Below are 69,872 nucleotides of genomic sequence, written 5' to 3'. Positions count from 1 at the left end.
AAAGGACCTTGTCTGTCTTTTTGCCCCAATCCTGTGTCCATGCAGGATGCCCACATATATCATCTGACCGATGTGCTTGGAGAAAAGGAGCTTATGTTTTATTTTTCCTTAAACTCCTACCCCTTGATCTACACCTATCTGTGCAGGCAGCAGCATTAAGACTTCACCCAAAATGCTTCGCTAGCTGTTCTGCTCACCCTTGTGGAGATGGTTTATTTTCATTTTGGTGTCAGAATGGCAGTTGTAACTAGGTTGAGAATAGGTCTGTCAGGAAATGTCCTCTTTCTGCTTTAAATATTCTTTATATTAAATGTAAACAAAAGTTAAATAAGTTTCTAATTAAACCTGGAAAATTCACATACCTGCCTTGTCCTTGTCCCCATTTGTATTCATTGAAATGTAGCTTTCACTGGAAAAACCTTTCTTTTTTTTTTTGTTAAATTTAATTTTGTGAGAAAGCTTTATTTTAATATTTGCCAGAAATAATTTCAGGGAGTTTATAAATCTGAAACATTATTTCCTCTAGTCCTACAGCGTGTTAGATAGTGCAGCTGATTTAGGGTTTGGGGAAAAAGAAATCTCGGTGGCTGCTGTTAGTTTTCTGGAATATATCCAGAATAATGCAGAGACACTTGCTGCTTCTCTGTGCAACAATTCAGTGATTTAATTCTTTAGAGCTCCTATTTTTTTTAGTGAAAACTGAATTATTGTCCTTCTTTATCAATGCTGGCTCCCTTCATGTTGGCTCCTCTCTGTTGCCGTGAGGTCCAGGGGTGCAGGTGACTTTTACTGGCTTTACACTTTGTCTTTCCAGACTCTCAACCAGTTGCAAAGGCTTGGGAAGATTTGGCGAACGAGTCCAGTGTACAGCAGAGGAGGAGCCAAAGCTGGACTGGACAGGTGCCTGCTGCACCTTCATGTTTGGGAAGCTGGTGGCTAATATATCTTCTTAAATTAGATATATTGATGAGTGAAAGCATTATTTAAAGGTATGTTAAAATGTTACAACTAGTCACTGGTTTCTTGGCTACTGTACTGTAATTGAAATGTTTTTTTTTCACAAAGACAATGTCTTCCTGCCATGATTTCTTTGTTCTCTTGTTTCATAGCCAGAAAAAGTGCAGCCATTTAAACCTTCTGGGAAGAATACGTGTTTGGTTGGCATTTCAGTTAGCTCTCAGGCATGTGAAGGGAAAGCATGGCAGTTTAGAGCAAAGATGGGCATGTAAATGAATTGGACTTGAAAATCAGCTGATGGAGAGAAGTGAGGATTTTCTTTTTGAACTGGAGAAATCCTGGTAGCTCTGGTGATGTACTGCTGTTGCTCTGGTATGGTACGGTAGCAACTTGCCTTGTTCCATTTGTTCAGGATGAGTGGCCGACTGCACAGATGCACGGTGTCCTTTGCATGCTGGCGGCCTGTGTGGGGGCACAGGGCACAGTCCGTGGGCTACCATTGCGAGTGGAGGGTTTTGCAGATTTTGCATTCACCTTCCTCCTGTACAGCTTTTCTGTGTGAGACTTGGTAGGGGAGGACACTGGCTGTGAGTGGTTAGGAGCGAAGGTTTTATAGCCAGACACTGTTCTTCTGGGTTGCTAAGCCACCAAGATTTCAAATGATTCATAAACAATGCTTTTGTTTAGTATATCTGAGTATGAATTCAATTAAAATAGGTAATATTATACTTTATGAATAATTATGGCAGCAGACACCCTCCAGTGCTTAATGTAGGCAGCAGAAAAAGATATGCATGTATGAACACTTATGGATAGTTTTTTGGACCTCCAGCATTAAATTTTTGCCTGTTCTCAGTGGGGCCAAGTCTGTCTTCATAGTTCAGTATTCTCCTTTATGCAAGAGCAGAGTTTGGATGGAAGATGCCTTTGCATGGGGTTTGCAATGAAGATGCGTGCAGTTTGCAAGGACGAATCCTTTGTTTGCAAGGAAGATGCAAACAGTGCAAGGCAAGAAGCCAAGCCTAACATGAAAAGGCAAGGTCTGTGTCCAGGGGTGACTCTCAGGGCAAGGAAATGTTTTCTCTCAGCCACTTTGTGTAAGAAAGGGATCTGGAAAGAGCACATAGTGCCCAAGGTAAGTAAGTGTTGGGCTCTGGCTTTAGTAAAGCACTTAGCTCAGAGCCATCTGCAGCATCCAGTGCTCTGTGATGCCATGCACAGAGACTTCAGCCAGGCACTGGAGTCACTCTGCTGCTAATGCTGCTTCCGTAGCTGGCATCAGCTCTCCCACACAGGTAGCTTGATACCTTGTGAGCTTATTTGGAGGAACAATTTACGCTTCTCATCAGGAAGGTGTCTTTTGTGCTAGCCCCCATGTTACTTCCCTCCCCCTTCTCTTTTCTTTAGCTTAAATGATGTTCAACAACAATGCATTAGGCAACCATAGTTAGAAAAAGAGCTAATCCGTTGCTTCTCACATCTTTCTTGCCTAAAACCTGATTATAATACAGTAACTGGATGAATCCCACAGTGTTTTGTATGATGTATGAATTATTTTGTCTCATTTTGAGTCTTGCTAGCACAGTGTCCCATGACAGAGGTTTATGAAAGTAGAGATACTCTATTATCTGCATGCTGCAAAGAAGCCAATTATACTCCCAATTATATTGGTTTAAATGATCATCACTGCATTTAATCTTAGGTTTAAAGTGTCATAGCTAAGATCAGAGCATGTTCCTGTGACTGGCTGTGGAGGTTAACACACAGGACATTGGGGAGCTACTGAATGACCATTGGGTCAGTGAAATGGTGTTTTCTGCTTCAGTAGCCAATTTTCAATGATATTTTTGAAAAGCTCAAAACTAGTAAATGAATGAAGTGAAAACAACAGTATTTTTTTAACTATTTCTGAAATATACAGGTTTGCTGCTATTACAGTTGGTTAGGTTGATGAATGCTGCTATTACCAAAGCGAACTTTGTCATGCAGTTAATTAAAAGTAACAATAGCATTAACTGAGAGACATCAATTTGCTTTTACTGTGGGGAAGATCCACTCCAAGATTAATTGCAAACTTTTAATAAATTGATGCACAAAGAAATCAGTAAGGTTTGCCAACAACTTATAAATCAACCTGTATGGCCACGCAGAATGGGAATTAATAGTGAAGGGCAGTAGAGACAAAATACAAGCTGTGTGGTCTAACTAGGCAAATTGATATTAGATGATAATCAAGTTAACACAAGACGCCCCAGAATAATGAACCCAAATAACACTATGAAGTTAAGAAACTGGAAAATTAATTAAAAAAACAAGAAAAAAGTTATTATGGGAGGGAAAAAGGTGGATGCTGATACAAAAGGTGAGCGAAAGTCTTGTCGGACTGTGTGGAGTGTTTAATAAGCAGGACAGTATCATCCCAAAGCCCTGTGATGGTCTGCAATGGAACCACTGGCTGCCCGAGCAGCTCCTGTGCTCCTCGCATTAGAGGGGTCAGGTCTGAGTGTTTGAGCATAAAATGATTGAAGTTTCAGGTGGTAGGATAGGAAAGAGGGAAGGGGTGAATCAGTTCCCCCTGGCAGTGCTGAAGTTCTTCCTGTCTTGAGAGGAGAGGACACACTGGGCAGCTGTTGGTTCAGATGACCCATTCAGAAACCGTATTTTTAAACAGTTTTCTAGAAAATAACCCAAACCAATTTTCTCCAAGCCCTTTAATGACTCCTCTGAGAGGTAGCAGAGAAAGTCCTAGATCCAACAGTGCCATTACTTGTTTTTAAATGAGAGAAGTCTTTTCCAGTGTACAAGCAACTGTAAAATGATGTTTGTGGAAGAATTTCAGTGGAGTGCTGAGGAGTATCGGGGGTCTTGAGGGAAATAAGACTTCAAAGCTTATTTTAGGGCATACTGGAGAGCTTTAGCATAGCCTGAATAGTGACTGATATTTATCTATGCAAGGAATATTCCCAGTGTATTAGTGGTTTCCTTGCATAGTCTGGTTTCCACCTTTCCAGGGGAGCTGGAGGCTGGCCAAAGCACATGCACTCTGGGGTTGCCCAGACTGATCTTGTTAATATACCGTAAATAATTTTTTTTTAATATAAACTCATGCTTTGTCTTTACAATTTTTTAATGGAATTCTACAATCGATACATGTCTGGGGCCAGCAGGCTGCTGTGCCTGGTGATGCACGGTTACTTTATGTGAGGAGATTAGTTTCCTTAGATTGGCTCTTGTGGTGCTGATTAATCGGAGGTCTTTGGCTGTGATCGAGACCGGGAACATTTAATTTAGCACTCTCATTAAAGCGAGTGTTTGTGTCTCTCCAGATGCTGCCTTCTCATCATCACTTGAACCATGAGGAATAATTACAAGAAGAACCCCAGCAAGCTTGGGTTCTTCTTCAGCATTATGTCTTTGATGCATTGTACCAGCTTTTTCTAATTCCTCTTCCCACTAGCAATGTGAGTCAGTGTGCACATCTCTGGTTTCCCAGGAGAGGACAGGCAGCAGAGGATGTGTATATGATTTGCCCCAAGACAGGATAAGTGGCAGAGCAGAGCAGTCATTGATTTCTTCTCTTGGTTACTGGAGAACATCTTTCTTCTGTATGTCTATGTAGATAGCTGGTAGATAGCCCCATTTAATCTTAGATAAACTACATCACTTTAATGTTTTTCTTCCAAGCTGGCTGGAGTAAATTGGGTACTCGCTTTCATAATTAGCTATTGAATACGAAGTGTCTGATCTTGTAGCGATGCAGAAAACGTTTTGCTCCTGGAGCAATTAAATGATGAGTTTCACATTGGGCTTACTCTTAATAGAGCCAGGCTGTGTGCTGGTGATTGACCCTTCAACATTAAATATTGACTGTATGAATCAACTTGCTGTGGACATCTCATCCCAGAGTGTTTGTGTAGTCAACACTGAGGTGCTGTAGAGTCTTCCCAGCTTGGCATGAAGAGAACTGTTCCTGGGAAAATCCATTGGCAATATAGATGTAAGTAATAGATATAATCACAAAAATAGCTCAGCAGCTACATGCCAATATTCCCCCTCTTGTTTTGCCACCTCCCTCTAATTTACTCCTTCATTTCTCCTAGGACTTCAGTGTACTGCCAGGTAAAATGATGGACAAGCCAGAGTGTTGGGTGAGCAGGGCTGGCTGGGCGTTTGCTCAGAAGAAAGTTGCTGCTTACTGAATAAAAGCTGAGCTGTTGGTAAAAGTTCAGCTGTGAGGAGCATTGGGCTCGTTTGCAGATATCACTGCCATGCAGGGCTTCACAGGTCCCATAGCTGAACACAAGGGTCTGAGGGGCTATTTCCCCACCCTGTGCCTGCCGTGGGGTGCATCTGCAGCCCCTTTTGTGGTTCAGTGGTTCCCTGCCCCTTGCTCAGTGAGCCTTCATGGGGAAATGCCTTTGGAACCATTTCCCTGTGCTTCCTGCAGTCCTGTAATAATGCAAGGTCAGGTGTGACATCTCTGCATTTTGGAAAATAACCTGGAAATCATAGAATCATAGAATGGTTTTGATTGGAAGAGACCTTAAAGATCATCTAATTTCAACCATGGGCAGGGACACCTCCCAGTAGAAAATGCAGTTTATTACATTTGGGGGGAACAAGTTGCTAAAAAAATTGAATGTAGCAAGGCAATAAAGTGGAGGTTTCCGTGATGTGTGAACCCCTGGTTCGCCGCTTGCCTGGTTGCAGTGCCCTGTGCCTGGCAGCTGAGGGACATCCCTGGCTCTGGGTGCTGGTACCCACAGGCACAACAGAGGGCAGTGCTCCAGCGTGGATGGAAACCAGCATCCTGCTTCACCCCCCCCAGCTTCATTATCAAAAATGTATTTGTCAGACTTCTAATAAAAGAACAAAGACTGTTTTCAATTTGTTAACTGCTTGATGATCTAGGGTAGATTGCCATTTAAAAAGCTCTGCTCCAGTTAGAGTGACTGCCAGAAACCTAGTATGTTTTTAATATTTGTTCATCACGCCGCAAAAAGCAATAATAAGAAGAATCCAATCAAGAAAAAAACATTTCCTTAAATTATTTTTTTAATTAGTAACTTACAGAGATTTCTTATTAAAAAGTAAGAAATTAAAACTCAACAAACTGGTTTTAGCTTTTTAGAATGAAACAATCAGGGAGTGACTAGTCTCTCTCATGCATCTCTAATGAAATATTAATTGGGTAAAAACTTTAATATAGATTTTTAAACCAGCCTTTTTCCCTTCCAGTTTAACATATTAGAACTGGAAACTTGTCTGCTTCAGTAAGAGCAGATGAGGACCTAACTTTCTGCCACTGTCTCCATTTCCTACCAGTTCTTCTGTTTATATTTATGGGAGGAATTAAGAAAGGGTTAGGAACAGAACAGGGGAGGAAATGCAAACAGAGGAGAGAGTGAGAGGTTGGGTGTGAAAAAGCAGAGGTATTTGATGAAGAAAACGAACCTGGGTAGACTTTGTACTCTACATTATAGACAGAAAAAATGTATAAATTTGCTCCTGACTTTTTTTTAGCACAGAAACACACGGAAATCAGCCTTTTGGTTCATGCACGTGTACAGTTTTGACACTGGCTTTACTGCCTAAGCTGCTTTTTATCACTTAAGGTCATAAAGCGTTAAGCAGTACTGGCAATGAGTTAGCAAATCCCAGAGAGGCATATTGTGTTAGAATTTTCTTAAAGGTGTAGAAGCTAATTGGGAAGAAACTTTGATTCTAATGTAAGAGTTTTCTGGAAGGGACCTGCTCTAGAGCTTGCAGGGAGAGCTGCTCCTGCAACCAAACCAGGGGTCTGTATGGTGCCTGGCAACTCAGCGCAGAGCCTGCATTTTTGCTGTATCATAACTGATCGTTAATTAGTCTGCCTCTGAGATGGATATGAGAATATAATAGAGCAATTATACTTTCCCAACAATCAAAAATAAAATAAAATAAAATAAGGATGAGGACTTCCAGCTATGGGGTTTGTTATCTGTTGCATCTAGCCTTAAAGAACTAGTCAGATACCAAAGCCCTGTACACAGAACTGAAGGGGTCTTGGGCACCCTGTTTGTTTTAGTGTACTGTCAGACTTCAGAAAAAAGGAATCTCTCAAAAAGGGTGGGTTGTTTGTTTGTTTTCCTTGCTTGTCTACTCTCTCTGTGATGGTCTTTTCTATATTTGTGTTTAAAATACAGTTAATGCAATGCACAGGCAGGGACTTGAAGGAAAGGTGTTACAGCTGGGGAGCTATCATTCAACTAATGAGACTTTTGCTGGCTCCGGAGCAACACATCACAGACCTGTTATCAGAGCAATTTTTTCTGGCATGACTGTTATAACGCTGGCTGTGAAGAGGAGAGTTTGCTGCGCAGCAGCTAGAAGAACTGCCAAATTACAGGTGTGCAGCACCTGAAAAGGGAATATGGGATTTGGTAGTGATTCCCATAATAGACCGAATATTTAAAGTTCTGCTTTTCTATCTATTCCAGTTGTTGTATTTACTATAGTAAATGTCAGCTGTACAGTTAATGGCTGTGGTCAGTGATAGATATGCTGGCATTAACTGCTTATTTTGTGTACAGATATACACTTAATAAAGGTCATTGTTATTGATGTTCTTCAAGGTGTTTGACCAATGCGAATTTTAACCTGGACAATAGCTCTAGCTTATGTGCATTATAGACAAATATCTTTTAAAAATGTATCTTTAGATATCTCAAGGGAGTAAGGACTCCCCAAAGTGATGAATCCCTCAAATAATATAGATAGAAACTCGGGGATCCTCATCGAGATTTGACCTATAGTTTTAGTCAAAATCAGAATTTCTATTACTCTCTTTCCTGATTATCTAAAGTATGTCATTGTGACAGTGTCCAGGATAAGGAAATGAATTGGGTCATGGGGAAGATAGTGATGGCCAAAAAGTTTAAATGAATGTGAACTTTGGATCATCAGCTAAACAAGTCAGGAGACCCCCTCCTCTTCTTTCAGGAATTTATTTTCTCAATAGTAAAATGAACCCTGTGAAAGTTGATGAAAAATTCACTAGTAGCAACATCTGTCACTCGGCTGAGCTGGGCGAATGTAGGCAAGGTTCAGTCACGCCCCTTGGAAGAGAGATGGATCTGAAGCTGTGTCTGCAGGGATGTCAGGCTGCCTCTTGTCCCAGGGCTGGTCCCCGTGGCTCTTTGCTCAGTCCTGGCCCTGAATTGCTGTTGTAGGGGTGGCTGGCTGTAGGGAATTGCCCAGCAGGCACCCCACACCCCTCAGTGCAGCAGTGGCTTTGGTACAGACCCCTATTTCCCTCCAGGCTGCTCCTGCACAGTGGTGCAAGGTGAATTTGAACCTATGGATGGGAACAGGTTTAATAATTTATTTGTGGTTTATGAAGCTGGAATAGTACCTCTGGTTTCAAATGCGTGCTAATCATTATACTGCTCTGAAAGCAGTGAACTGCTGCATTATCTCTCTGAAAGAAATGGAGTTGGGCAGAGTGCAGAAGAGCAAAGTGTGGCTGGTACCAGGGCTGTAGCCAAAGAGCAGAGAGGAGCTGCTGCGACCCTGCCTGAGGGAGGATGCTGAGGCTGCCGGAGGGGGTCCTGCTGCCCAGGTGGCCAAGGGCTGTGTCGCCCACTGCTCCTGTCACTGCTGTGGGGGATCAGCCCCACCACACTCCACTCCCTCCCAGTGTTTGGGGCACACAGTTAGTCCTGCAGACTGACCCAAAGTATGTGGGATTCACACAGGATGTCCGGGTGACGTTTAATGTGTATTATGGAAGAGGTGGAAGTGGAGCACCTGGTGGTCTCCACTGGCCTTAAACTTCTAACCAAGCACTGCTTCTTCCAAAGCTGTTGCTGTTATTCTTTGGGTATGAAATATAACATCGGGTAGTCCCTCACTTTAGGAAGAATGGTGACATGCTGTCTTCCAAAGGGCAGCTTTGGCAGGGGTGAGGACACCTGTGTCTTCCTCACAGATGTGAAGTGTAGCTCTCCTGTGCCTCATGTAATGAAACATGATTGCTTGTTCTTACTTTTGTGATTTCCCAATCCTTTCCCCCTTTTGTTTTTTTCATTTCCTTTCTCTTTCTTCTGATGTTTGTTGCACGTTGGCAGTAGCACTTATTTCTCATTTCCATGCTGTGAAAAGCTGTTAGAATGGATCTCCGTGACATACGTTGTATTTGTAAAAATGCTTTGCATATATTTGCTCATTCAAACGCATCAATGTTTCTCATGGAAATGATGCATTAAGATTTTAACTGTCGTAGGTACTTAAATCAGAGGAATTAGATAACCATTAATTTGAACATAATTGTTGGTGTCGTGAAGAGCTGGATTTTAAAAACAAGTTGAATATTTTTAGAAGTGTGGCAAAAACTTTTTAGAATACTTCTGCTAGGAAGCTCTTGAATTAGCTGCTTTTCGCAGTCCCAGCTGTGATGTCTCAGGAGTGTTCTGGTTCAGGTTGCCTGTTCAAGGTAAGGTTTCAACACTTACTGACCAGCTAACTTCTGTCTTTACTATATCTTCCTGATGTTTTTCTGGACTACTCAGGGGCACAAATTTTCAGAAATTATTTCTCTAATTTTTTTTCTGGAAATTCCAGTTTTTACTTTCTCTGTAGCTTCTGCACCAGCGAAAGATGCTCCTGCTCTGACTTGGAACAGGTCACTGCCAGCATCCAGCATTCAGCATCCAGAGGCTTGTGTTTCCTGCCTCTGCCTGGGAGTTCATCACTTGTTCGCCGATGGGTGAAATCCATTCTCAGAGTAGCAGAACAAGCAGGACCATTGTCCATTTTAAATAATTAAGTGCTGAATTATTTCAATTATCTGTCTTGCTTGCTTGTGTTTCTTTTTCAAGTAACCACAAAGCTGTAAAACTGCCGATCTCACAGTTGTGTTACCTCCACGCAGCAGCAAAATATTTCCTAAATGAAGTCTTGGATTGTTTGCGGTTGGTAATTGGAACTAATGCAGATAAAAGTGATGAAATAAGATATTTCTACACATATGCCATTAAGAAAGTTGACGATCATCTTCACTGATTAAAAAAAAGTTTTTAAACTATAAAAATCAGTATGCAAGATTGCGTCTGGTAGTATTCTGTGACACGGCCTCTACAACCCCCTATATTTATATGTTTATTGTAGCTGCAGTTCCCCAGAAGAGAAAATATGATCCTCTTGTATGTTAAACTCTGCTCAGTTTGTCTTTCTCTCCTCCCAGCCTCAAGGTTATTAAAGGCAGAGTTGTTAAGGGCAGCTTGGTCATCTCAAAGGGCCCTGGGCACTCGTGGCAGTAAGCACAGGGAGAGGGGGGACAGAGCATCCCCTCTGGGTGGGGGTTCCTGGAGCTGCTGTGTCTGTGGCAATGTTTAAAAGCGTAGCCAGGGAAAGGCTGTCTAGGGGATGCCTCCTTCAACCTACCAGTATTCCACCTGGGTGATTTGGTTCCCTTGAGGCATTTTTGGCACAAATAACGATGTTCTGCTGTTGCTTTTTGACAGCAGGAGTTCAAGCACCTCTTACCTGTTCCAGTTTACAAACAGGATTTATGATTGCCTAATTTGTGCAATCACTTTCTTGCTGGAAGCTACAAACTTAAACCCAAATATCAGCAACTGCGAAATAGTGAGACAGAAAAGATGGTAGGAGCTTTTTTCTTTGTCGAAACTCTTTCCCTGAAACTTTTGTTGCTCCATTTTGTACTGTTATAATAATTAGCTCTTGGTGGATGTAACAACTGAAGGACAAGATAACTCGTAGGACTGACAGATTGATCTCCTTTCATTATGCTAATCCCCACCCCCTCCTTCCTTGCTTCCTCATGGAATTGGGGTTGTCCTCAGGCAGGTTTCCATGAGGAGCAGCTTGCAGGGATGTGGCCACTGCCCTGGGCTCGTCCCATCACTGTGGCCTCGGGGCTTGTCACAGCAATTTGAGACAGTGGGACTTCTCACCATCTCCTCTCCTGCTCTCTCCAATGACCATCTCCAGGCTTGGGTATGGAGGGATTGCTGGTAGACTTGTGTTTTGGTTTTCCTCATCAGGTGTAATGTGCTGCTGACACATCCAGACCATTAACTGCTGTGGCTGTCAATGGGGAATATTTGGGTTTTTTTCTTGTTTTCTTTTCAATTTTTCAGGGCAAAAAATCCAAGTGCTTTAAAGAATTGAGGAGAAAAAGGCTCTTATACAGTGAACTGGAGAAGACTTAACAACTATTTTCATTTATTGTTGAAATTAGCTTGCTAACAGGGGTTGTGCCTACCAGCTCCCATTGCTTGGAGGTGCATAGAGGGAGTCTACAGGAAAGATAGGAGGGTGCTCTTTATCAGGGAGTGCAGCAATAGGATGAGGGGTAACAGTTTTAAGCTGAAAGTGGAGAGATTTAGATCAGATATTAAGAAGATTTTTTTTCCTGTGAGGGTGGTGAGGCAGTGGAACAGATCACCCAGAGAATTAGTGGTTGTCCCATCCCTGGAGGTATTCAAGGCCAGGTTGGATGAGGCTTTGAGCAACCTGATCCGGTAGAAGGAGTCCCTGCCCATGGCAGGAGAGTTGGAACTTGGTGATCTTTAAGGTCCCTTCCAACCCAAACCATTCTATGATTCTATAAAACTCTGCAGCCAGGATCAGGGTGGTGCCAACAACCAGAAACCTGAAGGCACTGCCTGCCTTTGCAATGGGCTTGTCTGAAGGGTGCTGATGCCATCCAGCCCTCCTGGCCTTCTAGTCTGAGCTCAAAATAAGGCGGCAAAGGCACCTTGGGTGCTGTTGCTTTATAGTGAACCAGCAGCTGGGCTTCTCCTCTGCTAAACAGCTTCCTGCTGTGAAATCCTCATTTCCATGGGAGGCTTAGACTTTGCTCTCGTGTTTGTCCATAGTGGATGTGGGCAATCCTGGTCTGCTCAGCACTGCAGGGACACGCAGTGGTTTTCCTGTGTCAAATTAACATCTGCATATGATCCAAGTATTATTCTGTGGTTTTGCTGGTTTTGTGCCTGATTAACCTCAAAGCTGTTGTTACAATAGATTTATTCATTTGGGATTTTGTTTTTTAAATAAATTTTTATTCTTTATCTTCAAATGGACACTTCTCAAGTGATCAAATTGATCATACAGTGGAGGTGATGGGGATGATATCAGCCAAACTGGCTGTCAGGCTCAGCTACTGAGAAGGAGATATCAGGTTGGGATAAAAAGGAGCTTTTTAGTGGAGAAATATATTTCTTTCTTTTTACTTGGGTGCTTAATGTCTCATTTGTTATTCATCCATTCATCCATGAGTTTTGGAGGAATGGGTACATAAACCACAGAAGAGTTTGCTGTCTCTCCAGCCCATCCTGGTACAAATGACCATGGGGACTGTGCAGAGCACAGAGCCCTTTCTGTCCTGCCCTGTCTCTCTAGTGCAGCAGTTACTGGCTAATGGGTGCTTGCAGACAGCTGTCTTGTTCTTTTCCACACGCGCTGCTTGGACTACAGTTCCTGATCGTTCTGGGAAAAGGATGTGCTCAGAAATGTGATATTCCTCTATCCCTTTTTGGCTTCTTTCCAGTGACCTTCACTAACTCAGGAAGCTGCTGTATCAGATAATGATCAGGTTTTTAAATGGTCTGTTTGCTAAGAAGGAACTTTTTGTCTCTTGAGTGACTTCTGCTGAATTTCTCATTTAATCTTCTAATAATGTCCATTTGTTTCATGTCAAGAATTTCATGCCAATGTTGAAATTTGGTTATTTTTAACTTATTGTGTTATTCTTTGGTGTTCTCTTGATGTGCTATCACTTTCTCTTTACCAAATGTTTGTGCAATTGGGGTTTGATTTCTTGGTCAGGTTGTGTATCGTCTGTACATGCTGGAGGCAGCGATTCAGGGTGTCCTTGGTGGGAGCCGCCCGCTGCTGCTGGTGTTGCGTGGTGCCTGGGAACCCTGAGCTGCTAATTGCTTCTTGTCCTTGCTGCTTTGCTTTCTCCTTCTTTCCAGTGTGGTGGTATTTTCCAGACACAACAATTCAAAACATGTTAGCAATCAAGATGCAGTGAGACACAATATCCAATACTTTACTGCAACTCGAATGTATAATTTTTATCTTCCAACTCTGTAATGCTGTCAGGAGAGTCGATCAAGTTTCTCTAGAAAGATTCCTTCTTTTGAAATTGTTGTTTATTGCATGCCATTACACTGCTTGCTTGATTTTAGAGGTTTATTTTTTCCCTTACAATTTTCTCCAAATGGAGCATCTCCTGCTGAAATAAATATCTGAATGTGTTGCCCAAGGGTTGTCGTTGAAACTAGTAGCTCTTACGGAATTTAAGCTTTCTTCAGAAAAATTGTTGAAAAATCCTGAAGAAAATAAAACATTGGCTCATTAGAACATCTTTTGCTCCGTGGCGCTTTCAGCCCTTTGGGAGAGCAGAGGGAAGGAGACAGATAGGCCCACAGGCATAGCCTATATTTTCTATAAGCAATGGAAAGATTGTTGTATAGCTGTTGCAAACGTGGGCTTTATATTCAGCTACTGAGGCTATAAATAAAGCAGTGGAGATTTGCTTCTTAACATTCGTTCCTAATGAAGATATATCAAGGTGGCCTCAGTATTTCTGGGGATTATATGTTGACCTTTAGAGAGGTCAAGAATATCAGTTCTTGTCTTTTCTCAGTTTTAATGGAGACTATAGTGCAGGTGTGGTAGTGTCCTGATAATTGAACAGCATGATGTTTACCTGATCAATAGTGGTGTGTGATGCCACCTGAAACTTTCCTGAAGAGTGTGCTGGGAAGTGCAGTTCCGCCAAATGGCATCTTTAAAACAAATGGAAAAGGATCAAGATGTGTAACAGCCAGATACCGTGGGGCATGCACAGATAAATGCTCCTGAGCTGCTTTTCTCTGCAGGAGCAGCAGCTATGTTTATTGAATATCCTACTTTTGTGCACTGAGACCCAGGTCCTTACATGAAATTTTGAGCATCTCCACCTACATGAAAGATATCTTCTGCAGCATGATCCTGGGGTCTGCCTGCTTAGTGCTCCAGCTGGATGTAAAGGATGTTAACAGGGCTGACATGCCCCTTCCTGCAGCCCTTTCCCAGTTGGCTGACCCTGGGACAGGAGCATCCTGCACCAGTCCAGCGCACGAGAAACTCTCACCATGCTCTGTTGGAGTGGTTCTGCTTTAGCATTACCTCTCTCCTCCAGCTGCTTGGGCTCTCAGACACAGGTAGGTGCACTTTGGCTGATTTGTGCCTTCCCAAAGCCTTTCCAAATAAAAGGTTGAAGCTAAGGACTCCTAGAGTTGGACGTCTTCCTTGGCAAGAATGACCCAGGTTTCTCTCTTGCTCCATATTTAGACTTGGTGCTGGCTGGGACAGCCCTGTCCCTTTGAACATGGTGTGTTTCTCCATCCTATCCTTCCCTGCAGTTTCATGCTGTCAGCTCAGACTTTCTGCTTAAACCCCACAGGCAGGAGAAGAGAAAGAGAAATTTGCATTGCTTTTTGTGATCTGGGGAAACTCAGAAGATTTCTGCCACCTCGACTGTCATTTCAGCACGGCGCTGATAAAGAAGGGAGTCTGTGCAACTGTAATTTGGAATAATTTTTCTTTTTGAATGGGGCACGTGCCTGCCCTGCTGCAATTAAAGTGATTACAGTGCTGATACTTGTCAGAGAGATGCTGTAACTGCTACCTGTGCTGGTGGCTATTGTTAACAGCCGCTAACATCCACTGTCTCACGTATGAATTTTCATTCCCTGAGTAGAGCCAGTGGGTAGCTGTGCTGGAAGGACCAATACAACAGGGAGGCCCTTGATTCCATAATGTTTGCCATAAGTGCTCTGCAGTGATGGTGTTAATTGCTAGGAGATTTGGTTAAACAGTATTTACTAATTACTAATTGACTACTGATTAACAAAGACATTGATATTTCCTAAAAAGTGCTGTGTATCGAAGAAATATTTTTCTTTTCTCTTTCAGTGTAACATATTTATTCAAATGGCAACAACAAAATCCACAAAAACCCAACCAACACCCCCCCCCACCCCACCCCCCATTCTCTCCAAATCCAGGTATTTCTTAAGATCTTCTGGAAGAGAAAGATATCACCAGCTTTTCTATCTTAACATGTGTTTCATGCATTTTCATTTTTATGAAGTCATAAAAACATACAGTTGATGATTATTTTCCATTCTGGTGTTCTGCTCTTTCTTCCCGTATATCAGGTCTAAGACAATTAGAATCATGAGTTTGTTTTTTGTGTTCAAGTGAATACAGATATTTGATACCTTGCACTTCCTGAGGTTAATATACCGAGGGAAACATAGCAGGCAGAAAATGTTGTTCTCCATGTAGAATTTGCTGTTTTCCAAATAATTATATTTTCTCTCCTTATTTAGAGATTGATAATTTTTTTCTTTTTTTTCTGTGTGTTACGCTTGGATGTTTTGCCAGACACCTTTTACTTTTGATCTTGTGCATGAAGATCTTTCTGGCTTTTATTTATTAAAAAGCTTTTTAAGGTTTGATGGTTGGCTGGCGGTACTTCTTCCGCTGTCTGTAATGCAGTAACTTTTGAAAGCTGTGGCTGATCTGGTTCTGGAATGTTTCTGGAAACCTCTGTCATTCTGGGTACATTCTGTTTGTGGCTTGAGTGCAGCAGGTGCAGCAGCACTTTTTTTACAGCTGGGCCCGTCCTGCTCTGCACTCAGTGGTTGCTTTCTGTGCTAAGCAGGCCTCCTACAAGCAAGCAGATGGTGGAAGCCTTAATGACATCAAGGAGCTGCCGAAGGGCGAGCATGTAGGAGTTTCTTGTAGTTGAAGGCAAAGACTCTTCTTTGAGAGGTTATACCTAAGAAGGAGATACTGAGGCAAACAGAAATTCTCATGTAAGTTTATAGCTTATGAGAGCTGAGGAAAGCACTGGGCAAATTAGAGCAGAAGCTGCTTTCCCACTGCTCATCCATCCCTAGTGCTGCCTAGCAGCCTGGCCGCCAGCCTTGGGGCGAGCACACTGGGGCTGGGGACTGCTGAGCAGCAATTCCACATCTTGGAGAGTAAGACATGAAGAGAAAAGCCTTGTCACAGTCTGGGTAGTGACTGCAGCTGCCTGGTGAGATGCGAAGCGCCCACTGTGCTGCAGCTTTGCTGGGACAAGATGTGCTTTCCTGGAGCTGCTGGGAACAGTGCCCGTACCCAGCAATCTGGTCCTGCGGTGGCAGCGTGCGCTGTGCACTGCAGTGACTTTACAGCAAATGCAGCCCAGCAACACATTTAATCAGCCTTAATAGTTTTCTGAGGCTAAAATGCAGTTATTTCCTCCCATTCAGGGAGGATTGTGAAAATGTCTGGAGGCACTTATGTTTGAGACTGAATGGATTGAAGCTTCCACTTGTGTCAATGGCATTTTCTTGGCAGAGAGCTCGGTTGCCCAATTCAGCACGATACGCTGTTTTGCTACATTTTTAAGCCAGTGTAAATTGGTGCTGCTTTTTTGGCAGTCATACGCTCTGTCACAAGATGTGGGCTTCATCCTTGTCAGTGTGTTTAAATATGCTTTCCACTAGCGTTTTTGCCTTCTGCAAAAGCACTTTAATATTTCTGTTTACTCTTTTGGAGACAAAATCAATATTTGTTAGATGCAATTATGAAGAATGATGGATGTGCTGTCAATGGTATGAGAGTATGAAAAATAATATTATGGCATAGGCCTGCTCTTAATAAAAGCGGAGAGGAGATACAAACAAGCTGGCCTGAAAAATCCCATCCCAAATCATGAGCTCTGTAATAAACAGGAAGCTTTTCAAGTGTTGGTTTAAATTGGAGTTGATTGCCTGCTTCAGGGCACTGATTGAAAATTTGCTTAAATAAGAGTTGAATTTGCTTAGGCTGTGTTTCTGTCCCTTTGGGTTTGTTTTGGTGACTGTCTTGCCTGTGTGGCACGTGGCTCTGCAGACCTCCTGCCATGTACATCCTGCACAGCAGAAGACATTGGTGCCTGCTGGAGAGCTGCTGCTGCTGCCAATACGGCCAGTCTTTTCAAATTCTTTCATGTTCCTTCGATTTGAGGTCTTGGCTTCATTCCGAATAACTTGCAGGCGTATGACATTGTCTCACTGAGACAGGCAATGCCTCCCAGACTCCTTCCCCAGCCCTCTGGGGATTTTACCTCTCTGATCTCCATGCTGTCTGATGCCAATGCTCTACTTAAACCCTATTTAGTCATGTCCACTTGTGGTGATGAGAGCTGATCATTTTTCCATCCCCCGCTCATAGGAAGGACGTAAGAAGTTACCATTATTTCTGCATATATACATATATAAGCAATGCTTCTTTTTCACTTGTTGTATATATTAGTAACATTTTCTGCTGATTTTAATAATTAACCACATGTGACTTGAGACAGGGTCACTTCCCACTTGCTTCTCCCAGACTATGAAACCGCTGGCAGCCTTGATTGAGAAGATGGGATATCTATCCCAGATGATGGAGAGCAAAATGTGAGCTGGAAGACAGCAGACTTTTAAGGGTCTGTTTTGCAGTTAATACACCCTGGCAGGAAAGGCTCGTGCCAGTCCCTGGGAAGGAGGTCGGGGAGCATGGATGGTCAGCAGCTTTGTGCAGGCTGCCTTTGGGTAGTGTTCAGGTCCTGTAGCTGCACTGTGAGCCTGCAAGCAGGGGACAAGAAGTGGTGTGTAAACACCAACTGAGGAGTATCCTGTTCTCTGGCTACACGTCAAGCTTCTGGGAGTTTTATGGAAAAATTGATGGGCTAATGTTACTGGCTGAATGGTGATAAAGCACAGCGAAAGAGCTCTGATGGGGACATGATCTAACAGGGGGCTGGAGCCCAGAGTTTTATATTTATGAAGCTGCTGGTTTTACTTAAAATGTAATTTTTTCTCTTTATTCCTATACTGCCTTGGAGGTCCTACCAGAAAGTGAATCTCAAAATAGTTTCCTAAAGTAAATGAAAGTAGTGAAAAAAGTGTTCCAGGAATGGAAAGTAGCTGAGGGATTTTTTCTGACATGCAACAGTGAATGCAAGTGTTGACGAAAGGAAAGAAATACTTTTGAACATTTGTATTACTTAGACATTTCCTCAAATGGCAGCAAATGTATGAGAACAACAACAAAAACAACATTTAATGCGCGATCTCAGCCAGTTTCTTCCAGTGGCACAACCAGCATGGTTGTGAAGTCCCTAGTCTGATAATTGTTGGAAGATTCATGTGATCGGAGGCTTTGTGCAACCAAGTACAAAAGGTATTTGTGATGCGTTGCTTGAAGCCCAGCGTCTGCTCACAGGAGGGGATCCCGCAGCCCCCAGTGTCCTGCGGTGCCAGTGCCTGCTCAGAGCCCTCCTGCCCTGCAGAGCCAGGGGTCTCACCGCCGGCAGGGACAGAGGATTCTTACCCTGGCTGCCTCTTTGCAGGACCCGAATACTTCATAGTGCCAGTTTTGTCAGTGTGCATGTATATTTTATTGTAGGGATTTTTTTTTTCCTTCTCTGTGTTCAAGGTTAAACTTTCCACTACAGCGAATTAGTTGGTAAAAGACAAAGGACACTGATCAGTAGGGGTAGGAGAAGATACATTTTACAAAAGATTTTCAGCTGCAGTACCTGAAGATAGATCAATATTTTCTATTTGCTTTAGCACTAAGCTTATTTTCCTTCATCACTGAAGAGATACTCACTTGTGCCTTCTACTGAAACATTAAACTGTTCTCTCCTGATAAATGGTAAGACAAACAATAGCGCTTTCCAGAAGCCTTTTTATCGTACTGAAATACATCAGTCCTTTTGATAAACACAAAAGCCCTGAATTGTTGCCTTAACTTTGAGAATCCATGCTGGATCCAGGCATTGCTGGCATTCTGCTGGGTGAAGAACCTAAATTTGCGCTACTGGGAGACTGTCGGTGTTGTGTCCCTGCACACTGCTCTGCCCTCCCTGCCAGCACATGCTCATGTGAAATCTTCCCTAGGAACATGGCTTTTATTTACCAGGTCCTTATTCCTCTGTGCATATGGCTAGAGGAACACAGGGAGAGTCTTCCTTACAGGTATTTCCTCGTTCCTGCTGACCTGTTGATTGATGGTTGATGGTGGTGTGAGCTGTGGCTGTGAACCAGGTACAAAGCAGTGTAGTATAACGATTTGCTAGAGCTGGAATTAAGCCTTACATGTGCCAACAAATGGAGAAGCTTAAGGCTAACTAAAAAACAAGGAGAGCTCATAACTACTGATTCCCTGCTGTTCTCCAATACTTTTTCCTGTCTGATATTATAAACTGTAATAAGCATTAAGAAAAACCAGCAAAGCATAAACAGCCCATTTTGATGTCATGTCAGGTGACATGCCAGTCTGTTTCCCCAGGAGGGGACCAAGAAGCACCATTTGTCACCGCGGGTAGACCTGAGGTCCAGCAGATGGTGATGGGCTGCACCAGGGGGCCACAGGCGCTTGCAACCCTCTCAGCTCCCACTGGGGATCCTGTGACTTCCAGGCTTAAATTAGAAAGCACTCATGGCTGCAAGCTGCCTGTCTGCCTGAGAATTTTGCAGAAATTAATGTACCTCTCCATCACCGAGATCAGCCTAGCAGAGTGGACTGAAGGGGTTTCCAAGCAGAGATTTGTTGTGACCAGTGATGGAAGTAAGTTATCCTAGGATGGCTGCTCAGTGTTTTGGCGAAGGGAGGAGGAAGAAAGAGAAGAAGGAAGGCCTGAAGCTGTGTCCTGCTCTGTTGCTGCTCAGGGCATTGCATGGGGAGCACAGTGGGCGACTCAGTGGGAAAGGATGAGGGTGTTGCTCACCAGCTGCCAATGAGGGTCTGGAGGGCATGGTGAGTGCCCTCTACAGAACCTATTGCTTTTTGTGCTCCTTGTCCACCTCTCCCTCCCTCTCACACAACATCCGCTTTGGTGCTTGAGCTGACTCACCACGTTCTAAGGAAGAACCTTGGGAAATCTTATTAAAGTTCATGTATCCAGATGCTGGTTGAATAGGTGGATTTGCCCATGTTGTATGGCAGAGAGTAACTTCTACAGACTAGAAATAAAATGAACAGTGTTTAAAGATCAGCTTAAGAAAAACACAAGCTATTGCTTTGGCTGTATGGTGTCCATGTGTCAATAAAATTGTGTCCATTTAACTTTACCTTGTGTAATTTCGTCTGGTTGGGAAACAGCCTCTATTTGTAGACCACTAGGAGCATGTAGTGGTCTTGGGCTGTGTTCTTGTCCTGGTGTTAGAGAAGTGGCCTGGAGTTTAGCAAGAAAGCAGGGGATAATTTCTGCTGTTTCTAAACTGATACTTGGTTCCTCTAGCTTGAGAGAAGGTGGGTTTGATTTTAAACGTGGGAGGACTGAGGAGCACAAAGGAAAACCACCATAAAATGTTTTTTCCTAAGTTGTTCCCTGTAAGACAGTCAAAGTTTAAGTGATACCACAATGGTAAGGTAATAAAGACATTATGTGTGAAGGATACCTATATTCTGGGTTTACGTCTCTGGTTTTTATGTAATAATCCCATATACAGAACCCCAGAGACTCCTGAAGCAGTGCCCACAGCAGGACAAAACCACCATTGGCTGTACCTGGCAGCTTTCTAACCCCTCTGGGTCAGCAGTGCACAGCAGAGGTAGATGGAACCATAAAGCAAAAAAAACCCAAATGCATTATCTGAATTAAGATTAGTTCAGAACACTTGCCCAAACACCCCTTCACTTTGCAAAAAGTGTCAGGGAGCTTTTGTTTACTCACTTGATTTTAGGGTCTCTTTTTATATCTTTTGAAGACGCCCACCTTCACAATACCTCTCAGTCATAATTATGGTGCAGCGCTGGTCGAGGCTCCCTGTTAACTTTCTTGGATTATTTGTTATTGCTTTTCTATTTGATTGTTTCTGCCATGCCCCTTGGGTCCCTGCACATCCCCAGTGCCAGCCGGGCAGTACGGTGTGGGGCAGAGCACGTGTTTGGGTGTGCACTGCCCCACCAGGGACGGCACAACGCTACCTGCATTATGTGGTGTGGAGACCTCCTGGCAGAGATCCATTGGAATTTGGGGTGTGGGAGGGCTGTCAGATCATCATCGGTCCACGTGGTGCTCATGTTTATACGCTTTCCTAATTCTAGGGCTGATTAAACACCTGCATTAGTATTGTCTGATAGCATCCAGAATTTATTTGTATGTAAACTGTGTTTCCAGCTCCCGTATCAGCAAACATTGTGATTTCTTACTCCATTGTGTACATGTTTAGTAAGTCAAAACCGAATCTATTCACATTTGTAATTTTGTTCAGCTTTGCAACCTCAACATATAGAGGTCTTGCAGAAAGCTATTTAAAAGTTTTGCAAAACATAACTTGTTTTTTTTTCTTGGAGAAAGGCTTCTACCAAACAAAGGAAAGGGTTTAAATACTTTTCAGTAACGTTTGGCTTTTTAAACCTAATTTCAGCATGGAATTCTAGATGGTCTTCAGGTGCAGAAGCATTTGGATTGGGCAAAACATTATCAAATGGCAAAGCTGCGTTAATTTCTCATTTCTGAAGCTGCAGACAATTTGAAGGAATATGGTAGTGCTTTTTCAGCTGTGTATAAGCACTGACACATTTGTTTTCTTCTCATAAAATTTCATATATTCATAATTACAGCACCAATTCATCATAGTTATCATTGTCATCAATCTTTGCCAGCACCAACTGATGCAGACAATTGCTTGCAAGGGTTTTTTTGTGGCTTTAGTCCAGAGCTTACATAAGTGTAGTTCCACCATTTTTATTTCTTTTTTCTGCTGTTCTTCAAACTTTGGAGGCTTTCTGTGCCTGCCTGCTCTGGGCTAATTCGTGGCTTTCGTGCCTGGTCACTGCACTTTACCAAAGGGATCAGAGGGAAGCTAACCTTGTTTTCTCTGGGCACAGACCTGGTTATGAATGAGATGCTGCTGTGGTAGCCCTGGTCAGTAATTCTAATAAGCATTGAGAGCAGGCACTTGCATTTGATCACCAGTTGACAGCACGTCTCAAAACCCCTAATGTAAGGAGACTGCTGATGTCTTTTTTACTACATTATTTTGCACTAATGTGAATGATTTCATTCACTTGGAAATTCCGTCTTTCATTGAACTATAAAACTTTCAGTATTTTGAGAAGAAAAATCTTTGTATTTCTTTGTATTCATTAGAGCCAAAGTAGACTAATATGTCTTTACAACAAACATTATGCTATAAAAACACTATATCAGCATACTTTAGTAATCTAAAATGAATGAAGAGCTAAAATATACTAGTCTGAACAATTTGCAGCACCCTTATGCATGATATAGTAGATTTCCTTAGTAAATCCCTAAGTACTATCACCATTCTTACCAATGACTGACCTTAATATTATTTTCTTTTACATGGCAATGTAAAAACATGACTGTGTGCAGAGATATGGTTGGACAGGCTGATGTAAAGATGGTGTAAATGTGGATGGAAATAAATCTGATTCTGGTGGACTAAAGTCATATCTGGGATAACTTATTTCCTTCCCTCTTTATCTTCATTTGAATATGTTTAAACTGTGGATAGAAGTATTTAATATTTCGTTATGAAGACTTTGTGGAAAGTGGCATATACTTTAGGCTCTCATCTTAAAAAAAAAAAAAAGAACAGACTTTATGAGAGAAGTGAGAGTACCTACAGATGCACCCATTTGCTTTACCTACAAGGTATTAAATGCTTGCTTGTCCTTTGAAAGAGCAGCATTTGAATGAAAGTTTTTGCCTAGGTAGAAAAATAATTTTTACATACTGTCATTAAAAATGAGAATGGTGTATAAATTTCCTGTTTGCTCTCTATTTTAATTTTTCTTTTAAGAATACTTTCAAAATTAAAAGAAGAATCCTTCTAAAATCGCAATCTAGGCAAGATTTCACTTGTTAATACCCAACCAAAGTAGTCAACTAGGGCCTTATTCACTGATTTGATTACTATGAAGCTTTCTTTTATTCTGTTTCATCGATAATGAAAAACCTAATTGGTTTCTCAGGGCTAATATGCTTTGTGTAACCACAGCTCCTCTAGTTAGCTGTGCCTTCCAGACAAAGGTAGGTCATGATCAAGGACTGAGTGCTTGCCAAAGATAATGCCTTGGTCTGCTGCTGCTGAGAGGATGGGATGGTACTGGCAGTAACAAAAACCTGCAGAGTCAGAGGTTGCTGATCCCATGGAGTCTCTGCAGCAGGTAGAGAAGTGCTGCCAGGATGCAAAGGCTCCACATCTAAAGGTGTGTCCTGATAATAAAGTAGTGGCCTGGCATGGCAAAGTCTGGCTTTATCTGGCCACTTCCTTTGTTACCCTAAAAAAATCATTTTCCTTTCCTGTGCTGCAGTCCCCAGAGTGGAAACACTTCACCACAGAATCATAGAATCTACAGGTTGGAAAAGACCCACCGGATCACTGAGTCCAACCATTCCTATCATACTAAACCATGTCCCTCAGAACCTCGTCCACCTGTCCCTTAAACACCTCCAGGGAAGGTGACTCAACCCCCTCCCTGGGCAGCCTCTTCCAGTGCCCAATGACCCTTGCCATGAAAAATTTTTTCCTAATGTCCAGCCTGACCCTCCCCTGGCGGAGCTTGAGGCCATTCCCTCTCGTCCTGTCCCCTGTCACTTAGGAGAAGAGGCCAGCTCCTTCCTCTCCACAACCTCCTTCCAGGTAGTTGTAGGGAGCAAATGAGGTCTCCCCTCAGCCTCCTCTTCTCCTGGCTAAACAACCCCAGCTCTCTCAGCCACTCCTCATAAGGCTTGTTCTCCAGCCTCCTCACTAGCTTTGTCGCTCTTCTCTGGACTCGCTGAAGTTGTCATCTGAAAGTCTCTTCACTAACGTTTATGGAATGGTTGCAGTGGCCATAAGGGACCTCAAGCTTTGTCTTGGATCATCTGTAGTGTCCCTTAGGGACTCTGGTCTTGCCATCCACCTTCAGAAGGCAGAAACTACTTTTCAGCTAGTTCTGGTCAGCTTTATAACCTTCCATCGTAGCCAATGTAATTAAGCTTGAGCTGGTAACAAAAGCACCTACCTTGGTACTACTGTCTTAAGATGAGCAAAAATCCATGACGAAATCTGCCTCTGGATTTTTGAGGGAAATTTACCCTTGGCTGTGTGGAAATTGGTCGATGCGGGCAAAGTATCTGCTAGGTAGTTGGAAATGTCCCACTGCAACTCCTCTCTGTTGCCCTTTCAGGCAGCCCAGGACCTCCATCAGTGTGGGTTAGGGGAGGAGAAGGCACAGGCATGGGCATGGGTAGGGGCATGGGAACTAGTTGGGCACTGGAGATCCTGCATGGAGCTGCTTCCGTTGGGATGTGCCCTGGGATGTGTCCCTGAGCTCATCCTGCAGTCAGGACAAGAGAGATGAGCATCTTGGGCACATTTAATCTCCTGCATCTATCAGGGAGGTAGCACATATGAAATAAATATTTCAAGAGCTATCTCCCATGAGCAGGATTCTGTTCTTCAGAGTAAAAAGAGAAGAGGTGGGTATGATGTAATAATATTTTCTTTTTAATTAAAAAAGTGCTTGATGCCAGTCGTGCCATAGAATTCGAGGCCTCTGTGAGACAGCTGAGCACTGCACCATGAAATATTGTGTTTTGTAAAACTGGTGGAGTTGAGTACAAACTACAACAGAGAGAGCAAACTGAATAATGAAAACAGAAAGATGGCATTTCCCCACAGGGACTGGAAAACAGATGGAGTTTACACGACTCACAAAAACAGAAATATGCACACTTTGAGCTTGATCCAGCTTCACTGAAGTCAGTGGGAGTTTTCTTTTGACTTCAAAGAGTGGTGGATCAGGTACTTTTAAGGTTTGTTTTTTTTTGATTTAGAAGAAAATATCTCCTCTCTGTATTATTCTTAGAGATACTGAGTGAGCACTGAGAAGCACCTCTGTATGTGATCCATAAACTATGTCCAGGTAGATTTTTCTTTTATATGTGTTGTTGAGGTTTTTCTTTAAAGGTAGTAAACACAATTTAAGAACTTAAAATACCTTTAGATTCTGAGGCATTCTTAGTTTTACTGATGCACATTGTTTTGTAAAGGTCTCCACACTAAACTCTTCCTAAAGGAGTAACTCATTTTGTAGTGTAAAACTGAGATGCAGTGTCATGGAAGATTAAGAACAGTACAAATGCAGTATTTTTGGATATAGAATCATAGAATCACCAGGTTGGAAAAGACCTATTTCATCATCGAGTCCAACCATTCCTATCTGCCACTAAACTACGTCTCTGAGCCTCAAGCTCCACCAGGGGCAGAATCATAGAATCATAGAATCATAGAATGACCAGGTTGGAAGAGACCCACCGGATCCTCGAGTCCAACCATTCCTATCAATCATTAAACCATGTCCCTCAGCACCTCGTCCACCCGTGCCTTAAACACCTCCAGGGAAAGTGACTAAACCACCTCCCTGGGCAGCCTGTTCCAGCGTCCAATGACCCTTTCTGTGAAAAATTTTTTCCTAATGTCCAGCCTAAACCTCCCCTGGTGGAGCTTGAGGCCATTCCCTCTTGTTGTGTCTCCTGTCACTCGGGAGAAGAGGCCAGCTCCCTCCTCTCCACAACCTCCTTTCAGGCAGTTGTAGAGAGCAATAAGGTCTCCCCTCAGCCTCCTCTTCTCCAGGCTAAACAACCCCAGCTCTCTCAGCCACTCCTCATAAGGCCTGTTCTCCAGCCCCCTCACCAGCTTCGTTGCTCTTCTCTGGACTCACTCCAGAGCCTCAACATCCTTCTTGTGGCGAGGGGCCCAGAACTGAACACACGATTCCAGGTGCGGTCTCACCAGTGCCGAGTACAGGGGGAGAATAACCTCCCTGGACCTGCTGGTCACGCCATTTCTGATCCAAGCCAAGATGCCATTGGCCTTCTTGGCCACCTGGGCCGCTGCTGGCTCATGTTCAGCCGCTGTCAACCAACACCCCCAGGTCCTTCTCCTCCAGGCAGCTGATATTGGTTTGTGGGCAGTGGCTGCCAGGAGTAGTGGAATTGTTACTGCTTCAGCTTCTGTCCCTAATGCATGGGGGTGTTGCAGCATCCCCATGGCTGCTGCCTTGTGCACCAGCTATTTGAAAAACAGTGGAAACATCTCAAACAGCCTGATGCTGACCTGCGCTTGCTTATTCTCAGAGCTGCAGGTAGGTGTGTCTGTGGTTGCTGTTGTTCAAGATGTACTCAGGCATGGACACAAGTGTGCCATGCAGTGCGGCACAGCAGGAGGAGCTGTATCTGAGCTCTTTAGATGCTGTAAGTAGCATAGCTGCATGAGTATCAGGACCTGACTCAGGATCTTTTCAGTGAAAATGTATTATTTGTCTAGTTTTGCTGCTCCAGACTATGCAGGACCTTACCTGGGAGCTGCAGCAAGCGAGAGCTTTTCTCAGTGAAGGGCAGCAATACGTGGTGTCTGGATAAAGTGACATTCTTGTCACTGGATTTTCTTGATTGATGGCAGAACGTTGCCTCACAGGCAATTTAGGGCTGCCAGTGCTCTCTCTGAAGCATTGGGAAATGAATGGGAGCACATGAAATCAAGAAGTCCTTTACTTAACCATCACTTCCAGCCTCTGAATTACCCTGGGGCAGCTTGGCTGGTCTCCAGGCTCCAGGCAGAGTTTTAATTAACATTTGAAACCTCCACTACTTTACAACAAGGGTGAAAGCATGTAAGTACCTTATATTACACTTTTCTGATGGTGCCAATGTAACAAAAGCTCAGATTTGGAAGAAATGTGAATTTTCCTTCTCTGAGCAGCTTTGTATCATCTGCCTCAGAAATGGATTATTTGTCAGAAAAATAATTAACAAAGTAGGGAGCATGAAAGATGAGTTGGTTGTGACACAGGTGGATGCGACAGCTCCAGAGGGCTGCCATGCGAGACATGAAGATGTGGGTGCAAGAGCAGAACTCAGTCAGTATGTCCCTGCCAGGGAAGTCCTGCAGCCTTACATCTGGCCCCTGGGGCCATGTGAGGAAAGAACATCCTGAATGTTTATATCCCTGGAGATGGGAATACAAACCAAAGGCTTGGAGCTGTTGTAGAGCCCAACTGTTATCTCTGTGTTAAGGATGCTGAAGAGTGCTGTAGCTTTATAATTTGGTAGAAGGAGGTGGCAGTAGGTCACATCTTTAATTCCAGAGACGTCCATCTGCCTGTTCCTAGACCAAAGCAGAGCACTGATGTACAGCTGCTATAATTCTGTGTGCATAAGCGGAATGACAGGGGTACAGAGCAGCGGTGACTGCAGCTGGGGGTTAAAGCTGCCCAGAAGAGAAGGTGTGGGTAACCCCTTTGAGTTGAATCTCCAGAGAAAGAGATGGTCTGAGCTGCTGTTGGGGTGTGCAGAGCCTGACACATGGCAGGGCACAGCAGCACCTGACAGCAGCAGCAGGGCGCTCCACAAAATGAAGGGCATTGATCCCCTTTTTTTGAAGGAAAAAAGTCACTCATAAGATGATAAAGAAATGTTCAACATTAAAGGCGATTAACTAAAACCAAGGAAGTCAAGAAAAAGTTGAAGTATTTTCAAAACTTTTTTCTGGCATGTGTAGTAGGTATGTGGAATAAGTGTGCAAAGAACTGAGGAGTGGCTGAAATTAAAAGCTACACCTGAGGTTGATGGGTAGAGGATGAGGGCTGAGGACTACTGGAAGGTGGTAAACATTAACTTGAAAGCCAAAAGCATTTTCTTAGTCCCTCTCTTTCCCTTCCCCCCGTCTTTTTTTTTTCTTGCTTAGTTCCTTGCTCTCTTTCTCTTATTTTTTTGTGTCTTTCTCTTTCCTTCTTTCTAAAACCCTAATTTGGCTGCAGTTATTCTTTTACTCATCTCTGCACCTTTCCAGTGCTCTTTTCCATCATGCAGCCAGCATTTTAGGATGTAGTTTCAAAGTGACTAATATTTACCATTTCTTCTTTCTCAGATAATTCCTCAAATGCGCTGGTGCACTCAGACTCCTGACCCTGCTCAGCGTAATCAGATAAATATTGATTACACTTAACATTGAAGATCTTTAAGATTGAGAGTTTTCATGGTTAGTTAACAATTTTTAATTGTTTTAGTTATGAAAAAATGTTTCTGTTCTTTCAAAGGTATTATTCCAAAACCTTTGCCTTCTCTGCTCTGTGTGCCCCAACACAACATCGAGCCACTGCTGTATCTCAGTGCAGCCCACGGTGCTGCAGCTGCTGTTCAGCCAGCCGGGAGCATCCAGCCACCCAAGACAGCGTGAGCTGCCCTGTGTGCAGCCCAGTGCTTCCCATCAGCCAGGCAACAGCTGGGTTCTTTAACCTGTATTCTGGGAAAATCAGGGAACAGATGTCTTCAGAGCTGTTTTCACAGTGAATAATGGGAATTCCCATCTCTCCAGGGTACTTTCGTATCTACTGACTATTTTCCCCACCTTGCTAATGATAATGATGATGCTTTCTTTTCACGTTCATTGTGTCATCTGCTTTTTTGCTTTCTAAATTATCTTTTTTAGCCTTTGCTGTGACCTTCTGCGAAGGGGTGTCTAAAATCTGGGGCTTGCATTCCCATCGCGGGAACAACAACCCTGTGCAGCTACCGACTAGGAGAAGTCTGGCTGGAGAGCTGCCCGGAGGGGAAGGACCTGGGGGTGTTGGTTGACAGCGACTGAACCTGAGCCAGCAGTGGCCCAGGTGGCCAAGAAGGCCAATGGCATCTTGGCTTGGATCACAAACGGCATGGCCAGCAGGTCCAGGGAGGTTATCCTCCCTCTGTACTCGGCACTGGTGAGACGGCACGTGGAATCGTGTGTTCAGTTCTGGGCCCCTCGCCACAAGAAGGATGTTGAGGCTCTGGAGCGAGTCCAGGGAAGAGCAATGAAGCTGGTGAGGGGGCTGGAGAACAGGTCTTCGGAGGATCAGCTAAGGGAGCTGGGGTTGTTTAGCCAGGAGAAGAAGAGGCTGAGGGGAGACCTCATTGCTGTCTAGAACTACGTGAAAGGAGGCTGTAGAGGGGAGGGAGCTGTGCTCTTCTCACAAGTGTCAGGGGGTGCTGGGAGGCAGCAGGTGCCTACGGCCACACCACCCTGAGAACGCCCGATCTCGTCCGATCTCGGCAGCTAAGCAGGGTCGGGCCCGGTTAGTACTTGGATGGGAGACCGCCTGGGAATACCGGGTGCTGTAGGCTTTTGCTGCCCTGGGGGCGCCATTTGGAGGCTGCGCTGCTCTGTCCCCCCTTTTTGCGGAGCCCCGCGCAGAGAGGTGCGCACGGAGGGCGCCGTCCTGCCCGCTGCAGCCCCCGGGGCAGCTTTCATCTTCTGCCGGGCGGCCCCCGCGGTCCTCGGTGTCTCCTGGCTGGTCTCCAGCCCCTCCCTGCGCCCTCCCCGCCCGCTCCAAGCGCCCCGTGCCAGTCCCGGCCCCCGCTCCTCTCCGCCGCGCCCCCAAGGCCCCGGTGAACGCTCCCCCGGGGCCGCCGGGACCGCCCCCTCCCGCCAGGCCCCGCGCGGGCCCGGCCGGTGCCGGGTGCCGGGAGCCCCGCGCCGCCCGCCCCGCTCCCGCTGCCGCCTGGGGTTTGCTGGGATTTGCCTGGCTCAGGGATCGCCCCCCGCCTCAAATGTCCGCCCCGCCGCAGAACCCGCCGGCCTGCGCTGGACGCCGCCCAAGAAGCGGCCTTTAGAGGCTTCCCCGAAGCTGCTGCGAGGGAAGTTTCTGCAGACGCTGCGGGGCTGGCTTGGCGCTTGCTCCCCTCGTTCTCTCAGAGTCCCCTCTGCAGCGATAACGTCGGAGGTGCCGGTCGGCCCGTCTCCTTTCCCTGTTGGCCGTGGCCCCCACGGTAGCGGACAGTGGCTTGCAGTGCAGCCCCCAGCGACGTGAGGGAATCCAGAGAACTCCGGGGTCGCTGATCAGGAGGTTTCATGGCAAAACCTCCTAGTGTTCCTATTGACAAATCCTCTCGGGGGGCGGTGACCGTGGGCCAGTTCGGCCACCCTGAGAGGCAAACAGGCAGCAGAGACATAACGGCCAATCCTCCCTCCTTCCTGCGGCCCAGCCGGGCTTTGCTCCGGCCCCCGATGTGGAGCGGCCACCAGCCCTCCGCCTGCCCCTCTCCTCCCCGGGGCTCAGCACAGCAGCCGCCGCGGGGCCGGGGGATGTGTCAGGATGGGGAGGGGGAGGTGCTGTGTTGTGGGCTGTGTTTGTCGTAGGGCGTGTGGGGGTGTGTTGTGTTCTGAGGTGTTTGGGGTTGTTTGTTGTAGTTGTTTGTGTTTTGTGTGGGGCGTGTGTGTTGTGCTGTGTTGAGTGTGTTGCCATAGGTGTTAGTGTTGGGGGGTGTTCAGTGTGTGTGTGCGTTGTGGAGCGCGCGAGGCGCGTTGTGCGGGAGAGGCTGGGGGTGCTGGGAGGCAGCAGGTGCCTACGGCCACACCACCCTGAGAACGCCCGATCTCGTCCGATCTCGGCAGCCAAGCAGGGTCGGGCCCGGTTAGTACTTGGATGGGAGACCGCCTGGGAATACCGGGTGCTGTAGGCTTTTGCTGTCTTGGTGAGGGTGCCACTTGGAGGCTGCGCTGCTCTGTCCCCCCTTTTTGTGGAGCCCGGGCAGAGAGGTGCGCACGGAGGGTGTAGTTTCCGGCATTCTCCTTCTTCTGGGACCCTAGACTGGTTTGATCTGGAAGGGAGCTTCAAGAAACTTGACTTGTCAGGCCTCTGCCATGGGCAGGGCCCCCTCCCACCAGAGCTCCAAGCTCCAAGCCCCGTCCAGCCTGGCGTCGACCACTTGCAGGGATGGATGGGGCTTCTCTGATCAAACTGTTGCAGTGCCCCTCCAAAGCCTGCTTGGGAACAACTTCCTCCTTCAGTCTAGTCATAGAACCAGACAATCACCAGGTTGGAAGAGACCCACCGGGTCACCAAGTCCAACCATTCCTATCAAATGCTAAACCCTGCCCCTGAGCCCCTTGTCCACCCGTGCCTTAAACACCTCCAGGGAAGGGGACTCAACCCCCTCCCTGGGCAGCCTCTTCCAGTGCCCAATTACCCTTTCCGTGAAAAAGTTTTTCCTACTTTTCAGCCTAAACCTCCCCTGGCGGGGCTTGAGGCCATTCCCTCTTGTCGTGTCTCCTGTCACTTGGGAGAAGAGGCCATCACCCTCCTCTCCTCAACTTCCTTTCAGATAGTTGTAGAGAGCAATGAGGTCTCCCCTCAGCCTCCTCTTCTCCAGGCTAAACAACCCCAGCTCTCTCAGCCGTTCCTCATAAGGCCTGTTCTTCAGCCCCCTCACCAGCTTCGTTGCTCTTCTCTGGACTCGCTCCAGAGCCTCAACATCCTTCTTGTGGTGAGGGGCCCAGAACCGAATACAGGATTCAAGGGGCAGTTTCTCGTAGCATTCTGCTTAGGAAACTGTCAGCCTCTGGGCTGGACAGGCAGACAATCTCCTGGGTAGAAAACTGGTTGGACGGCTGGGCCCAGAGAGTGGTGGGAAATGGAGTTAACTCCAGCTGGAGGCCAGTTCCAAGTGGTGTCCCCCAGGGCTGAGTGCTGGGTCCAGCCCTGTTTCGTGTCTTTATCAATGACCTGGAGGAGGGGATCAAACGCATCCTAAGTAAGTTTGTGGATGACACTAAGCTGGGTGGAAGTGTGGATCTGCTGGAGGGCAGGGAGGCTGTTCAAAGGGATCTGAACAGGCTGGACCGTTGGGCTGAGACCAGTGGGATGAGGTTTAACGAGGCCAAGCGCCGGGTCCTGCACTTGGGGCACAACAACCATGTGCAGCTACCGAGTAGGAGAAGTCTGGCTGGAAAGCTGCCTGGAGGAGAAGGACCTGGGGGTGTTGGTTGACAGTGACTGAACATGAGCCAGCACAGTGCCCAGGTCCAGGTGGCCAAGAAGGCCAATGGCATCTTGGCTTGTATCAGAAATGGCGTGGCCAGGAGGTCCAGGGAGGTTATTCACCTTCTGTACTCGGCACTGGTGAGACGGTACCTGGAACCGTGTGCTCAGTTCTGGGCCCCTCACCACAAGAAGGATGTTGAGGCTCTGGAGCGAGTCCAGAGAAGAGCTATGAAGCTGGTGATGGGGCTGGAGAACAAGTCTTCGGGGGATCAGCTAAGGGAGCTGGGGTTGTTTAGCGTGGAGAAGAAGCGGCTGAGGGAAGACCTCATTGCTGTCTAGAACTACGTGAAAGGAGGCCGTAGAGGGGAGGGAGCTGTGCTCTTCTCACAAGTGTCAGGGGGTGCTGGGAGGCAGCAGGTGCCTACGGCCACACCACCCTGAGAACGCCCGATCTCGTCCGATCTCGGCAGCCAAGCAGGGTCGGGCCCGGTTAGTACTTGGATGGGAGACCGCCCGGGAATACCGGGTGCTGTAGGCTTTTGCTGCCCTGGGGGTGCCATTTGGAGGCTGCGCTGCTCTGTCCCCACTTTTTGTGGAGCCCGGGAAGAGAGGTGCGCAGGGAGGGTGTAGTTTCCGGCATTCTCCTTCTCCTGGGAGCCTAGACTGGTTTGATCTGGAAGGGAGCTTCAAGAGACTTGACTTGTCAGGCCTCTGCCATGGGCAGGGCCCCCTCCCACCAGAGCTCCAAGCTCCAAGCCCCGTCCAGCCTGGCGTCGACCACTTGCAGGGATGGATGGGGCTTCTCTGATCAAACTGTTGCAGTGCCCCTCCAAAGCCTGCTTGGGAACAACTTCCTCCTTCAGTCTAGTCATAGAACCACAGAGTGACATGGTTGGAAGAGACCCACCGGGTCATCAAGTCCAACCATTCCTATCAAACACTAAACCCTGCCCCTGAGCCCCTTGTCCACCCGTGCCTTAAACACCTCCGGGGAAGGGGACTCAACCCGCTCCCTGGGCAGCCTCTTCCAGTGCCCAATGACCCTTTCCGTGAAAAAGTTTTTCCTACTTTTCAGCCTAAACCTCCCCTGGCGGAGCTTGAGGCCATTCCCTCTTGTCCTGTCTCCTGTCACTTGGGAAAAGAGGCCAGCACCCTCCTCTCCACAACTTCCTTTTAGGTAGTTGTAGCGAGCAATGAGGTCTCCCCTCAGCCTCCTCTTCTCCAGGCTAAACAACCCCAGCTCTCTCAGTCGTTCCTCATAAGGCCTGTTAATCAGCCCCCTCACCAGCTTCGTTAATCTCCTCTGGACTCGCTCCAGAGCCTCAACATCCTTCTTGTGCTGAGGGGCCCAGAACCGAATACAGGATTCAAGGGGCAGTTTCTCGTAGCATTCTGCTTAGGAAACTGTCAGCCTCTGGGCTGGACAGGCAGACAATCTCCTGGGTAGAAAACTGGTTGGACGGCTGGGCCCAGAGAGTGGTGGGAAATGGAGTTAACTCCAGCTGGAGGCCAGTTCCAAGTGGTGTCCCCCAGGGCTGAGTGCTGGGTCCAGCCCTGTTTCGTGTCTTTATCAATGACCTGGAGGAGGGGATCGAACACACCCTAAGTAAGTTTGTGGATGACACTAGGCTGGGTGGAAGTGTGGTTCTGCTGGAAGGAAGGGAGGCTGTTCAAGGGGATCTGAACAGGCTGGACCGTTAGGCTGAGACCAGTGGGATGAGGTTTAACGAGGCCAAATTCTGGGCTCTGCACTTGGGGCACAACAACCCTGTGCAGCTACCGACTAGGAGAAGTCTGGTTGGAAAGCTGCCTGGAGGAGAAGGACCTGGGGGTGTTGGTTGACAGCGACTGAACATGAGCCAGCAGTGGCCCAGGTGGCCAAGAAGGCCAATGGCATCTTGGCTTGGATCACAAACGGCATGGCCAGCAGGTCCAGGGAGGTTATTCTCCCCCTGTACTCGGCACTGGTGAGACGGCACGTGGAATCGTGTGTTCAGTTCTGGGCCCCTCACCACAAGAAGGATGTTGAGGCTCTGGAGTGAGTCCAGGGAAGAGCAATGAAACTGGTGAAGGGGCTGGAGAACAAGTCTTCGGAGGATCAGCTAAGGGAGCTGGGGTTGTTTAGCGTGGAGAAGAAGAGGCTGAGGAGAGACCTCATTGCTGTCTAGAACTACGTGAAAGGAGTCTGTAGAGGGGAGGGAGCTGTGCTCTTCTCACAATTGTCAGGGGGTTCTGGAAGACAGCAGGTGCCTACGGCCACACCACCCTGAGAACGCCCGATCTCGGCAGCTAAGCAGGGTCGGGCCCGGTTAGTACTTGGATGGGAGACCGCCTGGGAATACCGGGTGCTGTAGGCTTTTGCTGTCTTGGTGAGGGTGCCACTTGGAGGCTGCGCTGCTCTGTCCCCCCTTTTTGTGGAGCCCGGGAAGAGAGGTGCGCACGGAGGGTGTCGTTGCCCGCATTCTCCTTCTTCTGGGACCCTAGACTGGTTTGATCTGGAAGGGAGCTTCAAGAAACTTGACTTGTCAGGCCTCTGCCATGGGCAGGGCCCCCTCCCACCAGAGCTCCAAGCTCCAAGCCCCGTCCAGCCTGGCGTGGACCACTTGCAGAGATGGATGGGGCTTATCTGATCAAACTGTTGCAGTGCCCCTCCAAAGCCTGCTTGGGAACAACTTCCTCCTTCAGTCTAGTCATAGAACCAGACAATCACCAGGTTGGAAGAGACCCACCGGGTCACCAAGTCCAACCATTCCTATCAAATGCTAAACCCTGCCCCTGAGCACCTTGTCCACCCGTGCCTTAAACACCTCCAGGGAAGGGGACTCAACCCCCTCCCTGGGCAGCCTCTTCCAGTGCCCAATTACCCTTTCCGTGAAAAAGTTTTTCCTACTTTTCAGCCTAAACCTCCCCTGGCGGGGCTTGAGGCCATTCCCTCTTGTCGTGTCTCCTGTCACTTGGGAGAAGAGGCCATCACCCTCCTCTCCTCAACTTCCTTTCAGATAGTTGTAGAGAGCAATGAGGTCTCCCCTCAGCCTCCTCTTCTCCAGGCTAAACAACCCCAGCTCTCTCAGTCGTTCCTCATAAGGCCTGTTATTCAGCCCCCTCACCAGCTTCGTTACTCTCCTCTGGACTCACTCCAGAGCCTCAACATCTTTCTTGTGGTGAGGGGCCCAGAACCGAATACAGGATTCAAGGGGCAGTTTCTCGTAGCATTCTGCTTAGGAAACTGTCAGCCTCTGGGCTGGACAGGCAGACAATCTCCTGGGTAGAAAACTGGTTGGACGGCTGGGCCCAGAGAGTGGTGGGAAATGGAGTTAACTCCAGCTGGAGGCCAGTTCCAAGTGGTGTCCCCCAGGGCTGAGTGCTGGGTCCAGCCCTGTTTCGTGTCTTTATCAATGACCTGGAGGAGGGGATCAAACGCATCCTAAGTAAGTTTGTGGATGACACTAAGCTGGGTGGAAGTGTGGATCTGCTGGAGGGCAGGGAGGCTGTTCAAAGGGATCTGAACAGGCTGGACCGTTGGGCTGAGACCAGTGGGATGAGGTTTAACGAGGCCAAGCGCCGGGTCCTGCACTTGGGGCACAACAACCATGTGCAGCTACCGAGTAGGAGAAGTCTGGCTGGAAAGCTGCCTGGAGGAGAAGGACCTGGGGGTGTTGGTTGACAGTGACTGAACATGAGCCAGCACAGTGCCCAGGTCCAGGTGGCCAAGAAGGCCAATGGCATCTTGGCTTGTATCAGAAATGGCGTGGCCAGGAGGTCCAGGGAGGTTATTCACCTTCTGTACTCGGCACTGGTGAGACGGTACCTGGAACAGTGTGCTCAGTTCTGGGCCCCTCACCACAAGAAGGATGTTGAGGCTCTGGAGCGAGTCCAGAGAAGAGCTATGAAGCTGGTGATGGGGCTGGAGAACAAGTCTTCGGGGGATCAGCTAAGGGAGCTGGGGTTGTTTAGCGTGGAGAAGAAGCGGCTGAGGGAAGACCTCATTGCTGTCTAGAACTACGTGAAAGGAGGCCGTAGAGGGGAGGGAGCTGTGCTCTTCTCACAAGTGTCAGGGGGTGCTGGGAGGCAGCAGGTGCCTACGGCCACACCACCCTGAGAACGCCCGATCTCGTCCGATCTCGGCAGCCAAGCAGGGTCGGGCCCGGTTAGTACTTGGATGGGAGACCGCCCGGGAATACCGGGTGCTGTAGGCTTTTGCTGCCCTGGGGGTGCCATTTGGAGGCTGCGCTGCTCTGTCCCCACTTTTTGTGGAGCCCGGGAAGAGAGGTGCGCAGGGAGGGTGTAGTTTCCGGCATTCTCCTTCTCCTGGGAGCCTAGACTGGTTTGATCTGGAAGGGAGCTTCAAGAGACTTGACTTGTCAGGCCTCTGCCATGGGCAGGGCCCCCTCCCACCAGAGCTCCAAGCTCCAAGCCCCGTCCAGCCTGGCGTCGACCACTTGCAGGGATGGATGGGGCTTCTCTGATCAAACTGTTGCAGTGCCCCTCCAAAGCCTGCTTGGGAACAACTTCCTCCTTCAGTCTAGTCATAGAACCACAGAGTGACATGGTTGGAAGAGACCCACCGGGTCATCAAGTCCAACCATTCCTATCAAACACTAAACCCTGCCCCTGAGCCCCTTGTCCACCCGTGCCTTAAACACCTCCGGGGAAGGGGACTCAACCCACTCCCTGGGCAGCCTCTTCCAGTGCCCAATGACCCTTTCCGTGAAAAAGTTTTTCCTACTTTTCAGCCTAAACCTCCCCTGGCGGAGCTTGAGGCCATTCCCTCTTGTCCTGTCTCCTGTCACTTGGGAAAAGAGGCCAGCACCCTCCTCTCCACAACTTCCTTTTAGGTAGTTGTAGCGAGCAATGAGGTCTCCCCTCAGCCTCCTCTTCTCCAGGCTAAACAACCCCAGCTCTCTCAGTCGTTCCTCATAAGGCCTGTTATTCAGCCCCCTCACCAGCTTCGTTACTCTCCTCTGGACTCGCTCCAGAGCCTCAACATCCTTCTTGTGCTGAGGGGCCCAGAACCGAATACAGGATTCAAGGGGCAGTTTCTCGTAGCATTCTGCTTAGGAAACTGTCAGCCTCTGGGCTGGACAGGCAGACAATCTCCTGGGTAGAAAACTGGTTGGACGGCTGGGCCCAGAGAGTGGTGGGAAATGGAGTTAACTCCAGCTGGAGGCCAGTTCCAAGTGGTGTCCCCCAGGGCTGAGTGCTGGGTCCAGCCCTGTTTCGTGTCTTTATCAATGACCTGGAGGAGGGGATCGAACGCACCCTAAGTAAGTTTGTGGATGACACTAGGCTGGGTGGAAGTGTGGTTCTGCTGGAAGGAAGGGAGGCTGTTCAAGGGGGTCTGAACAGGCTGGACCGTTAGGCTGAGACCAGTGGGATGAGGTTTAACGAGGCCAAATTCTGGGCTCTGCACTTGGGGCACAACAACCCTGTGCAGCTACCGACTAGGAGAAGTCTGGTTGGAAAGCTGCCTGGAGGAGAAGGACCTGGGGGTGTTGGTTGACAGCGACTGAACATGAGCCAGCAGTGGCCCAGGTGGCCAAGAAGGCCAATGGCATCTTGGCTTGGATCACAAACGGCATGGCCAGCAGGTCCAGGGAGGTTATTCTCCCCCTGTACTCGGCACTGGTGAGACGGCACGTGGAATCGTGTGTTCAGTTCTGGGCCCCTCACCACAAGAAGGATGTTGAGGCTCTGGAGTGAGTCCAGGGAAGAGCAATGAAACTGGTGAAGGGGCTGGAGAACAAGTCTTCGGAGGATCAGCTAAGGGAGCTGGGGTTGTTTAGCGTGGAGAAGAAGAGGCTGAGGAGAGACCTCATTGCTGTCTAGAACTACGTGAAAGGAGTCTGTAGAGGGGAGGGAGCTGTGCTCTTCTCACAATTGTCAGGGGGTTCTGGAAGACAGCAGGTGCCTACGGCCACACCACCCTGAGAACGCCCGATCTCGTCCGATCTCGGCAGCTAAGCAGGGTCGGGCCCGGTTAGTACTTGGATGGGAGACCGCCTGGGAATACCGGGTGCTGTAGGCTTTTGCTGTCTTGGTGAGGGTGCCACTTGGAGGCTGCGCTGCTCTGTCCCCCCTTTTTGTGGAGCCCGGGAAGAGAGGTGCGCACGGAGGGTGTCGTTGCCCGCATTCTCCTTCTTCTGGGACCCTAGACTGGTTTGATCTGGAAGGGAGCTTCAAGAAACTTGACTTGTCAGGCCTCTGCCATGGGCAGGGCCCCCTCCCACCAGAGCTCCAAGCTCCAAGCCCCGTCCAGCCTGGCGTCGACCACTTGCAGGGATGGATGGGGCTTCTCTGATCAAACTGTTGCAGTGCCCCTCCAAAGCCTGCTTGGGAACAACTTCCTCCTTCAGTCTAGTCATAGAACCACAGAGTGACATGGTTGGAAGAGACCCACCGGGTCATCAAGTCCAACCATTCCTATCAAACACTAAACCCTGCCCCTGAGCCCCTTGTCCACCCGTGCCTTAAACACCTCCGGGGAAGGGGACTCAACCCGCTCCCTGGGCAGCCTCTTCCAGTGCCCAATGACCCTTTCCGTGAAAAAGTTTTTCCTACTTTTCAGCCTAAACCTCCCCTGGCGGAGCTTGAGGCCATTCCCTCTTGTCCTGTCTCCTGTCACTTGGGAAAAGAGGCCAGCACCCTCCTCTCCACAACTTCCTTTTAGGTAGTTGTAGCGAGCAATGAGGTCTCCCCTCAGCCTCCTCTTCTCCAGGCTAAACAACCCCAGCTCTCTCAGTCGTTCCTCATAAGGCCTGTTAATCAGCCCCCTCACCAGCTTCGTTAATCTCCTCTGGACTCGCTCCAGAGCCTCAACATCCTTCTTGTGCTGAGGGGCCCAGAACCGAATACAGGATTCAAGGGGCAGTTTCTCGTAGCATTCTGCTTAGGAAACTGTCAGCCTCTGGGCTGGACAGGCAGACAATCTCCTGGGTAGAAAACTGGTTGGACGGCTGGGCCCAGAGAGTGGTGGGAAATGGAGTTAACTCCAGCTGGAGGCCAGTTCCAAGTGGTGTCCCCCAGGGCTGAGTGCTGGGTCCAGCCCTGTTTCGTGTCTTTATCAATGACCTGGAGGAGGGGATCGAACACACCCTAAGTAAGTTTGTGGATGACACTAGGCTGGGTGGAAGTGTGGTTCTGCTGGAAGGAAGGGAGGCTGTTCAAGGGGATCTGAACAGGCTGGACCGTTAGGCTGAGACCAGTGGGATGAGGTTTAACGAGGCCAAATTCTGGGCTCTGCACTTGGGGCACAACAACCCTGTGCAGCTACCGACTAGGAGAAGTCTGGTTGGAAAGCTGCCTGGAGGAGAAGGACCTGGGGGTGTTGGTTGACAGCGACTGAACATGAGCCAGCAGTGGCCCAGGTGGCCAAGAAGGCCAATGGCATCTTGGCTTGGATCACAAACGGCATGGCCAGCAGGTCCAGGGAGGTTATTCTCCCCCTGTACTCGGCACTGGTGAGACGGCACGTGGAATCGTGTGTTCAGTTCTGGGCCCCTCACCACAAGAAGGATGTTGAGGCTCTGGAGTGAGTCCAGGGAAGAGCAATGAAACTGGTGAAGGGGCTGGAGAACAAGTCTTCGGAGGATCAGCTAAGGGAGCTGGGGTTGTTTAGCGTGGAGAAGAAGAGGCTGAGGAGAGACCTCATTGCTGTCTAGAACTACGTGAAAGGAGTCTGTAGAGGGGAGGGAGCTGTGCTCTTCTCACAATTGTCAGGGGGTTCTGGAAGACAGCAGGTGCCTACGGCCACACCACCCTGAGAACGCCCGATCTCGGCAGCTAAGCAGGGTCGGGCCCGGTTAGTACTTGGATGGGAGACCGCCTGGGAATACCGGGTGCTGTAGGCTTTTGCTGTCTTGGTGAGGGTGCCACTTGGAGGCTGCGCTGCTCTGTCCCCCCTTTTTGTGGAGCCCGGGAAGAGAGGTGCGCACGGAGGGTGTCGTTGCCCGCATTCTCCTTCTTCTGGGACCCTAGACTGGTTTGATCTGGAAGGGAGCTTCAAGAAACTTGACTTGTCAGGCCTCTGCCATGGGCAGGGCCCCCTCCCACCAGAGCTCCAAGCTCCAAGCCCCGTCCAGCCTGGCGTGGACCACTTGCAGAGATGGATGGGGCTTATCTGATCAAACTGTTGCAGTGCCCCTCCAAAGCCTGCTTGGGAACAACTTCCTCCTTCAGTCTAGTCATAGAACCAGACAATCACCAGGTTGGAAGAGACCCACCGGGTCACCAAGTCCAACCATTCCTATCAAATGCTAAACCCTGCCCCTGAGCACCTTGTCCACCCGTGCCTTAAACACCTCCAGGGAAGGGGACTCAACCCCCTCCCTGGGCAGCCTCTTCCAGTGCCCAATTACCCTTTCCGTGAAAAAGTTTTTCCTACTTTTCAGCCTAAACCTCCCCTGGCGGGGCTTGAGGCCATTCCCTCTTGTCGTGTCTCCTGTCACTTGGGAGAAGAGGCCATCACCCTCCTCTCCTCAACTTCCTTTCAGATAGTTGTAGAGAGCAATGAGGTCTCCCCTCAGCCTCCTCTTCTCCAGGCTAAACAACCCCAGCTCTCTCAGTCGTTCCTCATAAGGCCTGTTATTCAGCCCCCTCACCAGCTTCGTTACTCTCCTCTGGACTCACTCCAGAGCCTCAACATCTTTCTTGTGGTGAGGGGCCCAGAACCGAATACAGGATTCAAGGGGCAGTTTCTCGTAGCATTCTGCTTAGGAAACTGTCAGCCTCTGGGCTGGACAGGCAGACAATCTCCTGGGTAGAAAACTGGTTGGACGGCTGGGCCCAGAGAGTGGTGGGAAATGGAGTTAACTCCAGCTGGAGGCCAGTTCCAAGTGGTGTCCCCCAGGGCTGAGTGCTGGGTCCAGCCCTGTTTCGTGTCTTTATCAATGACCTGGAGGAGGGGATCAAACGCATCCTAAGTAAGTTTGTGGATGACACTAAGCTGGGTGGAAGTGTGGATCTGCTGGAGGGCAGGGAGGCTGTTCAAAGGGATCTGAACAGGCTGGACCGTTGGGCTGAGACCAGTGGGATGAGGTTTAACGAGGCCAAGCGCCGGGTCCTGCACTTGGGGCACAACAACCATGTGCAGCTACCGAGTAGGAGAAGTCTGGCTGGAAAGCTGCCTGGAGGAGAAGGACCTGGGGGTGTTGGTTGACAGTGACTGAACATGAGCCAGCACAGTGCCCAGGTCCAGGTGGCCAAGAAGGCCAATGGCATCTTGGCTTGTATCAGAAATGGCGTGGCCAGGAGGTCCAGGGAGGTTATTCACCTTCTGTACTCGGCACTGGTGAGACGGTACCTGGAACCGTGTGCTCAGTTCTGGGCCCCTCACCACAAGAAGGATGTTGAGGCTCTGGAGCGAGTCCAGAGAAGAGCTATGAAGCTGGTGATGGGGCTGGAGAACAAGTCTTCGGGGGATCAGCTAAGGGAGCTGGGGTTGTTTAGCGTGGAGAAGAAGCGGCTGAGGGAAGACCTCATTGCTGTCTAGAACTACGTGAAAGGAGGCCGTAGAGGGGAGGGAGCTGTGCTCTTCTCACAAGTGTCAGGGGGTGCTGGGAGGCAGCAGGTGCCTACGGCCACACCACCCTGAGAACGCCCGATCTCGTCCGATCTCGGCAGCCAAGCAGGGTCGGGCCCGGTTAGTACTTGGATGGGAGACCGCCCGGGAATACCGGGTGCTGTAGGCTTTTGCTGCCCTGGGGGTGCCATTTGGAGGCTGCGCTGCTCTGTCCCCACTTTTTGTGGAGCCCGGGAAGAGAGGTGCGCAGGGAGGGTGTAGTTTCCGGCATTCTCCTTCTCCTGGGAGCCTAGACTGGTTTGATCTGGAAGGGAGCTTCAAGAGACTTGACTTGTCAGGCCTCTGCCATGGGCAGGGCCCCCTCCCACCAGAGCTCCAAGCTCCAAGCCCCGTCCAGCCTGGCGTCGACCACTTGCAGGGATGGATGGGGCTTCTCTGATCAAACTGTTGCAGTGCCCCTCCAAAGCCTGCTTGGGAACAACTTCCTCCTTCAGTCTAGTCATAGAACCACAGAGTGACATGGTTGGAAGAGACCCACCGGGTCACCAAGTCCAACCATTCCTATCAAACACTAAACCCTGCCCCTGAGCCCCTTGTCCACCCGTGCCTTAAACACCTCCGGGGAAGGGGACTCAACCCGCTCCCTGGGCAGCCTCTTCCAGTGCCCAATGACCCTTTCCGTGAAAAAGTTTTTCCTACTTTTCAGCCTAAACCTCCCCTGGCGGAGCTTGAGGCCATTCCCTCTTGTCCTGTCTCCTGTCACTTGGGAAAAGAGGCCAGCACCCTCCTCTCCACAACTTCCTTTTAGGTAGTTGTAGCGAGCAATGAGGTCTCCCCTCAGCCTCCTCTTCTCCAGGCTAAACAACCCCAGCTCTCTCAGTCGTTCCTCATAAGGCCTGTTCTTCAGCCCCCTCACCAGCTTCGTTACTCTCCTCTGGACTCGCTCCAGAGCCTCAACATCCTTCTTGTGGTGAGGGGCCCAGAACCGAATACAGGATTCAAGGGGCAGTTTCTCGTAGCATTCTGCTTAGGAAACTGTCAGCCTCTGGGCTGGACAGGCAGACAATCTCCTGGGTAGAAAACTGGTTGGACGGCTGGGCCCAGAGAGTGGTGGGAAATGGAGTTAACTCCAGCTGGAGGCCAGTTCCAAGTGGTGTCCCCCAGGGCTGAGTGCTGGGTCCAGCCCTGTTTCGTGTCTTTATCAATGACCTGGAGGAGGGGATCGAACGCACCCTAAGTAAGTTTGTGGATGACACTAGGCTGGGTGGAAGTGTGGTTCTGCTGGAAGGAAGGGAGGCTGTTCAAGGGGATCTGAACAGGCTGGACCGTTAGGCTGAGACCAGTGGGATGAGGTTTAACGAGGCCAAATTCTGGGCTCTGCACTTGGGGCACAACAACCCTGTGCAGCTACCGACTAGGAGAAGTCTGGTTGGAAAGCTGCCTGGAGGAGAAGGACCTGGGGGTGTTGGTTGACAGCGACTGAACATGAGCCAGCACAGTGCCCAGGTCCAGGTGGCCAAGAAGGCCAATGGCATCTTGGCTTGGATCAGAAATGGCGTGGCCAGGAGGTCCAGGGAGGTTATTCACCTTCTGTACTCGGCACTGGTGAGACGGTACCTGGAACCGTGTGCTCAGTTCTGGGCCCCTCACCACAAGAAGGATGTTGAGGCTCTGGAGCGAGTCCAGAGAAGAGCTATGAAGCTGGTGATGGGGCTGGAGAACAAGTCTTCGGGGGATCAGCTAAGGGAGCTGGGGTTGTTTAGCGTGGAGAAGAAGCGGCTGAGGGAAGACCTCATTGCTGTCTAGAACTACGTGAAAGGAGGCCGTAGAGGGGAGGGAGCTGTGCTCTTCTCACAAGTGTCAGGGGGTGCTGGGAGGCAGCAGGTGCCTACGGCCACACCACCCTGAGAACGCCCGATCTCGTCCGATCTCGGCAGCCAAGCAGGGTCGGGCCCGGTTAGTACTTGGATGGGAGACCGCCCGGGAATACCGGGTGCTGTAGGCTTTTGCTGTCTTGGTGAGGGTGCCACTTGGAGGCTGCGCTGCTCTGTCCCCCCTTTTTGTGGAGCCCGGGAAGAGAGGTGCGCACGGAGGGTGTCGTTGCCCGCATTCTCCTTCTTCTGGGACCCTAGACTGGTTTGATCTGGAAGGGAGCTTCAAGAAACTTGACTTGTCAGGCCTCTGCCATGGGCCGGGCCCCCTCCCACCAGAGCTCCAAGCTCCAAGCCCCGTCCAGCCTGGCGTCGACCACTTGCAGGGATGGATGGGGCTTCTCTGATCAAACTGTTGCAGTGCCCCTCCAAAGCCTGCTTGGGAACAACTTCCTCCTTCAGTCTAGTCATAGAACCAGACAATCACCAGGTTGGAAGAGACCCACCGGGTCACCAAGTCCAACCATTCCTATCAAATGCTAAACCCTGCCCCTGAGCACCTTGTCCACCCGTGCCTTAAACACCTCCAGGGAAGGGGACTCAACCCCCTCCCTGGGCAGCCTCTTCCAGTGCCCAATTACCCTTTCCGTGAAAAAGTTTTTCCTACTTTTCAGCCTAAACCTCCCCTGGCGGGGCTTGAGGCCATTCCCTCTTGTCGTGTCTCCTGTCACTTGGGAGAAGAGGCCATCACCCTCCTCTCCTCAACTTCCTTTCAGATAGTTGTAGAGAGCAATGAGGTCTCCCCTCAGCCTCCTCTTCTCCAGGCTAAACACCCCCAGCTCTCTCAGCCGTTCCTCATAAGGCCTGTTCTTCAGCCCCCTCACCAGCTTTGTTGCTCTTCTCTGGACTCGCTCCAGAGCCTCAACATCCTTCTTGTGGTGAGGGGCCCAGAACCGAATACAGGATTCAAGGGGCAGTTTCTCGTAGCATTCTGCTTAGGAAACTGTCAGCCTCTGGGCTGGACAGGCAGACAATCTCCTGGGTAGAAAACTGGTTGGACGGCTGGGCCCAGAGAGTGGTGGGAAATGGAGTTAACTCCAGCTGGAGGCCAGTTCCAAGTGGTGTCCCCCAGGGCTGAGTGCTGGGTCCAGCCCTGTTTCGTGTCTTTATCAATGACCTGGAGGAGGGGATCAAACGCATCCTAAGTAAGTTTGTGGATGACACTAAGCTGGGTGGAAGTGTGGATCTGCTGGAGGGCAGGGAGGCTGTTCAAAGGGATCTGAACAGGCTGGACCGTTGGGCTGACACAAGTGGGATGAGGTTTAACGAGGCCAAGCGCCGGGTCCTTCACTTGGGGCACAACAACCCTGTGCAGCTTCCGACTAGGAGAAGTCTGGTTGGAAAGCTGCCTGGAGGAGAAGGACCTGGGGGTGTTGGTTGACAGTGACTGAACATGAGCCAGCAGTGGCCCAGGTGGCCAAGAAGGCCAATGGCATCTTGGCTTGTATGAGAAACAGCGTGGCCAGGAGGTCCAGGGAGGTTATTCACCTTCTGTACTCGGCACTGGTGAGACGGCACGTGGAATCGTGTGTTCAGTTCTGGGCCCCTCGCCACAAGAAGGATGTTGAGGCTCTGGAGTGAGTCCAGGGAAGAGCAATGAAACTGGTGAAGGGGCTGGAGAACAAGTCTTCGGAGGATCAGCTAAGGGAGCTGGGGTTGTTTAGCGTGGAGAAGAAGAGGCTGAGGAGAGACCTCATTGCTGTCTAGAACTACGTGAAAGGAGTCTGTAGAGGGGAGGGAGCTGTGCTCTTCTCACAAGTGTCAGGGGGTGCTGGGAGGCAGCAGGTGCCTACGGCCACACCACCCTGAGAACGCCCGATCTCGTCCGATCTCGGCAGCTAAGCAGGGTCGGGCCCGGTTAGTACTTGGATGGGAGACCGCCTGGGAATACCGGGTGCTGTAGGCTTTTGCTGTCTTGGTGAGGGTGCCACTTGGAGGTTGCGCTGCTCTGTTCCCACTTTTTGTGGAGCCCGGGAAGAGAGGTGCGCACGGAGGGTGTCGTTGCCCGCATTCTCCTTCTTCTGGGACCCTAGACTGGTTTGATCTGGAAGGGAGCTTCAAGAAACTTGACTTGTCAGGCCTCTGCCATGGGCAGGGCCCCCTCCCACCAGAGCTCCAAGCTCCAAGCCCCGTCCAGCCTGGCGTTGACCACTTGCAGGGATGGATGGGGCTTCTCTGATCAAACTGTTGCAGTGCCCCTCCAAAGCCTGCTTGGGAACAACTTCCTCCTTCAGTCTAGTCATAGAACCAGACAATCACCAGGTTGGAAGAGACCCACCGGGTCACCAAGTCCAACCATTCCTATCAAATGCTAAACCCTGCCCCTGAGCACCTTGTCCACCCGTGCCTTAAACACCTCCGGGGAAGGGGACTCAACCCGCTCCCTGGGCAGCCTCTTCCAGTGCCCAATTACCCTTTCCGTGAAAAAGTTTTTCCTAATTTTCAGCCTAAACCTCCCCTGGCGGGGCTTGAGGCCATTCCCTCTTGTCGTGTCTCCTGTCACTTGGGAGAAGAGGCCATCACCCTCCTCTCCACAACTTCCTTTCAGATAGTTGTAGAGAGCAATGAGGTCTCCCCTCAGCCTCCTCTTCTCCAGGCTAAACACCCCCAGCTCTCTCAGCCGTTCCTCATAAGGCCTGTTCTTTAGCTCCCTCACCAGCTCTGTTGCTCTTCTCTGGACTCGCTCCAGAGCCTCAACATCCTTCTTGTGGTGAGGGGCCCAGAACCGAATACAGGATTCAAGGGGCAGTTTCTCGTAGCATTCTGCTTAGGAAACTGTCAGCCTCTGGGCTGGACAGGCAGACAATCTCCTGGGTAGAAAACTGGTTGGACGGCTGGGCCCAGAGAGTGGTGGGAAATGGAGTTAACTCCAGCTGGAGGCCAGTTCCAAGTGGTGTCCCCCAGGGCTGAGTGCTGGGTCCAGCCCTGTTTCGTGTCTTTATCAATGACCTGGAGGAGGGGATCAAACGCATCCTAAGTAAGTTTGTGGATGACACTAAGCTGGGTGGAAGTGTGGATCTGCTGGAGGGCAGGGAGGCTGTTCAAAGGGATCTGAACAGGCTGGACCGTTGGGCTGACACAAGTGGGATGAGGTTTAACGAGGCCAAGCGCCGGGTCCTTCACTTGGGGCACAACAACCCTGTGCAGCTTCCGACTAGGAGAAGTCTGGTTGGAAAGCTGCCTGGAGGAGAAGGACCTGGGGGTGTTGGTTGACAGTGACTGAACATGAGCCAGCAGTGGCCCAGGTGGCCAAGAAGGCCAATGGCATCTTGGCTTGTATCAGAAACAGCGTGGCCAGGAGGTCCAGGGAGGTTATTCACCTTCTGTACTCGGCACTGGTGAGACGGCACGTGGAATCGTGTGTTCAGTTCTGGGCCCCTCGCCACAAGAAGGATGTTGAGGCTCTGGAGCGAGTCCAGAGAAGAGCAAAGAAGCTGGTGAAGGGGCTGGAGAACAAGTCTTCGGAGGATCAGCTAAGGGAGCTGGGGTTGTTTAGTGTGGAGAAGAAGAGGCTGAGGGGAGACCTCATTGCTGTCTAGAACTACCTGAAAGGAGTCTGTAGAGGGGAGGGAGCTGTGCTCTTCTCACAATTGTCAGGGGGTTCTGGAAGACAGCAGGTGCCTACGGCCACACCACCCTGAGAACGCCCGATCTCGTCCGATCTCGGCAGCTAAGCAGGGTCGGGCCCGGTTAGTACTTGGATGGGAGACCGCCTGGGAATACCGGGTGCTGTAGGCTTTTGCTGTCTTGGTGGGGGCGCCATTTGGAGGCTGCGCTGCTCTGTCCCCCCTTTTTGTGGAGCCCGGGAAGAGAGGTGCGCACGGAGGGTGTCGTTGCCCGCATTCTCCTTCTTCTGGGACCCTAGACTGGTTTGATCTGGAAGGGAGCTTCAAGAAACTTGACTTGTCAGGCCTCTGCCATGGGCAGGGCCCCCTCCCACCAGAGCTCCAAGCTCCAAGCCCCGTCCAGCCTGGCGTGGACCACTTGCAGAGATGGATGGGGCTTATCTGATCAAACTGTTGCAGTGCCCCTCCAAAGCCTGCTTGGGAACAACTTCCTCCTTCAGTCTAGTCATAGAACCGTAGAATCACTAGGTTGGAAGAGACCCACCGGGTCATCAAGTCCAACCATTCCTATCAAATGCTAAACCCTGCCCCTGAGCACCTTGTCCACCCGTGCCTTAAACACCTCCAGGGAAGGGGACTCAACCCCCTCCCTGGGCAGCCTCTTCCAGTGCCCAATGACCCTTTCCGTGAAAAAGTTTTTCCTAATTTTCAGCCTAAACCTCCCCTGGCGGGGCTTGAGGCCATTCCCTCTCGTCGTGTCTCCTGTCACTTGGGAGAAGAGGCCATCACCCTCCTCTCCTCAACTTCCTTTTAGGTAGTTGTAGCGAGCAATGAGGTCTCCCCTCAGCCTCCTCTTCTCCAGGCTAAACACTCCCAGCTCTCTCAGCCGTTCCTCATAAGGCCTGTTCTTCATTCCCCTCACCAGCTTCGTTGCTCTTCTCTGGACTCGCTCCAGAGCCTCAACATCCTTCTTGTGGTGAGGGGCCCTGAACCGAACACAGGATTCAAGGGGCAGTTTCTTGTAGCATTCTGCTTAGGAAACTGTCAGCCTCTGGGCTGGACAGGCAGATACTCTCCTGGGTGGAAAACTGGTTTGATGGCCGGGCCCAGAGGGTGGTGGGAAATGGAGTTAACTCCAGCTGGAGGCCAGTTCCAAGTGGTGTCCCCCAGGGCTGAGTGCTAGGTCCGGCCGTGTTCCATGTCTTTATCAATGACCTGGAGGAGGGGATCGAACGCACCCTAAGTAAGTTTGTGGATGACACTAAGCTGGGTGGAAGTGTGGATCTGCTGGAGGGCAGGGAGGCTGTTCAAAGGGATCTGAACAGGCTGGATCGTTGGGCTGAGACCAATGGGATGAGGTTTAACGAGGCCAAGCGCCGTGTCCTGCACTTGGGGCACAAGAACCCTGTGCAGCTACCGACTAGGAGAAGTCTGGCTGGAAAGCAGCCTGGAGGAGAAGGACCTGGGGGTGTTGGTTGACAGAGACTGAACATGAGCCAGCAGTGTGCCCAGGTGGCCAAGAAGGCCAATGGCATCTTGGCTTGTATCAGAAACGGTGTGGCCAGGAGGTCCAGGGAAGTTATTCTCCCTCTGTACTCGGCACTGGTGAGACGGCACCTGGAATCGTGTGTTCGGTTCAGGGCCCCTCACCACAAGAAGGATGTTGAGGCTCTGGAGCGAGTCCAGAGAAGAGCAATGAAGCTGGTGAGGGGAACGAAGAACAGGCTTTATGAGGAACGGCTGAGAGAGCTGGGGTTGTTTAGCCTGGAGAAGAAGAGGCTGAGGGGAGACCTCATTGCTGTCTAGCACTACGTGAAAGGAGGCTGTAGAGGGGAGGGAGCTGTGCTCTTCTCACAAGTGTCAGGGGGTGCTGGGAGGCAGCAGGTGCCTACGGCCACACCACCCTGAGAACGCCCGATCTCGTCCGATCTCGGCAGCCAAGCAGGGTCGGGCCCGGTTAGTACTTGGATGGGAGACCGCCTGGGAATACCGGGTGCTGTAGGCTTTTGCTGCCCTGGGGGCGCCATTTGGAGGCTGCGCTGCTCTGTCCCCCCTTTTTGCGGAGCCCCGCGCAGAGAGGTGCGCACGGAGGGCGCCGTCCTGCCCGCTGCAGCCCCCGGGGCAGCTTTCATCTTCTGCCGGGCGGCCCCCGCGGTCCTCGGTGTCTCCTGGCTGGTCTCCAGCCCCTCCCTGCGCCCTCCCCGCCCGCTCCAAGCGCCCCGTGCCAGGCCCGGCCCCCGCTCCTCTCCGCCGCGCCCCCAAGGCCCCGGTGAACGCTCCCCCGGGGCCGCCGGGACCGCCCCCTCCCGCCAGGCCCCGCGCGGGCCCGGCCGGTGCCGGGTGCCGGGAGCCCCGCGCCGCCCGCCCCGGTCTGGGCCCCGCCCCTCAAGAAGGATGTTGAGGCTCTGGAGCGAGTCTAGGCAAGAGCGACGAAGCTGTTCAAGGGGCTGGAGAACAAGTCTTTTGAGGAGTAACTGAAGGAACTGGGACGTGATGTAGTGGTAGGAATGGTTGGACTCGGTGAAAAGACTCGATGGTTCTTTTCCAACCTGGTGATTCTGTGATTCTGTGATCAGGAACCCGACGCAGGCTTCATTCACTTGGTGATGTTTCTATTGACTAGGGCAGGACCATGATTCCAGTAGCCAAAGCCTAATGGTTGGACAAGTCTTGCAAGTGGGAAGAATGCAATTCTGCTCGGTTCTAGGCTGCTATTAACTTTGTGTGGTACAGAGCAAGTCTTATAAACTGTCTCTGCCTGTATTTTATAAGATCCAAAGTAAAAGTGTACATTTTTCCACTTTAGAAAGTGTTGCAAAGAAAGAAAGAAATATATAAATGCTAAGATAATTTTATTACATTCAGACTATTTGCTTTAAAGGAATTACTCTTATAGGAAAGTTATTTTTAAACACTATTTCAGTCGTTGCAAATGTTCTCTTGCACATTCAATTAAAAATCACGTGTTGTGTAATTTATAACTTAAAAAATAAATTTCACTTACTAGTCTTTCATGTTTAGTATTTTAGTATTAGGTACAAGACTCCGAATATGAGTTGTAGGTAAACCATAAAATTAGTAATTTTAGTTTCCAAGGGATTGTGGAGTTTTCCTGCGATCATGCAAGGTTCAGTCCAGCCCCAGGGGAGTTCATCCCTGACTGTTATCTGGTTGATCAGTAATAGGGGCAGATTTAGACTAGATATAAGGAGGAATTTCTTCACCATGAGGGTGGTGAGGCCCTGGCCCAGGTTGCCCAGGGAAGCTGTGGCTGCCCCATCCCTGGAGGTGTTCAAGGCCGGGTTGGATGGGGCTTGGGCAGCCTGATCCAGTGGGAGGTGTCCCTGCCTATGGCAGGGGGGTTGGAACCGGATGATTTTTAAGGTCCCTTCCAACTCAAACTGTTCTATGATTCTATGACTATGATCTGTAGCACATCCAGCAGTAGTGGGTGCAGGCTGAGGCAAGTCAATTCCCATGGCCAGTGGAGGGAAGTGGAAATAGATTTCTTACCTGAAATAAGGGGATTTACATTGCAAGAAAAGCGGTGCCTGCTCATGATGAGAGTCAGGTTAATGGTCGTTACTACTGTTCAAGTCTGCCTTCCGAAAGGCACTGTTGTGGCTTGTCCTGTGCCAGGGAAAAGTCACCCATCTCCTGCTGACAGTTCCTTAAAACTAGAAGCCTTTCACCAGTTAGAAGACTGCTTCACTTGAATGCACTCTTCTCTGTTGCTTCCTCTGTGCCACCATCAGATGAATTATAAACAGGTGCATGTCAGTGTATCAGCTGCAAGGTGCCACTGTTTGTCATCTCTCTTCTACCCTTGGATGCTTTTGAAAAATGGGAAGGGCAGCTCGGGTGGTGAGTGTCTCAGGTGCACACCAAGTTAACTCCACCAAGCCTGACTGAATGGTAAAAACGTGCAGAGAAGGGTCTCAGTGTTTGATCCTGAACTCCGAGGATGATAATGGGGCTTTTGGTTCGGTCGGAACTCCTGGACTCAGGCCCTTCTGCAGAACTACAGCTCTGTGCTACCGTTGCTGCTGAACCTTTCCTCCTTATTCTTGTACTGGTACCCGCACAAGCCTTTGAACGCAGTGATATACGGCAATCACTGAGTGATAGAAGTGTCAGAATACAGTGATGAGGCTACCTTATACTGCTTCTGAAGTGTCTGAGGAGCTGAAACAGCATTTCCTTGTGTTGCAAGCACAATACAATGTGCCTTTAGCCCAGAGCTCCAGAGAGGTCCCAAAGTGCTGAAAAGACAGACAAACAGCTATCTGGCTCATGACTGAAATACCGCAGGTAGAAAGCAGAAATGTAATACAGCACCATTGTGAAGCAGTAATGTTCTCATATTTCATCATTTTGAGATATCTCAAAATCTGCTGTCAGTCAAGACCTGCTTGCCAGGGTTCCTGTTTTGAACATCACACAAATATTTTTGTCACCTCTTCCATCAATTTAACAAAAAGATATCACAAGACTTTCAGTTTATCCTTTCCTGCCTGATCTTTTTCCAGGCTAAACAAAAGAAATGTCTCATCTAGATGCCAGGCTGTACTTCATTTTGACTTTATCTCTCCCAGTGCAGAGCCTTCTCCTCCCCTTGCAATCCCCAGTTCACCAGTGCACCTGAAATGACAGCTCCATCTTTCTCCTTCCCCATCTTCTATTTATTCTGGATGATGCAGAGACCTCTGTCACATGAGGAGAAAATGAAAAAGGTAATTGTGAGAGGAACACAGTGTGTTTTTCTCCTTGGTTTGAGCACTCACTTTTTTTTCTTTGTTTGTATAAATTATACATCCTTGCTCATTCACTTTGCACCTTCAGCATTGCTTGTGCATCCTGATGATAAAAATAGCTGACTAACTCTGGTTGATAAAAGATCTGAAAAAAGAGTGTCAGTGGGAGTGTGACTGCCCTATTTTTTTTGGTTAATTAAAATGTGAAAGTTTCCTCTATCTCAAGCCCTCTGTGATTTTGTTTCTTTCCTTCCAAAATACTGAACTTCCAGTGTCACACATGTTTGTGTTAAAACAGGGACCCCTAAGCCATGTAAAACCAAGTGTCACTGGTCACAGAGCCCTGGGGAGACAGGCTGGCAGGGGATGGGGAGGTCTCTGCCCCAGCCTACTCCCAACAGGTCCCTCAGGGACCTGTACAGGGGGGTTGAGCATCTCCAAGGATGGAGCACCACAGCTTCCCTGGGCAGCCTGCCCCCGTGTCTGACTGTCCTCACAGTAAAAATTGTCTTTATTGTGTTCAGATAGACTTTCCTGTACTTAATTCATGCCATGCAAGAGTGGTACTTTACTCGCCATGTAGCCCCTTTACTTTATGGGGTGTAGGATTTTTCTCATTGCTACTCCAGCTGGTCAAAACTATTCTGTAGTTATAATACTGACATTAAAAAGTCAAATCCGGGATCTCATCCCAAATCAACTCACCTCCCTGGTCAGCATGGTGGTTGGGGACCCTCAGTTAAAATGATCCAGCTCGATATGGTCTGCTGTGAAAACTCTTACAGATTTGCTGTCATATTAGCTAACTTTACTTTTCACTTCCAGCATCTTGCGATGCAGATGGTCTTTCGAGTCTGGTTGCCTCTAAATGGGAACCCAGGTGGCTGAAAATCAGTTTGGTTCACAGAGAGGCTTTGAACCTGACAATATGCCTGGCGTACTGTCAATGCCTTGGGCCACCCTGGGACTGCATCAGCTGGGTAGAGATTTGAGACTGATACACATATGCACTATTACTCTTTTTGTGTTCTGGACCAATCTGGCATTTTTTTCCTTTCTTTTTTTCCCTGAAAGTGAAGAAAGAAATGTAAAAAAGAAGGTCTTGCTTAATAAGCAACAGTCCTTTTTGCAAAATGAAAAGTGAATGGTAAAAAGTAGCACTGGAAACTCAAACAAACCTATGTGAAGCTGAAAGAACATGTTCATTTAAGTCCCAAACCCAGTATATCACAGGTGAGACTTCAGCAGGTTTCAATAATGGGGTGGAAGCTTATGTGGACAATAAAAATGTTCAGTCACAGAGTTGTTAGTAATAAAGTAATAAAAAGAAATAAAGTCCAAGACTTTCAAAGGAAATCAAAAAATCTGTATTTCAGGTAAGAAACCTATTTCTGGATAACAGGATTGTAAAGAAGTTTTTTAAGTTTTCTCTTCTTGAAATTATTTTTCACCTGTATCTGCACATTTCTCCTTGGCACCTCTGAGAATGGCCAATTTCAACAAATTTCTGCTCATGTGGGTTTGAGACTTTAGTGTTCTGTGTATGTTCAGGCAGCAACTTCAGATGAATCATTTGCTTACAGCAAACTGCAGTGCTATTAACAACATCTTATAAAGCGTAAGAGGAATCCTTGGTCTTCATGGTTCCTGGAGAAGAGGAAAATGAATCTGTTTTCACCTATGGGACGACATGAGGAAGCATCTTATGAGACTGAATATTAGATGACAGCAAAACATTGGTTTTAGGGCGATATTAGAATGCAGACTTTCACAATCAGCTTTTACGATGGTGTCAATTCAAACATTGCTGTTAAATGATATAATCAGGTCCCTTAGACAAGTTGTTCTGAGGAAAACCGTGAATTTCAACCAAGGCACCAGCAAAAATAATTAAATAGCTTAACTGGGAAATCTAGAAAATGTACAGTAGGAATAGACTAGAAGAAGTGCTATCAAACTTTTGGAAATATGTAGTTTTATCAGTAGAGAAAATCTTTACCTATCATTTACATCTCAGGTCAGGAGTGGAATTTTTGTATCTTGGGCATTCAGGCTGGCTTGCGTGGGTACAGCCAGCTGCTGGGTCTGTGGATTGGGAGGAATTTCTTTGTGGTATAACAAGATGAATTCGAGAGGGTTTTTTAATCTCAATCTGGTGGTCAGCCAGTGTAATTCTTGAACTGGAATCAAGTGGCTGTAGCCCAGGTGACCTGCTGGAGCAATCCTTCTGGATGTCTGGGACATGTCTGTTTAAAAACTCTGTTTTCTTTTACTGTTACTTCCTTTATACTTTTCACTTTCAGGTACATCTTCAGAAAAAGAGTAAGAAATTTCAATCTTGAGAAGGTTTTGAAAGGCAGAGGTTTCTGAAGTTGTGTCTGTTCGCTGCTCTTACATTAAGGTCTTGCTGAGATGATAAAAAGGAAGGTCTTGGGCAGGTGGTTATGGTAGAGAAGCCAAAACACCCAGAAGATGGAAAGCAGCTATGGTCTGCAAGTAATGGTGAACCAGAGCGATGTGTCATTTGTTTCTTGTTGCAAGTAGTAAGAGGAATCATTTTATATATTGATAATCTCTTACAACTGCTGTGAAGTGTAGGTATGAGGTACCAGGTGCTTTGGCACAGTGCCTCAAATTTCTTCAAAGGAAATGAATGAAAGTATTTCAAAATGAGATGGGAAACTTGAAGAAATGCTGAATTTCAGCTAATTAGAAAAAAAAACCCAACCCTCTCTAATGGGAGTGGGTTCAATGTCTTAGTCCCTTATGATGTTTGCAGAGGCGGATTGCTCTTTATTTAAAGAAATTCAGTTGATTAGACATTTTACTGCACAATATAATAGTTATGTGGATAAATGCATAGTGCCTATGTTTAACATAATGTCATTTTTTTTGCATGTGTTCAGTTTTTCATTTCTTTCATATTCTAAAACTAAATATTTTGAAAAAAAACAAAGACTCTATAGAAAGAATATAACGTTGAGCACCCTTCTAGCAAGATGTGCTAACTCACAATTTAAAAAATTGGCTTTACTCTCCAATTTGTTATACGACAAAACATTCTCTTTGCTCCTGTCCCAGGGGAACAGACATTCATTCAAGTGAGGTTTTATTCCTAGTGGCTTCAGATCAATATATTAGAAGAATTCTTAGAATAATGAGGAAAGACTCTTACATCCCCAGAAAAAAAGCAATATATTGGAGGAAAAATAGCCATAGAAAAATTGTCAGAAGGGCAATTTCCAGCTAAGGAGAACATATATTAATCTCTGCTCCAAAAGTCAAGTGTTCTTATTGCTGTATGCTTATTGTTCAGTATTGAATGTCCTCAGGTTGCTATTAATTTAAGTCCCATGCTTTTGAAAAACTAAAGAGAAACCGTGTGTTTATAAATGTCAGGAATTCAGAGTCATAAAACAGTTAAGTCCAAATATTCCTATTCTTAGATCTCCCCCATGCACACGCAGACATTTCTCAGAATAAGGATATGGCTTTAAAAAAGACACAACTAATTCACAACAGACAAACAAATCAGGTCTCTAGAAAGTTTTGTGGATGGTTGTGCGTCCTCTGAATGATGCATATATTGAAGCCAACTATTATTAACACTTGTCCATAACTTGGTAGCAGTAGTTCAGATTTTGGGACTGTGAACTCTTAAGTGCTTCATGAACACAGAAGAGAAATGGCATTTTGAATAAAATAGTTTAAAAGTTACTGTGGTTCTCCTTTGGAAGCTTGACTGTTTTAATAATCTATGTATTTAGCTTATGGGGTTTCTATTAAATGAAAAAAAGTAAGAACTAACTGTAATGATGACAGCACAGGAAGAAAACTTCTCCTTTATCATCCTCCTCCTGGATTTAAATAACTTATTATGAGGGCTACAAAGATGATCAGAAGGCTGGAGCACCTCCCATACAAAGACAGGCTGAGAGAGTTGGGGTTGTTCAGCCTGGACAAGAGAAGGCTCTGAGGAGACCTTATAAGGTCCTTCCAGTACCTGAAGGGGCTACAAGAAAGCTGGGGAGGGACTGTTTGCAAAGGCTTGTGGTGATAGGACGAGGGGCAATGGGTATGAACTGGAGAGGGGCAAGTTTAGACTAGACATGAGGAAGAATTTCTTCCCTATGAGAGTGGTGAGGCCCTGGCCCAGGTTGCCCAGGGAAGCTGTGGCTGCCCCATCCCTGGAGGTGTTCCAGGCCAGGTTGGATGGGGCCTTGGGCAGCCTGGTCTAGTGGGAGGTGTCCCTGCCCATGGCAGGGGGTTGGAACTGGATGATCTTTAGGGTGTCTCTCTACCCAAACTATTCTATCATTCATGTTTCTATGATTCTATGATCCTGTCTCTACCTGAGGCATAAGATCCGGTCTCCTAGGTACATAACAGTACCATAATATAATCTTACACTTAAGAGGGATGAAGTCTGTTTATTCAAATTTTAAACTTGTTCCTCATAGAAGCAAGGAACATTTGGACAAAACCTCATTCCTAGAAATCATTTCCTATGAGAAAGTATTTGTTTAAACCCAGAGACTTAACCAAGCCAAGCATGGTTATGACTGATTTGGACTAATGTTAGTTTTCAAAGTTGAGAAGCATTTTGAGACTAATCTTCACAGTGTTTACTCTACATCTCATAAGACCTTTTACCCTGGGGAGGGCTTAACCCTGCAAGAATTTGTGGAATACTATGAGAATTATTCTGCTTTTCACAATTTCCTTAATAACCCAGGCAGTGATGCGGAAGAGTAGGATTATTCTAGACAGATCCCAAGAAAATGCTTGTACATGTTAATGAGAAGAAAAAGCAAGCACTGGCGTTGTTCAGTCTAGAGACAAGAATCCCAAGGAGAGACATGAGAAGTCTTTAATTATGTAAGAGCATATTGCAAAGAACAAAAGCATTAAGCTGTTATCCATGTCCACTCAGGGCAAAGTGAAAATGCATGGTCTTAAATTACAGCAAAGAAGGATTCTTTAGTTATTAATAAATGTTTTCTGCCATATTTAAGAGCATCGGGGCACTGGAACATCTTGTCCATGGAGGCTATGAGTCTGCATCCTTGCTTTGAGAGCTGGTTGGAAAACGTGTATGAGGAACAGTTCAGATCTATATGAACTCACTGAGAATATGGAGCGATTTAGAATCATAGAATCATAGAATAGTTTGGGTTGTAAGGGACACTAAAGATCATCCAGTTCCACCCCTGCCATGGGCAGGGACACCTCCCACTGGATCAGGCTGCCCAAGGCCCCATCCAACCTGGCCTTGAACACCTCCAGGGATGGGGCAGCCACAGCTTCCCTGGGCTTTAAAGGATTTAGAGACACTTTCAGTGCCTTGTCCTGCTAATACCTGACTCTTATTTCTCCTGTATTTCAGTTATATGTTTAGTAGTTAAACATGACCTGAGATGAAAAGATCCTTAGGTTGTGTAAGTATTAAATAATGAAAATCTGGGACAATCCTGTGAGGCCATTATTCCCATTTTACAGATGGGAGAACTGAGTAAGACAGATAAGGTTCCCAGAGGCTGTGGTTTCAATGGAGCCCAGGAGTGCTGACTCCTCTGCTTTTCCCTTCCCTACAACCAGACACTTTTATTTTCCTCTTACTACTTCTGCAAAATAGTCCCTTACTTGCTATCCAGAAAAGACTTGCTCCTCTTTACAGTGATAAATAGAGTGATCTGAAATCTGGGAAGAACTCGTCTCTGATGCAAAGGAGTAAATGGATCTGGTGGGAAGGATGAGTCCAAGCATGTAGGGAAGCAATGGGTAATTTCCTGTTAAAAATAGCAAATGGAAAAAACTGATTGAAAAGACCAGAGAAAAAGGTAGAATTACTCGTGTTAGCATGGTGCCTTTTCAAGTGTGATCTTTTTGTGTCTTAGAAAGTTTGTATGCTTTTCAGACATGGTGACAGCCTATCAATAATAGTGATAAATTACTATTTTTTCCAGATATTGTATTTACATGCATCCTTTTGGCGTCAACTCATTTGAACTCCCCATGAGGGAAACCAGTTTTATATTTCCCTCAGAACAACGATCTCAGAAGTCAACAATCTTTTTCCCCTTGGCGTTTGAGCTATACATGAAAATAATAATAATAATAATAATAATTTTAAAAAAAGCACTGTGAAGGAAATTATTTTGTAAAATGCCTTGTTTTGGCCAGATTAAGACTAATTTTTCATTGCTTATTGGTCTGCCATGCAACTCTCTTCAATCAGCTCACTCGCCTTTAGGAACCCTACGTGAAGAGTAAGTGCATAGAACTTTAAGCTCCATTTCAGTAATTATCAGGTCTTTCAACACTGGAGTCAGCTTGGATTACTCCACGTGTTCAATCCCCTTTGTAAAACACTTACATATAAAAACAGCGATGGTATCTGGTTTATAGGTAAAATGGTAATATTTAAGCCCTGACTCTTAAAAATTTTGTGAGGTCATCAGGTACTTAAATAACAACACTCAGCCATAGCAAGTGCCTGTTGACCTCAGTAGACTTAAATTTCTCTGAAAGATGAGCAGAAAGAGTTTTGGGATGATAGTTCAGCTCTGCATTGGGTGGTTTGTGTTCATGCAGGAACGCATCCCCAGTACTTGTCTTGGAGGACTGACAAATTCTCAGTGTCTGAATAAGAGGCTTTGCTGCCCTGCCTGGTGGCTTCCTTCCCCTGTCTTCCTCTTCAGATCATTTTATGAACTGAAGATTAAGTAACAACACCTCACCAAACTGCTTTGAGGACGTAATCCCTCCATCTCCAAGGGGAAGCTCCAGCATTTCTATATCCCTAAAAGGGGTCTGTGCCACATCCCATCTCTGATGCAATTTCAAGATTCCACAGCTGGAAAATGATCTTCTATCACACCTGAATCAAGAAAATAATGGTAATAAATACAACTTACAAAAATTTGTCTGGCTAATTAAAAAAAAAGCATTTGATTCTTAACCCCCTAATCCGACACTAAGCAATTTGCAGGTTGTGCAGTGGCTGAGCTTGGAAGGCATTAGGGCTGTCACTGCTTTGCTCCATGCTTCTTATTTCTAATTTGACAATCTCAGGTTGAAAAGCAACTAAGCAACAGTTCTTCATAATGTTTTTCTTCCGCTTTTCATGATACAGTGATTTCTTCAGCTGATGCTTAATAGCCATTGCTTCAAGTGCCTGATTTCTTACACTTTCAAGCAGAGCTGTGAGTAAGGAAGTGGAAAACCAACAGTAAAAGACATTAGTGCATAAGGTTTATCACAATGCCTTATTTTGGAGGCTCAGTAGAGCAGAATTTCAGTTAATGCAACTGGAAAACTTCTTAGAGGGAATTTCAGTATGCTTTAACTAGCTGTTGAGGGGAATGGACTTGAAAAGTAAATAGGAAACAAAAGTGGAAAAAAATCTACAGTTTTTACACATATGCTGTTGCAGAAGGAAAAAGCACACCAAATGGGTTGAGACGTGAAATGGCAGTGCAGTCACAGCTTCTTATGTTCCAGTATGGAGTAAGGTAAATTCAGAATTTCAAATAGTGACATCAACAAGTAAAGAGAGAAAGAGTTTATTTTGGGGGAAACTCTTGCATTCTTGGATAGAAAGACTGGTCTGTCCTATCACAGGCAAAACCCATTCCTGATGCCTTTGAACAAAGCATTGAGAATCCTGGGGCAGAGGCAGCAAGAGCCTTGGCTGTTTGACTGCTGAGATGAACAGGAAGGCTGAGGACTTAGTCATCACACAGCAGTGTAAATCTCTGCGATGGCTACATTCAGGGTCTGCGGGAGACAAGCAAAGTTTGGCCATTTATTATCAAAATGTCCTATGGGACAGGTGATTATTTTTTATTTAAAGCATTATGAACTATTAAAACTGTGAACTGTGACCATACGTGGTCTCAGATTATCTCCTCTACCCATATGTGTATTTGTAACCCAGCATTAAGGAGTTTCAGAGCCGTTATTAGCAGTTGTCAGTAATTGACTTTCTGGCTGCACAGGGCAGGGGGATGCTCTTCTTTAACCGTTGACAGAGTTTGTGGAGAAACGGATGACAGGCATTCCAGTAAGAGATTGCCAGCACGGCTGCTCTTTGTTAGTGCTTTGGGACTCCTGAAGGGTCTTCCAGAATGGAGCAATAACGTGCTTGTCTTGGTGTCACGACAGGATGAATAAGGTGCTACCTGACATAGAAAGGAGATACCAGCACATCTTATAGGTATGTTTATGGGACCTGAAACCTTGTTCTCTTTGATCAGTCTCGGAAGAGGCATTAGGGGATGCTGCTGAGTGCCAGGATGGATGAAAGGGCCATATTACACTCCTCACCAATTATTATAAATGAGATAATAAAACAGGGAAGTTGTTGAGTGGGCAAATAAAGAGAAAGTCGAGTGACTAATGAGATTGCCATGTCTCTCCAGGTAATTACTTCTGATTTCTGTGAAATAAATGGTGTAATAAAGCATTTCACTACCCCTTTCTCTCCAGGGTGCAGAGCTGACTGCATCAAGCTTCCCTCCAGGGTGGCTGAAAGTATTTAGGTCCGCAACTCAGGGTGTTGTTCACAAGGAGGAAAAAAACAGAGTCGCATGAGGAGATGTCAGTATCTGACAAGTGCCGACAAATGCTAAATCACAATTCCTTCTCTACATACAAAGCTGTTGTTAAGTAATTGGATGTATTTTACCTCTTTATACCTAACTTTCCACTTGTGGGAGAATATCAATTTACCTGTCATGCAAATATAATATATCCCATGTGCTACAGAAAATTTTAGATTCTTGGAAGATCAGAGCTATATAAATATATAAACATGCAAATTATGCAGGTCAGAAGGCAAGTCTAATAAGTATTCCTATGAATTCTCCATCTCTTTACTCATAACAAGTGGAATTTTCCCCTCACTATTGGAAAAGAGCAAATCTTGCTTTGTTATTTGGTATTGTATGTGAGCTCATTAACTGGTTCATCAACTATCCCAAACAGCTCAGCGTGTGCCATATACGTGGGTTGTATCAGAGCCAAGTGAAATGATATTCCATTTTCCTAAAGGCTCCATTATCCCATTTTCTGTAAGAGTTCTAGGCTGTCATCTTGCTTTTAAATTAAAGGTCAATCAGTAAAGAGAAGAGGGGATGTCATTGTCACCGTTTAATGGTAATGTACCTAAGCAGACCCACCTTTGAATGCAACAACCATACTAAGCTGTGGTTAGCAGGAGTGCAAATTGCAGTGATTTGCATTTAAGCTGTGCCTCATGCTTTTGCAAAGGTTTTGGAAATTACCCCCATCTTTCCCTTTCCTGTAAATTTAAACTAATATCTTAAACAAGATTTCTTTTAATCCTGTGCCTTGAGATGCTGTGTCAGTCACACCCGTGCTGCCTGAAAGTGTTTGGCTTTCACAGATGGAGACTGACCATTCTGGGGCCCTGGTTGCTCTCTACTGGGAAGCCTGCCCCACCATTCCTGACTCTGGACAATGTGATCGATATCCCACCCTTTGGGAATGGTGCCTGTGGCTTTTCTTCATTGAGAGCCCTGGTGCGGCAGCTGCCTTTGCTCTGCTGCCCGGGAGCTCCTCCTGCCCCGGTGTGTTGAACATCAGCCAAGGAAGCAAACAGGAGCACCTTAAAATTGTCCTTTCTCAGAGCTGTCATTGTTCTCCATCTTTTTCTGAAGGAAAAAGAAAACCGTTCATTCACTGTTTGACCTTAAGGGCTCAACTCTGCAATAAGAAACTCGTGGCTCAAAGAGATTCTGCTGCCGCCTGGTTACTTGTTGGTGTCTCTCTCTCCTGAAGAGATGTTAACCTGACTTTTCTTCCAGTAATGCTTTTCTTCTCCTTTTAAAATAAATCTTGAGTCTGTATGAGGAGCCTCGAGCAGGGGTTGCCTGTCCACAGCTTTTCCCATGAGCTCCAGGAAACAAACAAGTTGTGGTACAAGACAAAATATCTTGGCTTGCCTTCTTCCCTGGACACCTCAGCATGCATCCTTTTTTTTCCTGGTCTGTAACAAAAAATGAGATGGCCTGTTTCATACCCTTTAACAAAGTAAGCAAGACAAAAGGAAACAGTTGGCACATGTACATCTAAACAACCTTTAAAACTGCTGAATTCAGTGGATTAATTGGACCTTCCAACCTGGTTATTCTATGATTCTATACTCTAGCAATCACAGATCACAATGGAGGGAATATGTGTAGCACAGTTTATGCAGAAACCGCTTTAACTAAACTCAGCAAAAGCCTTTGGTTAGTGCAGCAGAGGCCTGGTTACAAAAAAAGGCTGCATCCATATCAAGTTGAACACTCTGCCTTGTTCCCAGATAGCCCTCTTTCATGTGTCATTATACACTCATTTACTCTAAATTAAATATACAGCTTGAGAATTAACTCATGGTTGTGTAAAGTTATCTCTGAGATCCCACTGGCACCTTGATATCGTGAGGAACATGGCACTGAGAAATAAACCTGAGTCAGTGGGACCTCTGTTCAGTTAATCTTGTGTTTCTGTAAATAAAAAGGCCTGAAGAGGCCACTCTGTTGCATTTCTCCCACCCTTGCCTCCTCTGATTTGCCCATCAGCCAAACTAGAAATCAATCCACATGCTTTATGTATTAAAAACTAATTTATAATAGTGACACACATCAAAGCTATAACCTGTCACAACACCTCCTGGATGTACAACATGTGTGATGTGATGATGATCTAGTGTTACTGGAAGATGCATTTTATTTTATTAAAATAAGAACAAATTGGATCAGATCACTTTGTTGAAGTGGTTAGACTGTACTGAAGTCGTTGCCTCTACTGAAGTATTTGGCTCTTAATTTGAGATTTAATTCCCGACATCAGATAGGAATATTAGCAGTGGGACTTTTTACAAAGAAAGGTAAGTTTTTAAATAAACTGTGGTACCTGATTAAAACTTCATTATCCCTATCCTGTTCTTTTCCTGAAAAGCTGCATGTAAGTTTGTGTGGCTTTGAGCAGGGCTTTGCAGTTTAGCTGCAGTCCTGGCATTCCACCATCCCCACGCAGTCTGGGGTGGATATTTCCTACAGCTCACACCTTGTGAACCTTCTGCTATTTTAGACTTTTCCACTTTTTGTCTAAGGCTTCCCCCCCCACGCCGATTTTAAATATAGCTTTTCCATATCTTGCTGACAATGTTGTGAATCATGATTCATTGCTGACATTACTTTAGCAGGTACAGGACTAATGATATTACTGCCCCTCCGGAGCTCAGTTTTCTCTTCCTTTCCCTTTTTCACACCCACCCAGACACCTTCCTTCCTCGACTCCAATCCCTCCCCACAAAAGCTCTAGGGAAGGTGATGCAGGTTTAAGGCTGCTGTCACAGTGCTTTTTGTGGCTGTCCCTTTGTGCCAGGTCAGAAGCTGCTTTTCTGCTCCACATTAGATTTTTAAGTTCTTCCTTTGACAATCTGTGAAATGGAGCTAAGGAAAACAGATTTGTAAAGGATCCAGATACTGTCACATGGTGAGAAATGGGGAACTTTCTGGCACCTTTTAAAATCAGGCTATTCCTAGAAATCTGAAATCATAGCACACAGCACTGTGATGTGAGAACAAGTGGAAAAAAAAAAATGACCAGTATAGAAAATATTAGCAATTTGCTTACATATGCCATAGAGGAGGCATCTATATATATTGCCAGGTTCAGGTGAGGCAGTTTTTTCTCACCTAGATTCAGAGAGAGTTTGGTTACAGTTAGAAGTAATCACTGATGGGCTCTTTGAATTTAACTGACTTTTTTTATTTGTCTATGAACAGGCAAGAAGTTAAAAATTTCTTGATATATCCATTGTCTGTGCTCCTAATGTGCTGTCAATCACACACTATAAATCTGGTTATTCTCCCAATACAAGATCTATTCAAGGCTTGTAAATTCCTCAGGCCATGTCTTGCTTCAGCTGAATAGTATTGGGAGTAAAGTTTGAGGAGGCAGAGGTGGGGTTAGGATGTGATAAAACTTGATTGCATACAGGTGGGTTTTAATAAGTCCTGAGCTTTGGGTGGAGTCTAGAAATAGGTGAGGGTTACAGTTAGGTCAGGACTAGCAGGTCAGGGTTAGGTTTGACAAAATGCAGTTGGATGAATTTAACTGAAGGCAGCCTTGATCATTTTGGATTATTTCTTTGACCAGATGGAGCTGAAACCTGCTTGCCCTTTCTGTGGTGCTCAGTGAAAGGGAGCTCTGAGCAGCTGTGTGAAAGGGGCTTGTGGGACGACATGTGCACACAGAGACCAAGCTGAGGGATGGAGAAGCCTGGTAAGAGCCCTTTCCCTCAAGTGAGTCCTTTTTACTGGGAGTCTTGTTAGAAGCTGTAAGTATCTAAGTCATTTTTGCTTCTGAAAACAAGGAGTCTGGGCTACTGCTCTGTTTTGTTTCTTGACTGATGACTTCTAAGCTGTCTGAGCTTAAAGTGATGATGAATGTGGAGTGGATTTCTAACAAGGCAAGCTTTGTTCCTCTCAAACTTCCTTTTTAACATTCAGCAGCATTCATGTATCACAGCAGCACGCAACTGTCTTAAAAACACCACAGAGCTTTAACTTATTTAAAGAGAACCTGTCTAGTAAGACCTGGAATGGCAGTCTCTTACCTCACTGTGAGATTGGTGGCTGCCAGAGAACATGATGCATCAGCCTATGGACTTTGTAAATAAGAAAATAGCACTGAAAGGCTCTGCCTTACTGGCTCCCCCTCCAGTGGCTGGTGCTTGCTGGGGCAATGCCTGAGAGCAGCCCTTGCTGAGCAAAGTAAATGGCACTCTGAACTGCACTAGTGGCTGCTTTTATATATTTAGATTGGGATCTTTCTGTTAAATAGATCTTGAGAGGATTTAGGAAGCTAGCAGTATGTGGGTTTGCATTGATGTGACCTACTTGACCCAGAACGACCTTACAGACTATTATTTAAAAACTGGTAGAAGATGTAGCAAAACTTCCCTTGTGGTTGGTAAACACATGTGTCCTCCTTGACCATACAGGGAGTTACTAAACCTTTTATTCTCTATAAAGGATAAATCTAAAGGTAGGTTTTCTGCTTGTTGCCCAGACAAAGGCTTTTTGAAAACTTGGCTTTTGGAGATAGAAAAATGCCAGAAAAAGTACTTCATAACCTCTTTATATTTAGAATACAGATACTCTATGATTGAATCTGGTTTAGTGTACATTGGTTTTCCAACAAGCAAATTCCTCTGGTTTTGTTTGAGCAGGTGCTGTAGTTAATTATGGGCATGGTGCATCTTGCTGCACCTGCGACTTACACACTCTTTGGCCTCAATAGCAGTGTCTCTGTTTACCATTTCAGTATTTGTGCTTTCATCCCTCTTTCATAGCTTTGATGATTTTTACTGTATTGAACTACACTTGCCTGCCTCTTGTAAAATGTGCTTGAAATACGTTATGCAGGGATTAAACTGCTGAAATTTTGATTATGAAATGTCACCATCAGACAAGAATTATGTAGCACAATGTGCAAAATACTTGAGGTCTCTGCTACTTGAGTAGCAATTTCAGTTGGGGAACTTCTTTTCCCATGGACACTTGGAGACTTTGCTTTAAGGCTTCTCTAGTGCCTGCCAGGATAACTGGTGCAAGGTTCATGCAGGCTATGGCAGGTGCGTTCAGCAAAGATATCTTTAGCACAGAAATTAAATTCTTATCTTCCTTCAGCTGTTTTTAAGGGCTAGCACTTCAACTTCAAGTGTGATTAAATCACAAAACAAGAAATTGAACAGGTTGGTATGTATTAAACGTACCTGATGAAAACCCTGAGCCACTGGAAACAATCTAAAGGAAAATTTTTGAAGAATGATTCTTTCCCCTACTCCCTGTGATGGGTTATTTTAACATTGGCAGCTTAAGTGCCAAGTGCAGAGTGCTGCTCCAACTCTTATCTCACAGATATCTGAGAGTGAAGTTCAAACAATGTTAATTTGAACAGGCTGGATTTCAGCAAGACTTTGGTATTGATTGTTATCCTTCACGAGAAATACGTTTTAGATGATGGGGAATTTTGTCCAGTATTTGCTTTGAAAAACATGATGAGTCTTGCAGCATTTTAAATGTACTTCACTACAATAGAGCTTCTTTCTCTTAAGGCACGATTAAGTCAACTGAGAAAATTCCACTGCTGTAATTTCTCAATGTATAACACTCTTCTGGGAAGAAGAGGAAGGGCTAGACATATTAGACTGAATTCTATCACTGATACTGACCATAGTTATGAAATAAAGAGAAATCCCACAGCTTTCATGTAAGCTGCTGTAATTAACAGCATCAAATCCTAGAGCTGTGCAAGGAGCAGGTACAGCCACCTGACATCCCTTTCCTTCCTGGAAGACAGGAGGCATCAGTCTTTTCTTGCTCCACCTAGAAGCATGTACTAATGTAGACAATATAAAAGGCAGCACTTTCTCAGTTTCAGCAATGATTAAAAAATTGGAGTGAGAACTATTACAAGGTTTAACAAAACTCGAGGTAATCCTTGAAATGAGACATTGTGTGTGGAGAAATAAACATTAGCAGCCAGCTTCTGGGAGTCTGTGGTTGTCGATGAGGCTGTACTGAATCAGCCAAGGATCGGGTGTTCTGTTTCTGGGGATTCTTTCAAGAAGAGTTTTAATTTTCAAGCTGTTCCACTAATTGATTTATCTCTGTCTTGGTCAGATAAATAATCATCCTGTTCAGTCAGACAATCTGAAAAATTCTGGCACTTATCAGTGTACAGGTAATGTTCCAGTTACTGAGGAGCACAGTAGTGTCTTGTTATCACCCATCTATTCCTCAGGCTGTTTGGGTTTTTTCCTGAAAAGCCCTGGTTTTATCAGTAGCAGTTCTGCAGTTTGCTTCTGAGGTTATAGGAGAGAGAGGCAGAATGAGGAGTAGGAGTAGCACATCTGGGTGCTGTTTGAACACTGTATTGGAGACAGTTTCCTGTAGACTATGCAGAAGAATAAATTGTTTACTTTTCCAGGTGGCAGTTGAAATCTAAATTAGAGTATCCTCATTCAAACCAGGGCTCAGCTGCCTTGAGAGTATGGCCTGAATTACTGGGGCAGTATATCTTAGTTTGGTCCTCCAGTAGCACCTCAGCTTTGTGAGTCCCTCTGGTTTCTTTTTTATTTTTTCTTTTTAACAGGGAGGAGCACCCACACATCCCCCAAAGCAGATAAAGCTGTGGCTTTTTCTGAAGAAATGGTTGTATTTGTTCTTCATGGAGAAGCTTTGTGAAGATTAGGCTGCTGTTAAGGACAAGGAGGCTCCTAAGGTCACCTCTACAGCATCCCTTTTCCCTTTCTGATGTTCATCAGGTTTGTGCTAGGGAAACTTTTGGATAGATCAAAATTGTGAAGTATGATGCTTAAATTACAAGAGCACATTGGGCAGCTGGGCTGCATTGATAGGACTGGGTCCTGGCCAGTGGCTTTATTGAATGTGTTTTGTGTTGATTAAATACAAGATGATCTGATGGTCCTCTGAAGCAGCGATTGTATGACATCCTTTGTTGTTTTCTTGGTTTTTTTTTTTCATAACAAATAAGTATAAACTATCAGCTTGTAAAAGTCTGAAAAAGAAAACAGATGTGTCTAGTTATGTGGAACTTCTGGAAAATATTGAAAAATATAGATTCTATGGACTGGGTTATGCTCTATAGCAATTGGAGTTTAGCTCAGTGTAGCTGAACCAAAAATGATTATTATATATTAGAAAAGGGGACAGTCTTTTATTCTGCTGGCAAAAGGAGAAAGACTAATTCAAAAATTTTCACAAAGGGCACTTTTAAGTAGTTTTCATCAAGATCATCCTAATTGGAATGAGTAGCTGACAAATAACTTCTGAATTGTAAGTGCTGATGGGCGAATATGAATTCAGGATGTGTATTAATGAGATGATTCCTCTTACATGATTTCAAAGGACAAACCTGTTGTCTTTGTTTTGGTTTTGCAAAAACAGGCTCATATCAGGCCTTTATTTATGGCTGTGCAAACTGTGACAAAAGTGTGACCTTTTAATCATTTTGTATTCTCCACGAATGCCTTAGTTTCTCCCTCATTCTCAAGGTAGTGCTTTCTGGTATTGGGAAATTAAATGGTCTGTAGTCACTCAGCAGTGCAGTCAGAATTTGAATATTTATAACTTGTTTAGCCTGAAATTTCCCTCATCCTTATCAAACACTGAGAAACCACATTGAAGTCGCAAGAACTATGATGCATAGTCAAGTTAATGAAGGTTCTTGAGAGAACTGCAACACCTCCAAGCACTTAAGAATATCTGGTTATGAAAAAAACTAGGAGAAAAGCTTCAAGAACAGTGAAGGGAAACGTGAGAAAATTAAACAGACTTTTGTGGAGAGAATCAGTGGGGAAACTGGGTGAAGTTGATCCATAGAGTAAAAAACCCATTTTAAGTGTCTCTGCCACGAAACTGAACAAAACGCCTGCTAAGATAAAATGTGACTTGCCTAGATGGAGATCCAAGTCCTGTGGCTTTGATAGCCCCTGACCTGCAGCTGCTTGCTGAGAAGCCAGCTCACCTCCTGCCTGTATTGCTGGTTAAGGAATTAAATGTTTGTCTGGTAGCAATACTTGCCTTTGTGGGGCGACTGCATGCAAAGGAGGTAGCACTACCTGGACCATGGAGCTGGGAGGGACTGGGAGCGTGTTCCATCCTGGAGCTTCTGGTGAGCAGTGATGGGCAGACCCTTTTTGGCAGCCAGGGGCACAAGTGCTGGGAGAAAGCAAAGTTATCACTGCCTGTCCTCCTGGAGCTCATGCCGTGAAGCCTACTACACAGAGTAAAAAGCTGTACAGTCCTCTCCTGAGCCTTTGTCTTGCTACAAGCCTTCTGCGGAGCTTCAGCCTATTTCAGAAATAGTCCTGCATGTGTTTTAGCACCGAGAGCAATATCTCATTGATGTTGCTGTGCTGCTTGCAGTGGCTTCTCTGTTCCTTTCCTACTGTCTCCTGGGCAGGTATCCACTTAAGCTTTATTTTGTCCATAACTAAGTTCACTCAATTCTTTGAGGCACATCTATTTGAAAGCACTTAGGGCAAGTTTACCCTGTGTAGCGACTGCAGAACTACGTTATTTCAAGAATTAAAACCAAAACTGTTTGATAAAATAGCTGGGTTTTTTTGCTTAGAGACAAAACTTTTATTGCAGCAAATGGAAATAAAATCAATATACATGGAAATGACTTGCATTTTGGGACCCTGGGTATTGTTGATTTAATACTATTTATTTAATGGCTTGGCAAATCTGTGGTTTATCTGTCTCGATAGATTTTGAAGAAAAGGGTAATGTTTTATAGTAAACAGTATAAAATTCAAGTGAAGGCATCTTAATCAACTCCTATAAAAATTAAATGAGCGATTGAACATGCCATAAGCTGAAGTCATATTTTATCATGCTAGTCATATTAATGCTGTAACTTCTTTTGCAGTGGCCTCATTAATATTCAAGAGGGTTTTAGTGCAGAATTGTGCCATTCTTCTTGGGGTTTCCTTGTTCCTTGTCTCCATCTGGAATTCAAACTTTCTCCAGCTCACTAGAAAAAGTAAATTATTTTCAAAGCTTCTGCTTAATGTAAGCATATGTGACATCTCAGTATTATCTGGAATTACAAAATTATCCTGGAGGCTTCCTTTATCATTTTGCTATAGTTTATAATAAAACTACTGATGTTTCCTGGTATTTGGGAATAACTTGGATGAAACCTCTAGTACACGATGCCACCTCAAACAGTGGTTGTTTGGCTGTGTTTAGGCACAGACTTGCTTTAGCCATTTAGGCTGGTGAAAAAAGCTATTAAATAGGGGTAGCTTACCTGGCTGAATGGGACATTCTTCCCCTGGGGCTCGAGGACCTCTGAAGGCATGTTTTGAAGCTATGAGTTTTAAAAAGGCAGTGAACTGGAATTTAGTAGGATAAGCCAGTATCTACACCTGGTGGCCTTTAAAATAAGAGCAGAGAGGCCCTTCTGAGGATGTTCCTGCACTGTGGAGAGGATCCTTATGGCTTTCTGCTGAAAAGTGGGATTTAAGGGATTGCAAGGAATGAAGATTTAATTCCTCTTTTAAACTGAGGGGGCAGGCTGGTAGTTTATACCTTCTCAGAGTAAGGATGTCTTCTTACTAAATGTAAAATATGCCTGAATAGTATCTTCTCTAATGTATTTATTTTATGAAAGCGAAAAAAGTGTACTGGAAGATCAACTAGCTGTCTTTGGTTGAGAAATAACTAACAAGAAATTTGTAGATGAAGGT

General features: G+C 46.8%; 10 non-coding genes and 2 pseudogenes across 10 annotated transcripts; all 12 read left to right on the top strand.

Moving 5' to 3' along the window:
- Positions 1 to 29,042: 29,042 nt before the first annotated feature.
- On the top strand, positions 29,043 to 29,161 carry LOC138724385 (5S ribosomal RNA). The gene has a single exon (XR_011338016.1). It is a non-coding gene; the product is annotated as a 5S ribosomal RNA (ribosomal RNA).
- Positions 29,162 to 30,380: 1,219 nt separating this feature from the next.
- LOC138724400 (5S ribosomal RNA) lies at positions 30,381 to 30,499 on the top strand. The gene has a single exon (XR_011338030.1). It is a non-coding gene; the product is annotated as a 5S ribosomal RNA (ribosomal RNA).
- Positions 30,500 to 32,219: 1,720 nt separating this feature from the next.
- On the top strand, positions 32,220 to 32,338 carry LOC138724416 (5S ribosomal RNA). The gene has a single exon (XR_011338046.1). It is a non-coding gene; the product is annotated as a 5S ribosomal RNA (ribosomal RNA).
- A 1,710-nt stretch (positions 32,339 to 34,048) lies between these two features.
- On the top strand, positions 34,049 to 34,157 carry LOC138724424 (5S ribosomal RNA; annotated as a pseudogene).
- A 1,720-nt stretch (positions 34,158 to 35,877) lies between these two features.
- On the top strand, positions 35,878 to 35,996 carry LOC138724415 (5S ribosomal RNA). Its single transcript, XR_011338045.1, has one exon. It is a non-coding gene; the product is annotated as a 5S ribosomal RNA (ribosomal RNA).
- Positions 35,997 to 37,706: 1,710 nt separating this feature from the next.
- Positions 37,707 to 37,825, top strand: LOC138724429 (5S ribosomal RNA). Its single transcript, XR_011338056.1, has one exon. It is a non-coding gene; the product is annotated as a 5S ribosomal RNA (ribosomal RNA).
- A 1,713-nt stretch (positions 37,826 to 39,538) lies between these two features.
- On the top strand, positions 39,539 to 39,647 carry LOC138724423 (5S ribosomal RNA; annotated as a pseudogene).
- A 1,720-nt stretch (positions 39,648 to 41,367) lies between these two features.
- On the top strand, positions 41,368 to 41,486 carry LOC138724414 (5S ribosomal RNA). Its single transcript, XR_011338044.1, has one exon. It is a non-coding gene; the product is annotated as a 5S ribosomal RNA (ribosomal RNA).
- Positions 41,487 to 43,203: 1,717 nt separating this feature from the next.
- On the top strand, positions 43,204 to 43,322 carry LOC138724413 (5S ribosomal RNA). The gene has a single exon (XR_011338043.1). It is a non-coding gene; the product is annotated as a 5S ribosomal RNA (ribosomal RNA).
- Positions 43,323 to 45,035: 1,713 nt separating this feature from the next.
- Positions 45,036 to 45,154, top strand: LOC138724418 (5S ribosomal RNA). Its single transcript, XR_011338048.1, has one exon. It is a non-coding gene; the product is annotated as a 5S ribosomal RNA (ribosomal RNA).
- Positions 45,155 to 46,867: 1,713 nt separating this feature from the next.
- LOC138724407 (5S ribosomal RNA) lies at positions 46,868 to 46,986 on the top strand. Its single transcript, XR_011338037.1, has one exon. It is a non-coding gene; the product is annotated as a 5S ribosomal RNA (ribosomal RNA).
- A 1,714-nt stretch (positions 46,987 to 48,700) lies between these two features.
- Positions 48,701 to 48,819, top strand: LOC138724399 (5S ribosomal RNA). The gene has a single exon (XR_011338029.1). It is a non-coding gene; the product is annotated as a 5S ribosomal RNA (ribosomal RNA).
- Positions 48,820 to 69,872: the final 21,053 nt, after the last annotated feature.

Source organism: Phaenicophaeus curvirostris, chromosome 9, assembly GCF_032191515.1.
Source record: "Phaenicophaeus curvirostris isolate KB17595 chromosome 9, BPBGC_Pcur_1.0, whole genome shotgun sequence".
Taxonomy (NCBI): Eukaryota; Metazoa; Chordata; class Aves; order Cuculiformes; family Cuculidae; genus Phaenicophaeus; species Phaenicophaeus curvirostris.
The sequence above is the reverse complement of the archived record's forward strand: the minus strand, read 5'-3'. Positions and strand labels throughout refer to the sequence as shown.